This window comes from Nelumbo nucifera, chromosome 3, assembly GCF_055504915.1.
Source record: "Nelumbo nucifera cultivar China Antique chromosome 3, China Antique-T2T, whole genome shotgun sequence".
NCBI lineage: Eukaryota > Viridiplantae > Streptophyta > Magnoliopsida > Proteales > Nelumbonaceae > Nelumbo > Nelumbo nucifera.
This window is the reverse complement of record NC_142651.1, coordinates 8388525-8460613: the sequence shown is the minus strand read 5'-3', so window position 1 is coordinate 8460613 and position 72089 is coordinate 8388525. Positions and strand designations below refer to the sequence as shown.

At 36.4% G+C, this 72089-nt stretch overlaps 2 protein-coding genes and 1 pseudogene across 14 annotated transcripts; 2 read left to right on the top strand and 1 right to left on the bottom strand.

Annotated features, from left to right (window-relative positions):
* The first annotated feature begins 4467 nt into the window (after positions 1-4467).
* On the top strand, positions 4468-5292 carry LOC148800941 (cytochrome P450 94B3-like; annotated as a pseudogene).
* A 6448-nt stretch (positions 5293-11740) lies between these two features.
* Positions 11741-32352, bottom strand: LOC104593143 (ATP-dependent DNA helicase homolog MER3-like). Of its 8 annotated transcripts, XM_088902088.1 has the most exons (29): positions 31637-32346; positions 31450-31579; positions 30089-30221; positions 29282-29465; positions 28750-28911; positions 28422-28659; positions 28254-28290; positions 28102-28148; positions 19185-19222; positions 18980-19001; positions 18641-18853; positions 18301-18457; positions 18129-18180; positions 17449-17520; positions 17268-17317; positions 17055-17172; positions 16903-16966; positions 16732-16815; positions 16502-16627; positions 16215-16411; positions 15934-16122; positions 15462-15713; positions 15279-15328; positions 14847-14864; positions 13576-13658; positions 13286-13490; positions 13144-13178; positions 12666-13025; positions 11741-12576 (listed from the first exon to the last, which is right to left on the bottom strand). In XM_088902088.1, exons 3-29 carry the CDS (start codon positions 30166-30168, stop codon positions 11984-11986), a joined length of 3726 nt encoding a protein of 1241 aa, XP_088758214.1. In that variant the 5' UTR covers positions 30169-30221; positions 31450-31579; positions 31637-32346; the 3' UTR covers positions 11741-11983. The 8 variants fall into 8 exon arrangements, with proteins under 8 accessions (XP_088758214.1, XP_088758215.1, XP_088758213.1 ...); XM_088902089.1 differs by lacking the exon at positions 31450-31579 and having other exon boundaries at positions 28422-28656; positions 31698-32352; XM_088902087.1 differs by lacking the exon at positions 31450-31579 and having other exon boundaries at positions 31637-32345.
* Positions 32353-48905: 16553 nt separating this feature from the next.
* LOC104593141 (protein MICRORCHIDIA 6) lies at positions 48906-71017 on the top strand. 6 transcript variants are annotated; one of them, XM_088900535.1, is made up of 20 exons: positions 49181-49459; positions 50287-50445; positions 50886-51260; positions 51574-51648; positions 51771-51805; positions 52874-52952; positions 53086-53175; positions 53264-53339; positions 54221-54299; positions 55881-56015; positions 57166-57267; positions 57359-57505; positions 59526-59618; positions 62683-62737; positions 62849-62960; positions 63179-63441; positions 63521-63627; positions 64661-64740; positions 70204-70246; positions 70693-71017. In XM_088900535.1, exons 2-20 carry the CDS (start codon positions 50427-50429, stop codon positions 70792-70794), a joined length of 2067 nt encoding a protein of 688 aa, XP_088756661.1. In that variant the 5' UTR covers positions 49181-49459; positions 50287-50426; the 3' UTR covers positions 70795-71017. The 6 variants fall into 6 exon arrangements, with proteins under 6 accessions (XP_088756663.1, XP_088756664.1, XP_088756661.1 ...); XM_088900537.1 differs by lacking the exons at positions 49181-49459; positions 50287-50445 and adding an exon at positions 48906-49169; XM_088900538.1 differs by lacking the exon at positions 50287-50445 and having other exon boundaries at positions 48906-49355.
* The last annotated feature ends 1072 nt before the right edge of the window (positions 71018-72089 follow it).

Sequence of the window (72089 nt, the reverse complement as noted above, 5' to 3'; positions counted from 1 at the left end):
ACAAGCAGCAACGCTCTTAATGTCAGATATAACTGGTTGAGAAGCCCATGAAAATGACAATCACGTTGAGATTGTCATTTACCACACAGATTTTTTGATGATAAAACGCCAAGCAATGCTTTAAAGAAGAGAGAATAGCCCATGCTTTCACACCTTCAACATTAAAAAGAGGAGATGGAGTAACTCCTGCCTTGATGAACCTATTATTCATGCCATTAATCACCCACTCAGCAGAACTGTATTCATCTTTGACAGCAGCATCAATGTAAATAATGACATCCGCCTCAGCAGGGACACAGTTTGATTCCATACTCCTGCACATGTGTTGAACCCCCCCACATCCTCATGTGTTGCTGTTTGTTGAATATTACGCCATTCACCACAGAAAGGATATACACCCATGGACTGAGCCGAATACCCTTGGAAAATGCATTTGCTACAAGCATCCCATATATACTCTAAAGTACACACTGAAGATATACACTTGGAAAATGCATTTGTCATGAGCATCCCATTGGAAAATGCATTTGTTACGAGCATCCCAGATATACTCTGAAAATATACCTGAAGTATATCTTAACCCTTTAAGAACCCCTTCAACTTTATTATCTATGGAATGAGAATCCATAGTCGTCAATGCCAAACGCACCCTTGGATCTTAAAATGCAACTCAAAATAGTCCCAATTCCCTATGTTCAAGTTTCAAAATATATAACAGATTTCCACCGTCACCTTACTCTAGCTTTAGCCATGCTGATGTATTTATACATGACTAGCATTGCTCAACTATTTTTTCCAATATAAAAATTCCAGGCTAAGTTTGGTTGTAGTGCAATTTTATTTGCACTAGTATAAATGCATACAAGAAAAAAGAACGCAAAATAAGGTAAATTTTGAAGTAAAAATTAAAGCAGAATTTGCACCCACATCATTTGCATTATCATAATTTTGCATCAGTGCATAAGGTAGAAGCCAGCATGATACCTAATAGTTATAAGACATTAATAAACAAACTCGATAAGAACGTAAATTCTTTAAGGTTGTTTTTTTCTGCCTTTTCCTTATTTTCCCTACCTTTTCTTTTAAACCAAATACAACCTAAATTTTGGAGAAATTACACAACTCAAAACTTCTGTTTCAAAGCCAGGGGAAAAAAATCTTTCATATCAAAAGATTGCATTTTGATCTTAGCATAAGAAGGCTGAAAATTCTTACCACAAAAATTAAAAAATAAATAAATAAAAAAGAAGACTGAAAAACAGGGTAATAAGGTATTATGACTTTTTATCTAGTTAATAATAAACAAAATTATCTAGAGGGTATATAATTGAATTTAAATCTACCCTCATCATTAATTAAACTTAATTTTCTCCACTTATTAGCCAATGGCCCAATGTAATAGAATGAAAGAGTTCAGATCTACTAGACTACTACTATATGGAGCTGAGTCAATCTCCCTAATGTGCAGTTACAGTGGCCGGTTGGTACATTGTCAATGAAGAGATGCTGAGTCAATCAAGATATGCCATGTCAGCCCGCTACATAGGATCCACCTACATATATGGAGCTGACGTGGTTCGGCAGGGAAATTCGAAGTGACTTTTAAGCGTTTTAACAATGGTTAATTAGTGTGGGATGACTGGGATCTTCTCTCATAGCAGACAAGCTGCCGAATTCAGATGGGCTCCGAATCCCCATAGAGTAAACTCTGCGATTAGAAATTAATTAATTTGTTGATTAAGGGTGAAAGTGGCCAACAGGAGAAAACCGTTAATATTTAATGCACAAGACAGACATTCTGCACTAGAATGGGAAATAATAGATGCAGGTTAACAGTGTAATTTTGAGATCATACACATCTCAAGCGTGCATTGAGAATATTTTCCGTATTTATCATGGGAGATATTTTTAATACACGGCTGGGATGAGCACAGGGGCGTTGATGTGAATTCTGCAAAGTTGTCCACGCCTGGCTTTTGAAGATGAAATATATATGTCAAATAGGTGGTGGATGATGGTAAACAATCTGTTCGCTCCTAGCTAGATGGCAGTTCAAACATCAGTTTACTTAAGTGTCCAGTCAAACTTTAAGAGAACATGGTTAAAGGACCCGAGGTGGTTTATTTAGTGTGGGTATTCCGATGTTTGAATTAGCGAAAAATGTAGTGTGAGCTGAAGAGCTTTATAAGCAAGAAAACTAGAAAGCTAATTCAAACATCGCCCGTACCTTATAAAATTGGAAGTGAAACCCCTATATAGACAAACTACCGTAGGTCTTACAAAACACATTCGAGATCTCCAGCCCACGTTACCCAGAATCTGTTTCGCACCCAAAGATGGACTTTGTATAAACTGATAAGTCTTATTGAGTCAGTCTGATCCGGATGAGATAAGACTTGCAGACGTATAGTATGATCCCAGAAAGGTTGAAGTCACTGACTAACTTCTAAAAATGAACTGTGTGACACCTCGGCAGGTCGGATCACCACAAGTTGCTCAAACCTCAATCTTAATCGAAGTGCCTGAAGTACCCAAGCTGATCTAACCTAACGAGACGATCAAAAATATTGAATTATCGTCTAATCATTACGTCATTTCACGTGGCCGTATAATAATAGGTCGGGCCAAATTACAGTGCAAGTTGAAGTTGATGGGTTCTTTAATAATGGGTATGACAATGTTGAAAGTTGATGGGATTATCTGATCAGGTCAATGGTCAATGCAAACCTTTGACCGTGATCATAGTGAGGTTGAGGTGTAGACGATTAAAAGGCATAGGCATGAGCATATGCTTGCGCAAGAATCCATGGAACCAACCAATAGTGGGGACGCATCCGGAGAACAATACGCGTGGAACGGGTGCTTTTGTTTTTTGAGCCATTTCGTCAAGCACATCAAATGCACCTTTTACCTAAAGCGTGACCATATGAGCATATAAGATGTATCCTTAGTTGTTCAAACTTCAAACACATTCAGATTGAAACAGGATTTCGCCACTTCACCCGTAAGGGTGGCTCGATTTCAAAATAGAATGGAGAAAGAAAGATTGGTGTACATTGTGCAACAACTCCATTCATCTTACACGGTTGTATTCCATTTCCTTTCTAACATGAATTAACTTTTATTTGATTAAAATATTTATTTATTTTTTAATCTAGTCATTATATAATTGTAAAGGCATTAGATTTCATTCAATTTCCTCTTAGTAAATATTATATTTAAAGTATTAGTTTTTATTATCTTTGATTTAATGTAATATTTTACTAAAATACTCATATCATTGAATTTGGTCTCTCTTAAATATCTTATATTAATTATATTAAAAAAAAATAAGTGTGATAAATAATAATTATTTTTTATTGATGTTAGAAAAGAAATACAAAATCTAAAACCAACCCAAAAATAAAATTATTTTCCTATTTAGTGATAATTAAACAAACCAACCTTCTGTGTCAAATCTGTCAATCTTTTATAAATAAATTCTTTTAGTGATTATGGAAATAAAATACAAAATTCAAAAATATCCAAAAATTAAATTATTTTCTTATTTGGCGATGAATTGACATTTTAACATTTCATGTCAAATATGTCAATCCTTGATATCAAAATTAAATAATAAATAACATAAAAATTATGAAAAATACAAAAAAAATTATAGAAAACATTTGGCAAATCTATGATATTTTATATTAATTATGTTAAGAAAAATAAATGTTTTAAACAAGAATATTGTTATTAATGATGGAAATGAAATTTAAAAATTAATCCAAAAGTGAAATTATTTTCCTATTTAATGGAAGCCTAGCATATCAACATTTTAACCTTTCAAGTCAAATATGTCAACCTTTGATCTCATAATTAAATAATAAAAATAAAAAAAAATAAAATTACAAATATTACAAATATATATATATATATATGAACTTTCTAGAAAATATCTAACATTTTATATTAATCGTATTAAAAAAAAAATTAAGTGTGAAAGAATAATTGTTTTTATTGATAATGAAATATTTGCAAAATTTAATAACACGAAATGAAATTGTCTTCATGTTTAGTAGTGGATCAACAATTCAACCTTTTTGTGAAAAACATTTAGATTTATCTCTAATATCATATATTTATCATATTAAATAAAAAACAAATATAATAAATAAGTATTATTTTTATACACATAGAAGTATAATAATTTGTAGAAAATATTGAAAACATATTTTTACTATAATCATCTAAATTTGCTATGTGCAAAGCATGTATTCATTTGCTAATAATAAAAAAAAAAAAAAAAAAATTCAATAAGACAACTTGATTTGTATCCATAACCTAAATCGTTGTTAAAAAAAAATAGCTTATGCGCTGGATCCAATGTTAAAAGCTTCCAGGTGGAGAGACAGTTTTTTTTTTTTAATAACTAAAATGGGATATCTTTTTGGGGAAAATATCAAACAAGGGCAATGTCACTGTTGATCGTCTTCCTCTGTCACTGTTGATCGTCTTCCTCTGCGTCTGTGTAAGTCCTCCGGCGATGGCCTACCAACCTACCCTCTAATTGGGTGCTTGATCTCCTTCTAGATGAACCATTGCCATCTCTTAGACTGGTACACGGACCTCCTCACGGAATCCCTGATGCAGACAATAGTGGTACAACATTTTGGTGCAAAATGGACAGTCATCATGACAAACCCTTCACCGACATCCTGAGAGACTTGCTCGGTTGTGGTATATTCAACTTGCTCATCTGGTGCGCCTAGCGCAAGTTAGCAAGCCATGAGTTCAGTACCATGTCGTTGCAGGAATTCGTCGGGAAGACGTTGGAGGAAGTAGTGACAGATCACTTGGTGTCGGTACTTGCGTCTGCAATGGAAACCGGCCAAGTAGTAGACCCAAGGAGGTTCGCCTTCGACACAGTGTGCATGGTATCGCTAAGAATTGATCCTGGTTGCTTGGATTCTTCGCTTCACGTTTCGGTTCTGGCCAGAGCTTTCCACATAACCTCCAAGATAAGCACCAAGCGTGCATCCGCTCCCGTCTTTGCTGTTGAAGATTAAACGAGCGTTGTGTCTTGGGTCCAAGCGGCGCCTCAAGTTCCCGGTGTTTCAAGCTGAACGCAGTGTGTGCCTGAGGAAAGAGATGGCTTTTGTTCAGATGAAGTACGTGATAGATTCGCTGCTGAAGCAGTTCGAGTTCAAACCGGTTGGATTGGAGGAATCTGCTTTTGTTTCGTTCTTGATGGCACACATGGCTGATGGATTGAAAGTCCTGATCCACCTAAAAGGTCGTCACTTAATTTAGAGTTGTCGATGGCAAATGTTAACAGATAAGCCACCCAAATACAGAGGAGGAAGATAAATGACTTTATTTAATATTTAAAAAAAAAAAGATTTCATTTCGGTTATTATATAAAAAATATTATTTTTATTGATAACAAGGGCAAAAAGTTGCCCTTAACGGCTAGAAACCCTTTTTTTTCATGTTTTCTTAATTTATGGCACAAACATGCATAATCTTGATCAATCAAGAGTCAACACCCAAGATAATCCCTGGGAGAAGCAGTCTCTTCTTAAACATTATTACATTAAACTTCCTTCCAAAGAAAAAACATTTCAAATTCCACAGTCACTGATGAGGAAAGAAAGAACAAATTTAGAGTTACTTGACGTACCTGCACCGTCGAAATTTACTTTCATTATTTTTATCATCCTGTTTTCAGCTAAATTTCAGCAATTTGTCTGTTTTTGAAGTCATCCCATCTTGAAGAAAATCAAATCCTCGTGAAGTTTCGTCCGAATTTGAAGAGTGGGCTGAGGATAATTAAGATCATTCAGACTTTGAATTTTGGTTCAAGATTCAAAATATTGACACGTATCAGCCCCGATACGTATCGTTCTGGTATTTGGAGTGGGCTGGATTTAAAAATTTGTTGTGCAGTGACATTCGGGATTTGATGGGCAATATTTGGAAGCTTCCTGTTCCACTTCCAGGTCCACCCCGTTTTATGCTCTTTATCTGGAGAGTTGTGAAGGGTTTGATTAGTTGTAGGTGAATTTTGGTTTAGGAAAGGTTTGGTTACTGTCTTACTGAAACGTCTTGTCCTGTCTGTGAGCAGGCAGGAAGAACCGAAGAAAAGTCTCTTCTCTAATGCATTTGCTGTCACTCAAATATCTAATATGGCTTAGAGCCTAGAGCTATCTTACATGTGGGCAGTAAGGAATAACAAAATTTCAATAATGGAGATAAGTCAGTTTTGAGTAGTCATGTAAATAAAATTGTTAAGTCAGATTTTATATAATCGATCTGATACATCTTTAATTAATTTGCTTCAGCTGATCAATCTAAGATTTCTCATTCAAATGCTTCTTATGTTTCTCGTATATTTATATTAGGTGTGTTGGTGGGGGGTTGTGTGATAGGCAAGTGTGATTAGACAAGTGTTTGTACTCCCAACTCTAATGGATATTTTGTTTTAATACCCATTAAAAAAAATCCCAATCTACATCTGCATGTGATCTGGCTAACCAACACAACACTACAATAACAGAATAAAAAAGAATCATCTACAACCTAACAGACCCTATATACTTTATTAATCCTAATATTCCATTCCATCAGCTCCTAGCTCAGACCAGATAATATATAGGAAAAGATTGACTAGTGCCTACTCCAACTCGGCTAATCACCTTCAACCACGACGCTGATGTCGCCTTTCTCAAGCAGGTCATAGAATTCCTTGGTTCTCTTCCGATAGCTCCAATGGTGCATCTTCCAAAAGCCTCCAGCAATCAGGCCCAGTGCCATCCCATGCATTATCTCCTTCAGTACGCTAGGCCCAGAGCCCTTGTTGTACGATGCATGACCAATCCTCTGGGTAACACCCATCTCTCTCTGTGCATGCAGTTTTTTTTGTCTAACAGAAATCAGTACTCTCATCGAGTCATTGACTCATTGTCACCAGCCATGAGCCATACATGAAATTAGATTTGAAAATTAGAAAGCTTCTTTAACACTACTGAAGGTTTACCATTCAGAATTTCATTTGGCGATCCTTCACACTTAACAGAGGAACAAAAAAACTCTCAAAAGTACAGTCAAGTCTTTGATACTTGCGGCAAAACTGAACTGGAAAGAAGTTATAGAACTAGTTGTGGAAACAATAAGTGAGATCGTTCTCTCCTTAAAGAAGTGCAGAGGAACCCCAAATATGAAGTGGTCTTGAACATAAAGGAATGAAACCAATAGCAAGAGAGAATTTGAGCAAAAAAAGAAAACAAGAGAAGAAAGAAGGAAATGACAACAGGAATCGTCACTTGTCGAATAGAGACCAAATTCAAAGGCAAAAGCATCTAAAAAAAGAAGAGAACTAATATGAAAAGTTGAGAGTTCGATGAATTTCTCACCTCTTAATCTCCAATTCCGCAATTCGGAACAGAGTGTGTTGTCACAGAACCTTCTGGAGCAATGAGAGCATCTATTACAGTATTAACCAACCTTTAGATGCAGTGGCCCACCTAAAATGTTGGGTTCAATTGTTGAACGTGCCTTAGCATGCATGCTTTTCACGTGTCCCTACTCCCTGCGAAGTCTCCACGTACCCCTGGCCCTGTATTGATATTAAGCCTATTACAAATTGGGTCATCTTAGAAATGTACTTTTTCACTTTTCCATTTCCTGTTTTTTATTGGGTTGATGTGAGCCATGTGGCGAATGGCGAGCCTGCTTCTTTGGAGCTCGGTTCTACTACCCAACCCAGACACTTTTCCCACATTCCTATTCACCTCAGTTAAGCTTCACATTTGTCATTTAAAACTCTCTCTCATTATTCACGAATCACGAGAAAGACGTTTCCAAATCCCGATACATATACACAGAGCTTGTGTCTTATAGGTATCAACTAGTCTGAGCCCATGGCATGTACGGACTTTGTAAGTATATTTATAGCAGGAGTCTTATGACAATATTCCTAATTAGGTCAAACTAAATCAGATCCATTCCAAAAATTTTTTCTTGAATATAGGGGGAAAACGCTCTATCGCTTTAATATAAACAGTGGGTAAAGCAACCTCAAAGATCAAGGTTGGAGCTAGGGCAACACGTGGGAACCCTAATCCCCACTTATATCACCCCTCTCCATGTAAATTTTTCCACTCTTTCACCCTCACTCAATATTAGCCCTCCAAAGCCTCATTCATATTCAATCTCTCATCTACCATCCCCATTTATTTAATCAGGTTTTGACCCTTATAGAAAAATTTCTCAAACATCATTGAACTAGCTCTTTCAATGGAAAATTGGTCATATGTTTTTCTTTAATTACCACTTAGTTCATTATTTTATAAAATATAGTTGATTTTTTTTTGTTTAATCAGGTTTTAACCCCCATAGATCATTGAGCTAGCTCTTTCAATGGAAAATCGGTCCTATGTTCTTATTTAATTACTACTTAGCCCATACAGTTGATTTTTTGTTTAATCAGGTTGTGACCCCCCCGGTAGCAAATGATTATTTCAATTATATGCTTCCTTGAGTCATTAACTGACGCATTCTATTACAGTGCATGTGTCATGAGTTCCAATTTTCAGGTGCCATATATCTTGGTACTTAAACTACTTAGCAAGTTGTGCCTCCAACTATTTAGTAAGTGTTTTTCAACTTAAACAATCAATGGGGTGAAAAGAATAGACTTTACTATTTGCTTCTTCCAAATCCCACAGCTTTATTGCACCAAATAGAAGCTCCAGTAACCACCAAAACCTCTACTGAATCAAAAGCTACACATTCAATTGCATTTGTGTGACCAGACAGGCTCTGCATATTTACACAAAAAAAAGAAGAGTGATATCCTGTCACAGCAGGTAATGATGTACCTAAACGTCGGATCTCCTTGCAGACAATGAAAAGTTATAAGATTAACATTAACATGCAATTAAAAAGAAAAAATAAGTGGAGCTGATAAAAAAAAGAAGAATAAGTGACCAGTTTAAGTCCATGAAAGAATTATCCTTTGGTTAACTAAATTGTATCTATTTCAATCCGGTTCGACTTATTAGTTTATATTTACCACAATCTGTAGAAACAGAAGCACCTATTAGAAGCCATGAGTTTAAAAATTATGACAAATTCAGAGGAAGCACGAATGTGCAGCCGAAGAGAATTTCGGAATTTGAACTGACCAGTAATGAGCTCGGTTTCCCAATCGCCCACAAATTGACCCTGTGAGCTGTGATCTTCTCCTCCGGTCACAAGAAGTCTACACAATTTCCTTCCAATACTAATAGTTGAAACTCGATGCATGGGCAACGAATTCCTCTAAAGTAAGTTGGTCAAGCAACACAAACAATCCAATGGAGCAAAATGAATCCACCGATCAGAAGAACTTAATGAATCGGATTATACAAAGTCTAAAACATTCCTCCTGACCAATAATTTGTGGAGCAGCATAACCAAAACTACAAAAGCAAGAGAGAGAAAAAAAAAATGAAAGACACCCTACTAAACCAAGTAACATTCTCTTCGAGCTAAAATTTTAGCCGAGTAACACAAACTCTAAGTTTAGACAAAGGCATCTAAATGCAGAACTCATTCAAAACCAAACACTTAGCTAAATCAAATGAACGGATACACAGCTTATAACCTCACTTCGCCATCAACCAACGAGCAGCAAACTTCTCTTGTCAAATCCTAAGGACAAAACGGGATCGGAGATCGACAACAATGTGCTGGAGAAACCCAAATTCACCCAACATTGGCACGGTAAAGCCAAAAAACAAGAGCAGTAGTAGGGTGGATTTAAGAGCTCCGCCTCTAAAAGCAAGACTCGATTCAGAGAGTCTGTTTCTGCTCTTCCTTTTTGAAAGCTTTGGAACTCTGAAAGGAAGGAAGGTGTATAATCGCTTTATTGTTCGAGTTTTTATCAGCTGAATGAATTCCTGTCAATGGGAGACTACTCTACGATTGGTTCGAGAATCAGAATGCAATGTACTGGCTTTGGATTAACTTGTTCCAGATTCTAAGCTTCGGAGGCAGTTCTCCAGAACTTCCCGAGGAGAAAACTCATCCAATCTCTCCTTCTCCATGGCTAAAAGATCTAAGGTCTAGACAAAAAGCATTGCATGATAAGAGTAATAAAATGGAATCAAGTTCCTATCATTGATTTGGGTCCAAGACAGCCCAATCTAACCTCGTGCTGCACCCCAACCTCAAGTTCAAGCACAAGGTCAAGCTCAGGCATTCTTGAATCTTTTGTCCCCTCGCTCCCCCTATCTTTGCCTTTCCCTTTCCCTGGGTTTCAGTAGCCTATCTAACGAGTTCGGTTTCAGTCGGGGCAAACTCTGTTCAGGCACCCTTTACTATCTGTATTGAGAATATTTCATACTTGTATGCTTTATTTCATGGGGAAATATTTCCAATAGAAGGTTGGAAAAGGCTGTTAAAATGGTGTGGGCATGGATTTGCCCTGACTAAAGCCACTGACTGAATCCCATTTCAGTGAAAAAGTCTGTCGTTCTTCTGAGTATTGTTGATTCAGCTCCTAGTAGATTCGAGTTGTGCTGTAAGTATACCAATGCAAAAGGTCTTAAGAAATTTCTATCCCTTGCTTCTGTTTCTTTTTTTATTTTATTCCCTTTTTATTGCTTGATTGAGTATGGGCCCTGAATCCATAACCTACTTGATATTTGAGGTGGTTACTATCAATCATACCAAAATTAGATGATATGTAAAGGACATTTTTGTCATTTTAATATGATACTTAATAGTTTTGGATCAATTTGATACTTTTTGAAAGTTTGGATATTATAATAACACGTTTGAAAGTTCCGGTACAAATTTGACACTACTCCAAAGTTTAGAGTATTAAAGTGAAATTTTTCCTATCATACAAAAATTAGATGATAGATAAAGGGCATTTTTATCTATCATAGCATCACGAATACAGACAAATTTCTCATAGCATCACGAATGTTTTGAGGCCCTCGACACCTTTCTGATCCAACTCAAATGTCTTGTGCAGGAAATTTATTGGAGAAGAGGAAGACACCATGATCCATAGACTGAAGGTGGAAAATTTTTGATTAGCCTAAAAAAAATTCTAGACATGATAGTCTAGTCAGAGTAATGATACAGTTGATAAATGTACTTGACTTGGTTATTGTAAGTTGGAAAACTTAAAACTTTAATAAAAAGAAAAAGTGTGAATGCACTCATACACCCAATACAGCAGAAGGGGTATTGGTAGAATTCCGATTAGCTGAAATCGATGGCTGTTCAGCGAAACTATGAAACTAATGATAAGTTTCATATCAGTAATAAATTCATGGCTAAAAGGTGTGGGTCTCATATTATAATTGGTTCCACATCCCCTGAACAGTCATTTTGTTCAGTTAAACCTTGCTCGTATTAGTATTCACTATTCAGTACTTTGTACCATACATTTTTCTTTTTTTTTTTCAAAAATAGGGCTGAGGGATAGGTTTAAGTATAAATTAGTGTATAAAATAAAAAACAGTGGATTGAATCTTCTAACATCGATGCTTTGAACCTTCTAACATCGCGCCTAAATAGTACAAACAGTGGATTGAATCGAATTTGGATTTGGGCTTATCCGAATTCAAGTCGACAAATTTGATTCGATCTGATATCTGATGGATCTGTTTAAAACCCAAGTTTATTTTTGGTAATTGGTTTAAAACCAAAGCTTAGTATTAACTAAATTCATTTCGGTTGGTTTAAGAGTTAAAACCAAAGCTTAATTTGATATTCATCAAATGGATATCCAATTCATTTGTTGGTGACATGATACGCCATACCAAAGAATTCAAAAAAATCAGTGTGACAGGTATTCCACCATATACAGTTGTAAACAAGTTTTAAGCATGTCCTGGACTTCCAAGCCTTTTGTAGGTTAGGAATCAAGAGACACGAAAATCCACTATCCCATTCCTGATGAAATAGTAAACGGTTTTTCTAGCATCCCTCGAGTAAAACAAAATCAAAGAAATGAAAAGACACTCTGAAAGCCAAGGGGTGACGCTAATTCCTTGTTTCCACGTACTGTTTCCGATGAACATTTCTTGTTTGCTCCATCTGAAAACTGTTGCTGCTTGCATCTATTTTCTCCAGGAAGTTCTAGCGGTGAGGTAGCTTTTCCCTGCACCAGCAACCCAATGTCCTTTTCCGGGAACATAACAGAACACACCGTCTTAGTATTGGTTCTCGAAACTCCTGCAGGGGGATCCAATTTCCTCCTACTGCTGCTGGGACTTCTGGAAACTATAAACTGCTTGAATTTTGCAGCTCCCTTGGTTCCATTAATGGATTCTTCCATCACTCTGGGTTCTGAATCTGGAGTTCTCCAAGTGCCCATCAGGACGTTACTTGGAGCTGCTTTTTCCAACCTGTCGGTAGCATTGTGAAGTTCAGGCTGTTCTTCACAAAATTGTTTTTCTGTAATGATCAAAGCCTCAAAATCTGTGGTTTTGGGTGTGTCAAACGTCAGAAAATTATTGACTTTCTGATCAGCAGATATTGTTCCTTCATTTGCAGTTCTTGGTCTGTTTTCTTCAATTTCAGGAGCATGAACACCTTGAAAAGATATCGACATAAAAGGTGAACGGTAAAATTTACATTGAAGATAAAAGATAGCGATGAATAGAAATTGTTCTGGTCAGTACCTGTAAGAGTGTGCTCCTTTAGGACATTGAAGCTTCTCAAGCCTCCGGAGATGAAACCATGTTCATCTATATCTATGACATAATTTTTCTCTTCCACGTTTCTGGGCTGCAGTTCTGAAAGGACCACAGTCTGTCTCGGAATTTTATTGGTATCTTTCTCTCCCAAAACAGAAGTTGCATTCTGAAATCCACTGTCGTATGCTCGTTTTCGTGTAGGGACCGAGGTTTCTGATGTTAAAGACATGGTTTTTGATGCAGCCAACATGGGAAAGTTCTTAGCTTTTCTACGTATGTGGTCAAATATAGTTTTTTCAGTAAGAATTTCACACTCGTTTTCTTCAGGTTCAATAATGGAGGTGCCTAAAGTAAGAATTTAGAAAAACCATAATAAGAACAGTTAAAATGCAGGCTAAAAAACCATAACGAAAAGAGTTCGGATGCAGGTAAAGATGTGTTGGAATTGTATCAGAGGAAGTACCTTCGTCCATCTCATCTAGGAGGTTGAAGCTCGGCCTGTAAGCAAATGCATGAATAGTTTTCAGACCTAATTGTGTCATGGGCATGGACTATAAAAGAAAATTCAAACCAATTTAACTACTAAGAAAAAAATGGCTGCTCACATGGAAGATGTTTCCCATTTGGATTTACTAGGAATTTTCTTCTCTCCAGTTGTAGCTTGAGAGGTGGTGTTGTCATCGTCATCTTCAACCATGTAGATTTCTTTCGGCAGAGTAAAGGTGGTGTATTGCTTATTACTGTTCATACAGCTCAGGTTTGAAATGCTTTCCCTTGTTATTACAAGTTTTTTATGGACATCTAGACCAACTGCATGAACATCACCTTAGAATAAATTGCATGAATCTGATAATTAACTCCACTTCATATCAGCTGACATAAAATAACTACTTACTGTATTCTTCAAAGATTAGGTCAGCTTGTATAGTCAGCTTCCCTTCTCTAGGATTTGGCACAAGAACCGTCAAATTGTAGGGGCTGAAATAGACTTGTCAAAATTAGAAATACAATTTAACAAATTGAAAATAGGGAGAGTGATTTGGCCATATCTTGTTTTGTAATGAAAGGGGCACATCCCTGAGCATTATTCAAAACAAAAATTCTATTCAAAAACACATTTTAAAAGACCAAAAACATCTTTATGTATTGACATTTTACATAGAAAAGTTTCATAGTCTTTCTACAAGTGATCTGCCTGGTTTATCAATAATTGGATGTGCCTAAACCAATCCCCAAAAATAAATAAGAAATAAGCAGGAGTTGGAACGAGTTGTCTCTGGTGGATAGAGAAAGAAAAGGCCAAATTATGGTGCTACAGGGGCTCCCTGGAACAACTTCCTTCAAATAGGGTTGCAAAAGGTATCTGTTGGTCCAATTTCCAATCAAATTCAATCTGGTTAAGGATGAGCTGATATGATTTGATTCAATGTATATACATGCCTAAGAATTTTTGTCTCCCTTCAATCTTTCTTTTATCTTCTCTTCGCTTCTCTTCTCTTCATTTCCACTCTTTTCTACATTCTTTCTTGCTCTCCTACTTCTTTAATCACAGTGTCACACTAAATCTACTAGAATAATCCAGAATTCCTATTTCCAAGTAATCCAAACATTAATGAATCAAATTTGGATTTAGGTATATCTGATTCAATCTGATTATCTGATCTGTTTGCAGCCCTACTTTCTTATACTCTTTTCCTCAAGATTCCAAGACACATTAATTGCCTTTGGGCTTGGGCAACCATGTGGTACTTTGTAAGTCTCAGCAATGCAATTCAAGTGGCTACATTTAGTATCTTGGTAAGTTTGCTTTTAATTATTTAAAAAAAAAAAACTGAAGAATAACAGGACAGGTTGCTGCAATAGGGAAGAAGAAAGAAAGAAAGACATGGTGCTATGTTATTTCATAAAAATATGGATGCTCCAAAGTCTTGGGATTTCTTAGGCCCTAGTGCTCAGTACATCCTGTCAATGCCCAGGTGGCTACATCAAACCAAAATACTACATTATCATATCAAAATACCTATGTTTAACAGCTTGGAGATGGGACAATAAACCTAACACCATACAAAAGCATCCAATGTCCAAGAAGCAAGCATATCATATTTATTGTTTAGAAAATATAGAAATGCAAATCAGATAGATCAACAAGGATACTGGTTTCCTTACCTGGAAAATTCATCCACTCTGTTGCAGCCAAACAAAATGGAGGCATAAAAATACCAGTACAATAAATAATGGCTTAGTAAATAGTATTATAAGTATAAACTATAGGAAATCTACCATATGCAAGATTTTGTATAATAAATTTTAGAGAGTCAGATTTATAGCCCCCACCCCCACCACAGGAAGATCACCTAGCACAAAAGGCAACCCTGTCTTCAATACATGGGATTTTATGGAAAATTGCCCCATGTCCGAAATGATGCAGTTAACCAGATCATCCAAATAATTCTACCGGGTTGAGATCTGAACTAGGAAATTGCATGGATTAACAAAGTGGGACAATGAGGATACAAGACATGTGGTGACGCCTTTGGTTATATTTGCAATATTATTACCAGTATCCCCTTTATTCTCTATAAAAAAAGTCGATATCACCTTATTTTCTCATGAAAGAGGATGTGGTTGTCTGCCTCTGAACCAACAACCTGCATGCAATCATAATCACTTGTATGTGTTAAAAGAACTGTGTTCAAATGCAAAATGGGGAAACTATCTAGAGTAACCCAATTGTAACTGGGCCACAGAAAGAAAATGGCAAGAGATTTCTTGATTGTATACCATATCAGCATAATGCCGCTTAGTTGATGCAGTGGCTTGTGATAACCTAGTCAATGTTATTGCTAACTTTGACTTTCCTTGCCTTCGACATTCAATTTTCTCAACCTTCATCTCAACTTTTGGTGGAAGTGTCAAGAGAGATTCCTTTATATGGTTACCAAAGGGGTACTTCCGACCGGTGGCAATCTCTATTCTCCTTGGATCAGCCTCTGCCATCGTCTCAAATGAAATAATTCCAATTGAATGTAATGCCTAGTAGATTTGATGACAAATAAAATCATTTTTGTTCTAAATCTAGGATTTAAGGCATCATGTATTTAAAGGAATATATTCAGAAATCTAAAGACTCAAACGTTAGGTCCATATCCAGCCCACCCTCTCAAGACCCAGATAGCTGGGTCAACATTGGGTATTGGCCTTTTTTTTCAGAAATATAAACAAAGTATGATAAGGAATGAAATGGAACAAGAACCTTAGCAGTCACCATTCCAATGCCCGGTAATTGTTTCAGCAGGTAAGGACTGTCATCCCAGAGTCTCTGGTGTAGACATTTGGCTAGAAGAGTAGAGTTGATTGTTCCTTTGTAGTTCTTCCTGTAAATGAAATACTCTTTCATACACTTCGCAATTCTGCACCCATTTGAGCATATGGAGTTCATGTCCTGTACAATATAGATGAGTTCTGACATTGGTCTCAAGCTTGGATGATAAAATTATGAAGCCACATGGTATCATCCACTAGAAGGAGATAGACCTGGTTGAGGGATATATCATGCACTGAAGGATCACCAGTCAAGCAGTCATTTGCTAACACAAATATCTTCTCTTCTCTGCTTTGGATACGCTTTTTCTTTTTGCCATTTTCACCAACAATATGAAAACGAAGACGACCATCTTTATCAGTGTTTATGTCATTCAGAAGCTTTTTTTCATTGCGTCTGAGTTGTATCCCTTCATGTCGCAGTGTATGGGTACATACATTACATGTCTAGCTAAATTGTAAAATACCAGGATCTGTCATTAGTGGATGGATATACATACAAGCTATCTCCTCAGACCGGCAAATAATGTGAAGTGCATCTTCCATACTGCAGCTTTCAGGAGCTTCTATAATGTGTTTCATTGTGTCAAATTTCAGATAGTATTTTGTCATCAGCTTTCCAGGTTCTGAAATAGTGAAAACAAAGAATGGCAAAAAGCTCAGATAAAAAATTAATGGCATTATTGTAAATCATGAAAATAATGACCGTACTATTATAAGCTCAAGATACCTAGTGGCTTCAAGAGAAAACCATATTCATCTGTCCAAATCATTCCATGTCTTGACAGCTCATTAATATTCTTCACACATATCTCTATAAATTTGTGTGAAATTAATCAATTTGGCAAAATACAAAAAAAAAAAAGAAGCCAAGAACTTTTAAGAGAGTATATAAGATTACCATGCATGTGCTTCTCTAGACGTTCACTGGGAATCCCTTTCTTAACAGCATAATTCTCAGGGTTCTAATATACAGCAGAGTATAAGATACATGCTTGGACAGGGAAAGAATACCCATGTGAAATCTTTAAAATGATTCCAATGAACACATGCCTTTTTCATTCTCACATACAAATAGGAATACTTCATCCACTCAATGGCCCGAGTTATGTCAGAGATAGTTAGCTGAACTATTTCTGCAATTAGATGCTCCGTGATACATGATAGCAATCTATTTTGAACACAATAACATTACATCAATGATATTAACATGACACAAAGCCCCAGCCACCAAACATATCCAGGAAAATAAAGCCAAGGGCATACCGAGATTCTACCATTTCACACCCATTCAAGAGATTCTCATACAAATAAACCTGAAATTAAAAATAAGGATTCATGGAGTGAAGCAAAGGGGTTGTATATAGAAACAAGGATTACTTTAAGAAACATAAGACCAATTTTGAAGAAAATGTCTTAACTACAAAGAATAGAGTGAACAAATTACTGTTTCTCTCCTTGTCATGATTATAACCATGCCAGTATCCTCAAATGGTGGGCGACCTGCCCTTCCACACATCTGCAGGTTCCAAATAGTTGATTCACCTTTAAAAGAAGGATTAATTGTGCAAGAATACCAAGGAATGCATGTATAGATTTTGTGTATTAGTTATTAAAGGCTCTTATACATGTTCCATGTATTTTTCAAATCCTATGGAACAATTCTTTCAATACTTTGTTATTGATGGGCTGTTCCATCTGGCACCTCTGTGGCCTTTCTGTGATGTTCTGAGGAATGCATTTCCTCCATTAATTCAAATTTTACCATTTCTCAAAATAAAATTATATGCAAGAAATTCCATTCTGACAGTGCTGGACTCCACTTGCATCTATATGCCATTTATATGTTCATGTAAATAACAAAGCACAGACTATATGGAAAAACTAAATATATGAGATGCAGGATATATTACAAAAAGGAATTAACCATAGCTATGAGTTGCTTAGTCAAAGAGAAATGTCATGGAGGAGAGAGATAAAAAGTTAGACTTACATGAATACATTGGACCAAATAATTTTATCTTATTTCCAAATTTTAGGAATGGATATGCAACGAGTTCCACTATATTCCTAATGCAAGGAAAGAAATCTATTTTAACTGAACCCGAACACTGTGATATGGCATACCTGTAGTATCATGGACCTATCATATTCCACATAAAGGCCTTTCTCCTTGTTGCTGAACAAGGGAAAAATTTTTTTAGTGTCTAAACATGATGTCACTTATGGTACTCTTTGATCATTATAATTCAGAAGAATTAAACTCCAAATATGAATAGAGTTCAACACTTTGACTTACTAGTATTGTGTTGATTTAATGACTACTGTATGTGCTGGTAAGTTTATCCCATGTGCTAGAGTATTTGTAGTGCACAGAATTTGAAGATCACCATTAAGAAAAAGACCTTCAATTAGGTTACGATCTTTTAAGCAAAGTCCACCATTGTGATACCCAACTGCAACAACAACTAGCTAATAAGAAGAACAACAAGATAAAATATTATAAAGCCCATTTCCAAGTGTTATCAGTAGATACTCCAGCATCAAGCAGCTAGCCTAAGATGACAAAGAAAATTAGATAAAAGAAAACATGATTGAAAAGAGAAAGGACAATATCGAATAGTAAGCCAAGAACATACCACCATAAAGAATACATGATTGAAGTTGCTTGTCACTGCATGCTAGAGAAGCTTCTCTTAGCCTCTCCTGTTGTTCTTTGTATTTTATGAATGGATTTGAATGGCCTAAGTCCATTGCCATCTGAGAGAGACGGAGTGCAGCTTCTTGTGCTCCTTTTCTGGTGGAGCAGAAAATCAAGGCAGATTTTCCTCTTGAGTGTTGCATAAGAATGTCTTCAAACCAAATCTCAGCATCAGATTATTTCCAAACATTTTAAGATGAAAGTAAGAGAGTGTAAAAAGAGGTAAAAGAGGGGAGATTGGATCTACATTACTGTAAGATATGTGATCCCTGCTTACCAAAAATGAAGTTTTGAAGACGCTGAACAATGAACCCAGGGATCATCCAATCAGAATTTCAATTTTCCATTTATGACTAAGAATCTACATAGTACTTGAAAGTAGAAATCAAAGATTTATTTTTGATAAATGAAAATAGGGTTTAAGAGGATCCAAAACACTGAATATAGAAAGCAAAACAAACCAACCTAAGGTAACCAAATACCTTTTCAAATAAGAAGTCATTCTTGGTAGGAGCATAACCTACAAGTTTAATTCACTAAACAAATTAGACACAAGCACAGCATATATCAATAAATAGAGAAAGCCTAACGCCCTGTTTGGATAGACTTTTACAAAGTACTTTTGAAAATACGAAAGTACAAAAAGCACTACATATCATTTAGATTGCATACTTTGTACTTATGCTTTCATACTTTTTAAAAGCACGAAGTTAGCTTTTATTACTTAATGCTTTTGGCAAAATTGTGCTTCCATTTTCGTGTGAACGGTGGTCACATGTGACCACCCTTAGATAAAACCCCTCGACTGAAGACTCTTCCTTTGACTGTCGTCTTCAAGCCACGGCCCTACCTGCCGCTGTTCAACTTGCTTTGTCGTCACCTATCTCTGATCACCAACCACCAGGAATTGTCGCTGGAAGCACGGTCAATTGTCACCACTACTACTTTGCTGGAATCGCCATTAACAGTAGAGAACTTGCAGGAAGTAGATAGGTTTATAGGGGGCACCAGAGTGTTGAAAAAGGAAGAGCAAGAGAAACAGCCTGAAGAGGTTTTCAGTCCAAATTCTACTATCAGGACAAGAAGGGCCCAGGAAAACTGAACGGAGTAGATAAAAAAGATCATCTGCCAATACCACTTCTGAGTCCCTCAAACCTCCCCTTAGTCCCAAATCCCAAAAGTCCTCAGAGAAACGAAAGGAAGAAATAACTTGAAACTTTTTCAAAGAAGGGAATAGATGATTGGTAAACCATCCTTGATGGGAGAGTCCCCGGTCCAAGTGTCTTCCCAAACAAGTACCTTATTACTTAGGCAAGCATCATACCTTATGAAAGGTGAGAAAACAGGCAGTACACCAACAATGTCTTTCCATGGGGAAGAGCGAGAAGCCCTTGGGAAATCTCCACAACCATTTGCCTAGCAATGTTGTGCTTCTTAATCTATATTGCCAATCCCCAATCCCTCTGTCTTTCTTTCTAGACACCACTTCCCACTTTACCCTATGATCCTTTTTAGAATCACCAGGTTCCCAAAGAAAATCTCTCATTATTTTTTCAATCTGGTCCGCAATCTTAACAGGCATCTTGAAGGTAGACCAAAAGTACACAAGCAGGTTTGTTAGTTGTTATGCAGGAGAGAAGAATGAAAGAAGAGAGAACTGAGAGCAAAAAGATTACTACTGGCGGCGCAGCTTTTTAATATATATACTAGGGCGACAACAACTAAAATAAAAAAGGAGCAAAAGTACAATAGTACCCCTACGGTACTATACATAGGAAAAAATAATAGCTGTTAACACTCCCCCTCAAGTTGGGACATAGATGTCAATCATGCCCAACTTGTCACATAAATTGTGATGTCTTGAATGGTGTAGTCCTTTTGTAAAGATGTCTGCAAGTTGATCCTCAGAGCTGACATAGGGAGTACACACTTCCCCTGTGATAACTTTTTCTCTGATAAAATGCTTGTCGACTTGTGTTTAGTTCTAGGGTTAGCAGCAATGTTTATGGCTGCTTTGTTATCACAGAATAGGGTTATAGGTCTGTCCACTGGAAAACCCAACTCACTCAACAGATTATTTATCCACATAATTTCAGCCACTCCATGAGCCATTGCTCGATATTCAACTTCAGCACTGGATCTAGCCACCACACTTTGCTTTTTGCTTCTCTAGGTAACTAGATTTCCTCCTATGAAGGTACAGTAGCCACTAGTTGACTTTCTGTCATTTAGGGATCCTGCCCAATCTGCATCAGTATACACTTCAACTTTCAAATGCCCGTGCCTTTGAAACAACAAGCCAGCACCTGGAAACCTTTTAAGGTATTGGAGGATTCTTTCTGTTGCTTCAAGATGAGTGGTCATAGGGGCATGCATGAACTGGCTAAGGACACCAACTACATAAGCAATGTCTGGGCGAGTCATAGAAAGATATAACAATCTCCCTATAAGTCTCTGAAACTGTTTCACATCCTTGATAGGTTCACCTTGGTTGTCACCTAATTTATGGTTAGGATCAATGGGGGAATCAACTGGCTTCACTCCCATTTTTCCTGTATCCTAGAGCAAATCTAGGACATACTTCCTTTGGGAAATGAAGATACCCCTTTTTGAGCAGGCAACTTCAATTCCTAGGAAGTATCTTAGAGGACCTAGATCCTTTACTTCAAACTGTGTGGCAAGAAGACTCTTCAACTTTTGGATTTCATCCTTCCAGCCGCTAGTGATAATTATATCATCAACATATACTATCAAAGCAGCAATTTTACCTTCTCCTCTTTTCACAAACAATGTGTGATCAGATTGACATTGCTTGTATCCTTTCTGCTGAACCGCTACATGGAATCTGCTAAACCAGGCTCTCGGTGATTGTTTCAGCCCGTATAAAGACTTTTTCAACCTGCACACCTTTTGTTCATTGCCTTGAGCCTAAAAACCAGGGGGTTGTATCATGTAAACTTCCTCTTCAAGGTCACCATTCAAGAAGGCATTCTTGATATCAAGCTGATGTAGATCCCAGTCAAGGTTAGCAGCAAGAGAGAATAGAACTCTAATGGAGTTCATCTTGGCAACGGGTGCAAAAGTCTCTGCATAATCAACTCCGTATACTTGTGTAAACCCCTTTGCCACTAAACGAGCTTTATATCTCTCCACTGTGCCATCAGCCCTATGTTTGACTGTGAACACCCATTTACATCCAACTGGATCCTTTCCTTTAGGAAGATCTACAAGTTCCCATGTGCCATTTTTATGAAGGGCATTAATTTCTTCCTTCATAGCATCTATCCATTCAGGTACTGAAAGAGCTTCTGCCACATTCTTAGGGATAGGGACACAGTCAATGAATGTGAGAAAGGCTCGAAAAGAGGGTGAAATGTTTTCATACGAAACAAAGTGGGAAATGGGGTGTTTAGTGGTGTACGATCTAACACCTTTCCTGTAAGCAATAGGAAGGTCAAGGTCATTAGCAACAGAGGTATCAATTGCAATGGGGTCAGGGACATCAATGGGAACCAAGATACCTGAGTGAGTATGATCCGCCCCCGAAGAGTTTAATGGCACTGGAGGTACAGCTTCTGGATTCTCCGCAGGTCTTGAATTTGGTTGGCCTTTGTGACGACAGAAGAAGACACGAAAAGGAGGAGGATCAGGAAGAGGAGGGAGTTGAACCAGTTTCTCCTCATTCCTACTCTCCCCCCGAAGAGAAACAGGGAAAAAAGGCTCACTCTCAAAGAAAGAGACATCCATGGAAACATAGAATTTCCGAGAAAAATGATCAAAACAACGGTATCCCTTCTGAGTGAAGGAGTACCCCAGGAATAGCACGAGGATCCAATTTCCCACGAGTAGGGGACAAATTTTGGACAAAGCAGCGACACCCAAACACACGAGGAGGAATGGGAAGAAGGGGGCCTTAGGAAAGAGAAGCCGATGTGGGGCTTTGCACTCTAACCAACGAGAGGGCATACGGTTGATGAAGTAGGTAGCACAAAGGACAGCCTCAATCCAAAAGCATTTTGGGACATTCATATGGAGTAGTAAACCCCAGGCCACTTCAAGGAGGTGTCAGTTCTTTCTTTCAGCAACACCATTTTGTTGTGGTGTTCGGACACAAGAGCTACGGTGAAGTGAACCACACGACGCAAAAAATTCCGTGAGATAACTATGAAAATACTCTTTGCATTATCTGACTGGAAAATTTGGATTTCAGTTTGAAATTGGGTGAAGACCATCTGCTGAAAATCTTGGATAATTTTTGGTACTTCATCCCTGGTTCGCATAGGATATACCCATGTATATCTAGAATAATCATCGATAATGGTAATAAAATACTTGTAACCACTCTCAGATGGTAAAGTAACAGGGCCCCACACATCAGAATGAACAATGTGAAAAGGAAATTCAGATTTATTATTTTTTGAAAGAAAATGAGTTCTACACTGCTTACTCAATTGACAAGTTTGACAAGAGAAATCTGAAACGGACACTGACTTAAACAATTCTGGAAACACCACTTTCAAAGACTCAAAAGATAAATGACCAAGACGACAATGCCATAAATAAACTTGACTCTTACAGGACTGACTCTTAGACTCTGTGACTTGAAGACCAACCTTATTCTCCAGCATGTAAAGTCCATCAACCATACATCCTCTACCAATCGTCCTCCCTGAGGCCAGATCCTGGATCACACAGTAAGAAGGGAAAAAGGCCACTGAGCAGTTTAAGAAATTAGTAATACTACTAACAGAGAACAAATTAATGGAAAATTTCAGAACATGTAAAACATTAGAGAGGGTAAGGCCGAGAGGGAGAGAAATGGTTCCTTGACCAGCTATGGTAGTATATGATCCATCAGCTAGTCTCACCTTGTCTCCTCCAGAAAGAAGGTGATAGGTTTGAAAGTAAGAGGACGTACCAGTCATGTGTTTTGACACTCCATAGTCAATGATCCAGGGAGTGTCAGGGTTATGAGAAGCAACATGGAAAGTTGTGGCAGAGTTACCTGATGTAGACGCAAATGAAGTTGAGGGAGGAGCATCCATCTGACGAACTACTCTACCATAGAGCTCTAAATGGTCACAGAAGGAATTTATAATATCCTCCCTTGGGTCAGATCCAAATGAATGTGTTTGAGTCACAGTATGAATGGGGGGCTGATTCTCCTGAGTAGCCATGTTTGCCATAGTGTGTTTTCTTGTACCTTGCTGTCCTGACTTTTTATTCATATCTGAACCTTGCTTCTTATTCAGATCTTGAGCCCATTTCGGCTTCCCATGAAGATCCCAGCATGTGTCTCGGGTGTGTTGGGGTTTCTGGCCATGAATACACCACAATTTGCCCTTGTCATCCATCTTTTTCTGAAAATCTCCCTTCCTAGAAGTATTTCCCCCACCGGTAGTAACACTCCCTTTCGCTGCCAACACAACTACATCTCCTCCAGAATTGTTCATCAAATTCCTTCTGCTTTCTTCTGATTGTACAAGAGCATAAACTTCCTGAACTGATGGAAGATCCTTGCTACCTAGGATCTGGACTCTGATAGATTCATATGTAGGGTTCAAACCATGTAAGAAAGCAAACACTCTCTGCTGGGATACGAGTTTTTTGTACAGTTTTGCATCTTCATCACACTTCCAGTCCACACTCTGATAATGATCTAACTCCTTCCAGACAAAGGTCAAGTCTGAGTAGTACACAGATAGACACCTCTCCCCCTGTTTACAAGTAGACGATTCTACCTGTAGTTGGTAGATTTTTGCATAGTGTCGCAATTCCGAATATGTTGATTTTGCTTGTTCCTAGATCTCATTTGTCGTTTCAGCCCACGTGAAATTCCTTCTTATTTGAAGTTGCATAGAAACTAAAAGCCAAGACATGACCATGCTGTTTTCCTGGTTCCATCTGTCATATTCAGCACTCCCAGAATGTGGTTCTTTGATTCTCCCATTAATATAACCTATTTTTCCCCTTGCAGTGATGTACAGCTTGATCCCTCTTGACCACTCTAAATAACTTAAACCATCAAGAGGGATAACAGCCATGGGAAAGGATAGGTCCACACCCCCACTCATTCCATTCAGCATTGAGGAAACACCGGATGTAGCAGAATCTTCACCACTCATGATTTCAGATTCAAAAGCAACTCTTAAATGGGGTACACAGCCTTAAAGTGTTGTTACAGGTGCTGTTACAGCACTAACAGGTCATCCCTTGACTTACTAGTTCAACACTAGTGTTGCCACAGTGCATACAGGTATCTCTTGACATATGCATCAACATCAACAGAACTACTGTTACAGCAGGTACTAGTCACTTTCTGACCATCAGTTCACCATAAAAGCTGCTGCTGCAGCACACAAGAGGTACTGGTCACTTTCTAACCCACAGTTCACCATAAAAGTTGCTGTTGCAGCACACAAAAAAGGTCCTCACGACCTACAGTTTCACAGGGATCAGTCGACCTCACAAAAAAAGAAAGAAAGAGGTGTTGATCACCTCACATCCAATCGGCAGACCTAGTACAGGGTCTGCCCTAGCACACGACCAGAAAAAAAAGGTAGGAGAGAAAGGTTACTTCAATGTGTGAGATCTTCAATCAGCCAAACAGCAGATGAGGGCGGCAGATCTGGAAATCTGGTGCGAAGAAGAAAAAAGACTGTCCGCTCGACTTCTCCTTTCAGATCTAGTTGTCTTGCTCTGATACCATGTTATGCAGGAGAGAAGAATGAAAGAAGAGAGAAAAGAGAGAGAAGAAGAAAGAAGAGAGAACTGAGAGCAAAAAGATTACTGTTGGCGGCACAGCTTTTTAATATATATACTAGGGCGACAACAACTAAAATAAAATAGGAGCAAAAGTACAATAATACCCCTGCAGTACTATACATAGGAAAAAATAACAGCTGTTAACATTAGTGTTGACTAAATTAAAGTGATTTTACCCCCTAAAGAAATGTAGTTTCTTTTTCATCCTGCTAACCTCTTAGAGAATCTCTCCATCATTGGGTACCAAAAACTTTCTAACCTCAGGTTCCCCCCAATGGTAAACCTACGTATTTCAGGGGCCAATCACTTACCTCACAACCTAGAGATCTAGCCAAAAATGCCACCTTTGCTTATTGTTTATTAACTCCATCTACACAACTTTTATTCCAATTTACACTCAAGTTGAAGACCTTTTCAAAGTTCTCTACTAGAAACTTTAGGTTTTCCATCTCCTCTGGGTCTCCTTCACAAAATAGGATCAAATCATCAACAAATTGAAGGTGGGTAAAAATTATTTCCTCCCTCCATACTCTCCACCCTCTAACCAAGTCTATAGCATCAACTATAGAGATTTGAACACTCAAAACATCCACTATTAGAGTGAAAAGGAAAGGGGAGAGAGGGTCCCCTTGTCTTAGTCCTCTCTTTGTAGGGAAAAAAATCCCTAGCTACCCCATTAACCAAGATGGGGTAGTGGCAAGAAGAGATACAACCCTTAACCCAATTACACCACCTCTCTCCAAATCCTCTAACTCTCAACACTTAAAGCAAAAATCCCCAATCCACCAAATCATAGGCCTTTTCCAAGTCTAGTTTGCAAATTAACCCCTTTTCTCTGTGTCTTTTTTCTATAATCCACACATTCATTGGCAATAAGGATCTGATCAATAATTTGTCTTCCTGACACAAACGCTCCTTGGTTTGGAGAAATCATAGATTGTAGCACCTTTTTGATTCTCTCTGCTAAAACCTTTGAGATTACCTTATACATACTACCACTTAGGCTTATGGGCCTAAAATCCTTTGGGTGACTTGCATTTGCCTTTTTAGGAATCAAAGCTATAAAAGCAACATTGGCTCCTGAATTGATCTTACCTCTCTCAAAGAATTTAGAGAAAACCTCCATTAAGTCACCACCTATAATGTCCCAGCAATCTTGGTAAAAGGCCACCGTGAATCCATTTGGGCCTGGGGCTTTAGATCTTTCCATTGAAAACACAGCATTTTGTATTGCTTGGGTCTCAAAATTCTGTTTCTAGCTCAGCCATCAGATCTTTGCTTTCCAATTGCCAATCAAAGTCAGGAATATCTTCTCTCTCTCTTCTTGGGCTATCATATATGGATTTAAAGTGATCCACAAAGGCTCTTGCTATTTCCTCCTCTCCTGTTATAGCTATGCACTCTACCTATTCGATCTCTGATCTGAAAGGAACCCACTTCATGTGTTTAATGGATTCCTTGATGTAGCTCTGTCAACGAACTGTTATTTCCCTGCTTTTTGACATTCCCATTACTGACTTAACAACTGAATCACATGATTGTTAATGTGCTTTAACCAAATAGGAACTGGTTCTTAGTTCTGTTCTGGAAAGTATACTTAACAATTTTTTTACCCAAATGGTTTTCAAAGCAAAAATACCAAAGTAAAAGAATTTTATGTACCTTGTACTTTAGTACTATTAAAAGTACAAAACTAGAAGTCTATCCAAACATAGCCGATGTTTGTATAGTACTATCAATAAGAATTTCAAGAGGAAAGAAACTAACAAAAGAAAGAAAAGGTAATTCCGTTTTAATTTTATCCTCATGATCGTTCATTTAAATTTAAATTACAGCAGTGGTAAATAGTTTTCAAAAGGCAGCAAGGTTCAGCCGTTCAGGACAATCATTCATTTAAGCAAGGGAAAAAGGATCTCATACTGTAGTTGGTTGTCATGTCACATCAAAAGTCTGCCCACTAAATTAGGAGGAAGAAAGTACTGCAACTACAAAATTTACTTTTTTGTTACATCAAACTTTGAAATTAAATGATGTTGTAATGAATTCATATCAAAATCTAACAGAAATTGTGGATTTGGGTTTCAACAAATTGTCACAAGGAAATCATGGAGAAAGAACTGTAAGTACCTGATGGTTTTGAAATTCTCAATGCCTAGAAGAGAAAACATGTGAGATAGACTGCCCTATGGAGTATGGAGTCTACTTAGCCCTTGTTGTGTTGAAAATAACAAATGAACAAATGAAGAACTAATATGAACAAATTAATACAAATGAGTAGTGGTTTTATTTTTTCAGTTTCAGCCCTGACACAAAAATCATTTTTCCAGTTAATCTATAAAGTGCATAACCTGGATATAAGATGAGTAATAGTTTAATAATTCATCATGCCTGCCCATCAAATACATTTCAGACCTTGAGGGGTTAACATGAGGGATTTCAGATGAGGCTGCAACTGGAGTCCTTTTCCTTGATCCCAGTTGTGAGGTTCACACACCCTCTGAGACACTTCTTAGAACTAACTATAATCTTTTCTTATCATTGTAGCTTGTTGCAAATTATTAGTATAAATGGAGCAACACCACTAAGCGGAAGCAAATTCTTTAGGAAGGAAAAGTGAAGGTTCATTTTGCATACCAAATACTTTGGTAGTCAATTTAACAGGCCTCATTTCTTCTCCAAATCTGCAAAGAGGTGTTAGAAGGATAAAATAAAAATTAAATGGACTCGGCAGTGAAGAACCAAGAATTGTGATTAGTCAGCATGACAACATCAAGATCAAAGAGTACCTTTTGATCCCATGCACTGGAACCATAAGCCATTCAGCTGCAGAGATCAATATGGGGCAAGAAACACTCAAAATGTATGAAGTTTTGATTATTTCAGATGAAGTAATACAATATACCTCATGCTATTTTTGTTACAAACACTTAAATTTTACCGAATATAAAATTTACCAAGGTCTTCAATATTTGGGATAGTGGCAGAAACAGCAAGGAAGCGAACATGGGCCAAAGGACTTGATTTCATTTCGGGGTTGCATGCAAGCATCTTTATTCTACTAACAATTGCTTCCAAAGCAGCACCACGTGTGTCACTTAACAAGTGAACTTCATCAATAAGCACAAGTGCTATATCACTGAAAAAGCTCAAGCCACCATCTCTTATACGGTACCGGGTCACTGCATCAAACTTCTGTGCAAATGATAAGCCATGCTGTAGCAGGACATAAAATTCAAGCAGATGACAAGTTAGTAAAAAAGGGCAAAATCCCCAATTATTTACCTCAGGAGTAGTTAGAATAATATCTGCTTCTTGTATATTTCTTATGTTATAAGAATCGCTGTCACCTGTAAGCTCCAAACAATTGACCCCCCATGAACCAAGCTTCTGGTTCCAATCCCGGAGCTTCTCTTGTACCAAGGCCTTTGATGGAGCTATATAGATCTTTTTTTGCAACATTCAAGCAAATGAAAGAAGGTGTCAGTCTTTGTAAGGGAATATATTTTACCAATGAAATAAAATACCAGGCAGAAAGGCATAGATTTCCCCTCAAGCATGCACGTTCAAAGACTCAAGATGTAAACTGTTCTATGTCAATTAGAAGGTACTAAATGCTAATCAAGATCGGTTATCGACATATAATATGGCTAAATGCACCAAAACTGAGATTTAGAGTTTCCTTGAGAACATTTAGTTTAGACATGATCAGAATCAATAGAACAAAATATCAAGAACTCTTAAATGAAAAACTTGATTGAAAAAGGCTTGATTATGGACGTTTGAGTCTTAAGGAATCTAGAGGTAGTTAACGTACTGTTTTGAGAGTTCCCTTTATATGAATGAACTTTCCTTCCTTTGAGAGGAACTTTGAGAGAAGCCTCAAAATGCACAGTTCAAATAAGACCGTTTTACCACTACCAGTTGGTGCTGAAATGACCATGTTTATGTCAGAGAGATAACATCCAGAGAAGCACTCACTCTGCAATGAATTAAAATATCTGCATGCAGAAGAAACAAACCCATATTAATTCAAACATTTGAATCTCTGTGAATTTCAATTCAACATGAACATCTTGCATTTGCAGTAACCATTTGTTATCATAATGCAGCTGCAATGCTTCTCGATATCACCACATCTAAGAGTGATGCCAAATCAGTTCAAATTCAAGCCAAAATGAAATACATAGAATATTAATATTTTAAAGCTGGAACTGATGTTTTGCCAGAGCCAAGTTAGCAATTAAATTCTTACATAGTTATCATCTATTTAGCTTACACCATTAGCTATATATAATTGGTACTGACAAGAATACAAAGGACGAAAACCACATTTCAATTGGACAAATAATGCCATATAAGTCTAAAGGGATCAGAATACGAAGGCGCTTCCTTGTGTTATAAAGTTTGGGCCCACCATAGATTTGGTTTCAAAGAAAATGCACCTAACCTATGTTATTTGAAATAAAAAGATTATTCAATTTGTATTATTATGCAGGAAATTCCCTAAAGTCCAAATACACATTTGCAAATGATTTTCAGAAAACAATACATGACCAAGATAACAGATTATTTGTATGATCCAATGTCAAGGTGATAAAATACAATTGATTGGGAATAGCACCTGAAACTAAAAGTTGAACGAAAAGGTGCAGGCAAATCTGACACAGACTTTAGATCATATGAATCAATAGTTGAGCTCATCTCTTCTAAGACTGATGTTAACAAGAGACTAAATGAAGATCACTTTCACCAACCTAAACAAAAGAGAATAGCAAAGTTAAGTTCTGCTTTCAGACAGCTGCTACATTCAAAATGATTTGCATATAACAGGAACAAAAATTATTCTAAGATACAAAAGTGGCCTATGGGCATTCAGATGAAAGCTAGCATTATTCATTGTTATAAATCATGAATAGAGTATCCACGTAGAACTTGTTTTCTTCATTGGATCATACAAATAAAGCTGCACCAGATTATGAAATGTGTTTCTATTTTCTCATCCATCATAATGCAAAATTGTACATAAGAAATTGACAAGCAAAAAAGAAAAGTATTAAAAGTTGACTGGTAATATTTAGTTTTTCAATTTTCTGGATAGACTAAATCACTGAATTGAGACATGGAAATTCCAATCTAACAGTACAAAACCTCAATCATTGCCACGTGGAGAGCACTTATTTTCAGATGCATAAAAGTTTTTCAATTTGTATCTTAAAAAGCAGTAAAGCACGACAAGCTTGCAATTTTGTCCACTGTTAAGAATTTCAATGGAATCAACTTAAGGCTTCCAGATTTGCAGTATATACATGAAAATACCGATGCATATGTAGCAAGCCTTCCTCTCTTACATCTAAACGAAACAAAATATCAAAATTCATGAAATGCCAAAAGAAATCAGTCCATCTTCTACTGGCTCAAAGATTTTCTTTAGAAGATAAAAAAAAAAGTGTACCGGGATCCCGAAAATGAAATAGAATGCGAAGTTCATCTCTTCTACACATTGTTAAGAAGAGGACCAGTAGAATTTTGTCCACTGTTTAAAATTTCAATGGAATCAACTTAAGGCTTCCAGATTTGCCGTATACAGATGAAAATACCAATGCATATGTAGCAAGTCTTCCTCTCTTACATCTAAATGAAACAAAATATCAAAAATCATGAAATGCCAAAAGAAATCGGTCCATCTTCTACTGACTCAAAGATTTTCTTTAGAAGATTAAAAAAAAAAAAAAAGAGTACCAGAATCCCGAAAATGAAATAGAATGCGAAGTTCATCTCTTCTACGCATTGTTAAGAAGAGGACCAGTAGAAAGAAAAAATAATTCTGAGTTTCTTTCAAATTAAGCAACAGCAATTCACCGATCTGAGTTTCTTAAGCAATCGGAAAATGCTTAGAAACAGAAATCCACACGTTCGACCATAACAAATCAAAATAAGTTCGGCGACACCATGAACACAATCGAGTTCGAAGCAGGAACTCACACATTCGACCATAATAACCAAAACGATACCGACAAACGGATAAACAAATTAACAAAATCGCCAAGTTCAATCTTCAATTCCTCCAACGAAAATGCAATAAAAGCAGGCAGGGATGAATCGATTGATAATCCTGACAGGTGAATGTTACTTGAATCAATAGATCCAAGTAGAGCGACATCCGCAGTACCTAAACCCGTAGGAAGCACAAGCTTTGCAGTTAGAACAGAGAAGTAGAGCGACATCCGCACCTTATTTATACTGTGTCAGTAACGTGTGGTCGAAGCGGTGATGAATAATGAATCGTTCTTTGGCGGGAGATTCTTTAACATGGCACCAGCAGACGTGGCAGACTATTCTGTTTATACTGTGTCATCAAGATATCCTGTTTCTGTTAAAAGATATTACAGCTCTGTGCAGTGTGCAGAGACAGGCTCACAAGTTGGGTAGGCGTGGACTTAGCTAGATAGCTTGGCTTTGGGCTTTGGCAATGGATGATTGTTTTCCTTTGTGCTTTTGGATATAGTAGTGGATGATCGGGTCGCTGGCCCCTCTTTAGGCTTAATTTCTTTCCCTTGTTTTTCCTTCCTTTAGTTTTTAGTCTCCTTTGTTTTTCTGTGTTTGTGTTGGTGTTTGTTGTTCTACCAAAAAATAGACGTGGCAGACGAAGTTCCGCATGGCTAAAAGTTCTATGCTGCTGGAAATACATGATACCATAGTAGGCTAGTAGCTTTGATCTCCTACCCATATCTCTACCCACGCCAAACTTCATGCTCGTATTGAAAATATTTCCCACATTCCTACCCACAAACTCTTCCCACATCCATGCACTTGGTATTCTAAATGTTTTAAATCAGAGATCCTTTGATTGCCCCCCATCGCTGTGGTCTTTGTCACGGGAATTATACTCTCTGTGAAGCTTTATCTGTTAAATTCGGTTTTGTTAGCAGATCTGTGAATGGCGTAGCCGGGACTCAAGAGGCGTACTTGTGTGCTTTATTTCATGCAGAGATACTCAATGCATGGTTGTAAAAAACTGTTAGAAGGATGCGGGCACAGGTTTGCATGCACTGATGGAAGCCGATCTCCCTCAAGAGGAAGGTTAGGCTACTATGCATAATGGAGGAATCCCCTCGTCCCTCTTCCGTCTAATTGTTTGATTCAGCTGTGTTGTGAAGCCTCCTTAGTTTATTAGTTTTCCTTTTTTCTGTTCTGTTGTTATTTCTGCTGTGTCTTGTCTATTTTCTTTTGGGGTGTTCATTTTGGTTCGGTTCGGAAATATAACTTAACTGACATATCGAATTTAAATCGGCCTGGTTCGGTTTTAATTCTGTTAACTCATCTAGTTAAAATATAAATATAGTTTATATTTATATTAATGATTGTTATTAAAATATAACAACATTTATAATTAAAATATATATTATATATTATTATTAATATAAATAGTAATGTTAATATATATATATATATATTAATGCTAATATTAATATGAATATTTATAATTAAAATGTAAATATATGTGTATATTTGGTTAATTTGGTTTTCGGGCTGCATTCTTTTCTCAAACCAAACCAAAAATCGAAAATCGAGAATTTTAGAATCTTAAAAGCGAACCAAACTGAAAATTGAATTGAGTAAATAGCTATATAGGTGGGGCATTTATGTATTTTGGTATTGGGTGGAGAAAGAATGACACAAATGCCCCCCAACAACTATAAAACAACTAGTTTGAGGGCATTTTGGGTAAAGTGATAAATAACTTTACAATGACCAAAATACTCCTCCCAACAACTAAAAAACGGCTAGGTTTTAGGGTATTTTGGGTAATTTAATTATTTTCAATTCCTATAAATAGCTCTATCCTCCACCATTCTCATCAAATCAATTCAACAATTATTTGAATCTTTATCTAGTTCTCATACTCTCTCAAGTCTTAATCTTCCAATCTCTCATACATTATTTGATTCTCTAATTCTTAACTTCATTGAAGTTTCAATAAGAAGAATGCTTGCTTAACAAATAAATATCTCAAGTTAGCAATTTGGGAGGCTCAGACTCTTGGAATTGAAAGTCTTCAACCATTGAAATCAAACTAAGATTCCGAACTAGCAATCTGGGTAAGTGTAATTAAATTAATTTTTATTTTTTTAGAATTAAAAAAAATGGTTGGCTTCTCCCGAAACCAATTCCCCAATGCATTCAATGTCAACGATATTCAATCGCAGCATGGTAGTGTTAACACCAATATGAATGCTATTGATATTGACAGAAATTTCACCCTTAGTACTGAGACTATGAGAAAGAAAAAGAATGCCACTAAGATGATTAGTCAGGTTTGGAAAATATTTAAAGTATAAGAGGTCCAAGGGAAGGGAAAAAATAGTTGTTTTCTAAAAATGTATAAAAGATTTTACCTATTGTAGCAAAGGTGGTACTAACCATTTGGGTAGACATTTGCTCACCCATGAGGAAGAATAAGAATAAGGGAGATAAACAATGCAAATACAAATTGGGCGGGGGGTTTTAGTACTTTTAAATATCCTCAATAAAAAATGATGCAAGAAATAACAAAATACATTGTGCATGCTGAAGATACTAAACTTGAAAATTGGTTATGTAATTCAGTAAATCCACAATTTTAAAAAGTTTATAGGAATACTATTAGATCATATGCTTTAAAAATTTTCTATTCATACAAATAAAATTTAATTTATATGTTATAAAATTTTAATTCTAAAATGAAATTATTTCTGATATTTGGACTTCTAAATTTAACATAAGTTATATTTGTGTTGCCGATCATTTTATTGATAAAAATTAGATTTTAAATAAAAGAATTTTAAGTTTTACTAGGCTTAAATGGCTAGATGTTGGCCCAGCTATTGCTACAAGTATTTTTAAATACTTTGCATGCTTATTTTAATTGATTTTAAAAACTCAACTAAAATCATGTTTAAATGGTAAACTATTTCATATCAAATGTGCATGTCACATCTTAAATTTATATATTCATGATTCTTTAAATATTATTTATACTCATAATTCTAAAATTAGAAATTGTATTATATACATCAAAAGTTTTAGAGCAATAAAACAAGAATTTAAATATTTATGTCAAAATCATGGTTTAAAATATAAATGTTTTATATTATATGTTAAACATAGATGGAATACTATGTTAAAAAGTTGTATTTTCCACAAACAAATTCTTAGTGATTTTTATAATGCAAAAATGCCTACTAATGTTATATTTGAAGAAAACTAGAAAATGGCAATTTGTATAAGAGATTTTTTAAAATATTTTTATGAAGAAACTATTGAATTATCGGGCATTTATTATCTAACTAGTTGTAATTTAGCTTATCAATTAATGATGATTAGTGATTGTTTTGCAAAATATAAAAAAAAAATCATAATTTAAAAGTATTATAGAAATAGTGGAAAATAGATTTAAAAAATATTGGGAGAACATTTTTCTTCTTTATTGTTTAACTACAATATTATATCCTAGGATTAGGAAAGATGGTTTAAATATTTTACTTGAAACATATTGTGAAAATATGAATATTGAAATTTGAAATAAAAAAGAGGAAATTAATAGTTTATTGTTTGAAATGTATAGTTTATATGAATCTGAAGTAATAGGAAATAATAAAAATTCTACAACTTGTACAACTGCATTTTTCCGCTTCAAAACTTGAGTCCAGTAGTGGAAGAAATTTTTTTTATTTAATAAGTAAGAGGCAAAAATCCACCGCCTCAACAACAAGTTCATTTATTGAACTTAATTTTTATTTATAAGCAATTTTGTCTACTTAAGGTGGTTATTCCTTCACCTCTAAGGGAATAAATAGTTTTCATATTTTAGCCTAGTGGAGTGAACATGCAAAAAATTGTCCAGTTCTTGCCGCCATGGCACATAATCTATTAACCCCTCCGGTGTCTACAGTTCTATCGAAGTATTGTTTAAGTGTAGGTACTAAAACAAGGTATGACACATATTTTAGTGCAGACACATAATCTACTAGGATATTGGACGACAACATAAGTTGTATGAATGATGAAAGTCTAGAGATGTGCATATGCTTTAAATATTGGTTGGATGCTGAATATAGATTACAAGACAAAGGAGGGCATGACACTACACCTAATGTTTCACATGAAGCAGATGATCTAAGTCAAGAACAATAGGAGAAAATGATGAAGCCAATATTTTTTGTATACTCAATAATTTTATAGAATTTTTTCAATTTATTATAAATTTTGTTTTAGTTTTATTTAATTTATTGATTTTTTTAATAACATAATTTTTTATTTTCAATTTGTAACTATATTGTATTATTTATATTTTATTAATTTATTCCATTTTCCAAATTTCATATTTCATTAATCCAACCATTGTATGCTTTGTATCATTCAAATCTAAATGAAATAAAATTCCAATTTGTTATTCACTTTAAGTCTTTGTCTCTTTGACTTCTTATTTGGTTAAGTATTTTTTTTTTTCATTTCCTTGTTAGATTTCTTATTTTTTCAAATAGTTTCCAAATGAAAGTTAAATATTTTAGTTTTACTTAGCAAAAAAATAAAAAATGTCAAAAAAAAAAACAAAAAACCAGTCTAGCTCAGTTCGGCCCACGCCCAAGGCCCGGCCTGTGGCCTAGCCCAGTACAGCCTGCAACTCACCCGGCCCAGGGCCTATACAAGCTTGGGCTGTGGGTCGTGCTGAGTCAACCCCAACATGGCACATTTTACACCTTTAGTCCAGTGTCTACAATTCCATTGAAGTATTGTTTTAATGTAAATACTAGGGTGTTGGACAACAAAATAAGCTATATGAATGATGAAAGTCTAGAGATGTGCATTTGTTTTAAAAATTGGTTGGATGTTGAAGATAAATTACAAAACAAATGAGGGCATGTCACTACACTTGATGTTTCACCTGAACAAATGATTAAAGTCAATAACAATAGGAGAAAATGATGAAACCAATATTTTTTGTATACTCAATAGTTGTATAGCATTTTTTTTCAAATTATTGTAAACTTTGTTTTAATTTTTTTTAATTTATTTGATATTTTTAATAACATAGTTTTTTTTTATTTTCAATTTATAACTATATTGTATTTTTTATATTTTATTAATTTATTCCATTTTTCAATTTTCATATTTCATTTATCCAACCATTGCATGCTTTGTATCATTCAAATTTAAATGAAATAAAATTCCTATTTTTATTCCAATTTGTTATTCACTTTGAATCTTTGTCTCTTTGACTTCTTATTTGGTTAAGTATTTTTTTTCATTTCTTTGTTAGATTTCTTATTTTTTCAAATAGTTCCCAAAGGAAAGTTAAATATTTTAGTTTTACTTAGCAAAGAAATAAAAAATAAAAAATAAATGTAAAAAAAAATAGTCTAGCTTGGTTCGGATCATGCCCAAGGCTCGGCACGGTCCTGGCTAGGGGTGTTCACGGGTCGGGTTGGGTCAGTTTCTTGGGATTTTCCCAACCGACCCGACCTGGTTGGGTTAGCTAAGGTGGGAACTGAAACCGACCCACTGACAAGCCAAACCGACCAGGTCGGTTTGCGTCGGGTTGGGTCGGTTTCGGTTTTGCTCATGTACAAAGCCAAATAAAATCAGAATTAGTTGATAATTTGATATTCAAGAGTCCAAGATAAATCTAAATTTAATTTAGGTAAAGAATAAAATCAATAAATTCTTCATGTAAAAACAAGTGTCAATAATGGGCTTTATAGAGTAAAAAACTAGGTAAATCTAGGTAGGTAAATCAGTAATATAAAAATTTAGAAACCTTCTAAATTCTAATCTAGGTAAAAAACTAAAAAATGACACCTAATTGAATTCTAATTGTAATTGCCTAATGGGCCTTTTAGAGTTCTAGTTCTAGTAGAAGTCTAAAAGTAGAAGACTAGTAGGAATTAGGAAACTACTCAAACTAGGAAGTAGGAACTACCAAACTAGTAGAATACTAGTTCGGGTCGGGTCGGGTTGGTTTCGGTTTTCACACAAGAAAACCGAAACCGACCCGAGATTTCAGTTTATGTATGTGCCCAACTCAAAACCGACTGGTATGGATGAAAACCCGGCCGATTCGGGTTGAGTCGGTCTGGGTTGGCCGGTTTGGTCGGGCTGGGCATTCTTATGAACAGCCCTAGTCCTGGCCCATAGAATGGTCTATAGCCTGCTCAGCCCAGACCCGCGACATGGCATGGGCCCGCACGGGCTTGGGCCATGGGTCGTGCCAGGCCAAGCCAGCCCCCCAAATTATCCCTGGGGAAGACGGCACGACCCAAGACAGCCTGCACTTTGCATGGGCCACAAGCAGACCATATCGTACCGGCCCAGTGGCCGCCAAGGCCCGTTTTACACCTCTGTTCTTCCTTCTTTTATCTTTTGCAATCAAGTTGTGGTTAAGAAGTTAAAACATTGGAAACTTATTTTATTTATTTATGAATAAAAAAAGCATGAGATGGGGTCCTACGTTAGAATGGAAACGTCATCCCCAGTCCAACATCTATAAAAAACGACACAAATTGCTAGGAAGCCAAAAGCCTATCAAGAGGGGATTCCGGATTCGTCCAAGACTCGGGAGTGTGCTAATATTTTTGTAGCACTCTCCATGAAAATCAAAGATTACATGCAATTAAGAGTAAGTTCTTCAATCGTGCTTGCCAACATTAATGGCTTTGGTTTTCTAAAAAAAAAAAATGGCAAACATCCTCGTTGTAGCTCTAATGATGAGCTTCATTTGTAATATTGATAAAATATTATCCAAATGATAATGCCAAGTAGACATGATTCTTACAGGTTAGCACAAGTAGTGGTGGATTTGAAATATATCACAAAGGGAAGAGTGGTGATAATTAAGAGCACAATGAAAAGATTTTGTCCATTACACATTTTTTTAATGTTTCTTGTCATTCTGAATGAAGGTGTGGTTTTTCAACATAAGCTTCAAGGTCTCTATTTAAATATTTGGATTCTAAGACTTAGTAATGGATGAAATGAGACAACTTCAAAGAGATTTCCCATACTGTTTAAGGAATCATATTAATTGTTCAAAAAACAAAAGACAACGAATTCATATAAGAGATTTGATTAGATGTATTGACATTTGGATTGTAACCCAAACAAGAGTCTGATATTAGGGTGTTTGAATAAGATGATAAATATAGAAGTGGAACATTTAATGGCAATTGCTTTTTTTTTTGTGGTAGCATGCCTTTCCCTTGGTATTTTACTATAGAAATGGGAATAGTAAATATTAAAATTTTTTTTCTTGATCTTTGGACCTGATTTGTTTGCGGTGCAATTTCATTTGCACTAATGCAAAAATATGAAAGTGGAGGTGAGTTTTATATGAATTTTGATTTATGTTTTTGAATTTTTGCTTTGTTTTGTTTGCTTGCAATGCAAATGGAGTATAATAAAATCTAAAACAAAGTAAGGTAAAACTTAAGGCAAAAATTAAAGAATCAGAAATTATACTTCTGTTTACACTTTCATGCATTTGAACCAATGCAAATGGAGTTGCATTGCAAACAAACAGAGACTAGTTAGGATTGTACTCAAATATCCAAGTGTATTTCATTTCATACTAACACCCATGCAATGAAGAAAAGGATGGATTACGAATGCTCTTACATGGGATTTCCAACAATAAGAGATACTCGCCCTATGTTTCTAAAATTACAACTATTAAGAAACTCTTAGGCAACACCCTCTTAATGATAAATGCATGATAGTATAGATGCCCCATTCTATTATATATGATCATTAAAAACTGAAAGAACTCTATCATCTTTAGTCTCAGTTTTTATGTTATTGTACTTAAGTTAAATGTTATTGTCCTCTAAACAAGTAAGCCAAAGATGTAGCTACTATTTTGAAACGTCCAAATAATGTATCAAAGAATGCAATTTGATCCATAAGTTTGAAGGCAACATATAATTGGCAAAAGAGGAAAAGAGAGAAAGGAAAGCAAAGGACTAAATTTTTTGAATGGTTGTCATTTTGACATGAGGCCAAGGCAAGCATTGGTATTATGTGGTAAAAACATACAGGGATAATTACTTAAATATACCTATATATGGTTTCGCTAGGGCTATGTTTGGTTTGAAGGAAAAAGTAGGGAAAGGAAGGTTCCTTCAAACCAAACACAGCCTAAATTGCTTTAGTATACCCTATGATTTTGCAAAACTACTTGGATATACCTTGTAAAATCGCCCTACATAACATATATAGCTTTTCTGTTAATAAAACATTTTGAGCCATTTCACAATCCTTTTTAATTAGCCCCAATCAAACCTACAGCACCCCTTCATCAATTGAAGTACCTAATCATCGCCTTTTCAACTAGAATTGACATTGTAAACTTTGCTTTAGGGCTGCTCACAAACAATGCCAAACCAACCAAACTGCCCAACCTAATCCGATTTGGTCGGTTTTTCTTCACCACCGGTCGGTTTTGGGTTGTGAAGAGGGGGATAAACCAAACCGAATTAGTTAGTTTTTGATTTTCTATTCTTTCCCTCACTAGGTAATTCCTATCCTAATTTATTCTTTCTAGTTAGTTACTTATTTTTAACATTAAAGAACAATAAAATATTAGTTAAATGGGAATTACTTCTGTCTTTAGGATTGTTTGCCTTTTTTGAGTAGGAAATTTTACACCAAATATAGGGCTGTTCACAAACAATGCCAAACCGACCATTCATGTTTGGGTTGGTTTTGCTTAATGGCAGGTCAGTTTTGGTTTGCTTTTTAAGTAACCCGACCACTTCGGATCGGTTGAAAAAAAATCTATTAAACCAACCCAACCTGACCCGTGAACAACCCTACTTTGCTTTATGTGATTATCCTCTGTTTGCAGAGGTTAGGTCCAAGTTTTTTTTTTCTCTGATTTTTATATGGGGTTTTGTATTGTTTTCTTATACTCGTGGAAGTGGGTGAGAAATGAAATGAGATTCCTCAATCTTAGTTAATTCTTCATTATCACAAGTTGTAGAAAAACTAAATTATTCCTTTTGGTAAATTATTCAATGTACAAAATGAGGAGGCATTTTTATAAATATAGAGCATCATTAATTGACGATACACCGGTTGGGAGATGGTGTCTTATGATCTAACTACAAAAACTGGTGAGGTTTTGGATTCCATCTTGTAGGTAAGGGTGTCAATGGACCGGTTTTTGACCGGACCCCGTACAGTCCAAAATCAATTTGGACAGATTGGATGGACCAACAAGACATATTGGATTAAACCAATCTGATCCAAAATATTTATTAGATTGGACTGGACCTGGTCCGTTTGTAATAAATTTATATTGGATTCAGTTGAATTAAGCCAATATCCGGTCCATTGATCTAAGATAATAATATAGGTGTTAATGGATCGGGTTTGGGTTGAAACCAATCTAAATTAAAATGAATTTGAACAGATTGAACAGTCCGTACATTGAATTGGACCGATCCAAAATGGTCCAAAATATTCATGGGATTGGATTGAACCTAGTCCATTTGTAATGGACTCACATTGGATTGAATCAGATTGGACCAAATCCAGTCCAATTGACACCCCTACTTGTAGAGAGGGACACCAGAATTCTCTCACTTTTTTTTATTTCCATAGGAGCATTTTGGTCCAAAGAATAAACTTTTCCCATCCTAACCAATATTGATTTTTGTCAAATTGACAAACCTCATGATTTGTGAGTTGCCAAAAGGGGATAGTGTAGTGGTGGTCTCTGAGTTGCCAAAAGTCATACTAGAATGAAGTGGTTGAGGGAGAGCAATGTCGTTAGAAAAACAACTAATGGGAACTATGTCGGTGGAAGAATTACTTGTTTTTCTGGTGAAAAAGGAAATTCATTAGACTTAGTTTGGAAGGAGTACAAATACAAATATGTACAATACAAATAGATATTAAATAATACAAAGTACAAGGTTTTGCACTCTACATATTTGTATTTGTACTCCTTCCAAACTGAGCCTTAGGCACAAAGGCCAGCAAACAACAAAAAACATCCAACGAGAAACAACCCATAAGGCTCCATTTGGAAGGAGTACAAATACAAATATGTAGAGCGCAAAGCCTTATATTTTATATAATTTTGTATGTATTTGTATTGTATATATTTGTATATGTACTCCTTCCAAACTGAGCCTAATGAACAACAGCTGAAAGGAGAACAGTAGAAAACAAGAACCAGACTAACAACAACTATTAACCAAACAAACTAAACTAAACACACTAGACTAGAAATTCTCAGGAATCACGAATATTGATGCTTTGGGTCCAACTAGGCACATTTGAAACAACATCAAGGATCAAGCATCTTTTATAAATAAAAAAAAGGATATTCAAAGGCACTTCCTTCTTAGAGTTAAGGAAGGCAAGAACAAGATTCCAACAACCACTCTCAAAAAATAATTTAGTGACACTTAACCTTTTGGCCAATTTTACTCCCTCTATCAAGGCAAAAACTTCTGCTTGCAGTGTCGAGATAGCAAAAAAGATCCACAACAGCATAGGAAGCTTTGTTAGTAGTAAAAAACCTCAATCGATATTTAAGTTTACCCACCCAATGTTTGGAGGTGACCAAAAAGCAGCCTCGAGATTCAATCTTCAAGCATAGCAACAAGCAACATATCCTCTCCTACACCTTCTTGTTAATACAATCAATAGATAACATAGGATCAATGTTAGTACTTTCAAAAACATGGTTATTCATACTGTTCCAAATTATCCAAAGAGTTATGATTGCCTTGTACAACAAGGAAGATTTTGAAGCTTTGTCTTTTGCACACATTTGAAAGCACTTATCCAACTATTTCAAAAACTCAGAAGTTTGCATATATAGGCTGGCACATTAGATCTCAAAGAGAGAGAACTCCCAAACCAAACACTTTTAGCAAAGGGGTAGGCAACCAGAGCATATAAGATAGGTTCTTCCTTAACTTGGCAAAGGGAGGGGGGAAGAGGGGAGTTGGTAACCTTTCTCTTATAGAGAAATTAATTCATATTTTTTTAGAGAGAAAAAGGTCAAGTATTTTAATAAGACAAACTGGAAAGATACAGCATTGGGCAGGACAAAAACACTTTGTACATCTCAAAAAAACCATTATATGAACATCATAAAAAAATATATTACTGTGCTCCAAAAAAGAACTGTAAGGACAATTCTTTAACATATTGTGAGTCACCACCTAGGAGTATAACCTTTCCCCAAATGCTCTTTAATACCTGCTTTTATGACCTCAACTTGTCTTCAAAAAGCCTCACGTTTCTTTCCAATCAAATTGACCACACTACAAGAGTTGGCAACACATTCCAAACAATCTTACCTCTCATCGACAAACCCTTCAAACCCCAATCTTTGGGAGGCACAATTGAACTCCAAAAACCTCTAGCATTTTCATCCAAATTTCCCAATTGAATCCGCAATGCATAAACAAATGCTCCAACTTCTTAAAATTGTTACCACATAGGACACATTTGCCTGGCTCTACCACCCAACCTCTCTTTGATAGATTATCAATTGTTAGGCACTAGTGGTTTAAAAGGTGTGGGAGCCGTGCGCCTGGAGGCCCTTCAAGCGAGGTGCCCCCAAAATGCCCTGAAGCGTATGCCATAGGTGCTGATACCTCTGAGGTGTATGCCTTATACTTATTTTTTCATGAGGCATGCTAGAGGCATTTGCCTCATATGCCTCATGCACATTTCAAATAAAAAGGCAAAAAAGAAAAAAGAAAGATAAAAAAGAAAAATAAATGAAAGGAAAAAAAAGGGAAGGGAAAGAAAAAGAAAGAGAAGAAAAAAAAAAAGAGAAAAAGAAAATAAAAGGGAAGGAAAGGGAAGAAAAGATAAGGGGAATGAAAGATTTTTATTAAAAATAAAAAAATGAGATCCTCCTTCCTCTTCTTCCTCCTCCTCTAAAGGATGCTTAGGCCTCCTTGTGTTCGGGAGGCTTATGCATCTTATATTCTAAACTATGCCTCACGCCTCTAGGTAGTGGAATGCCTCACATCACGCATTTGTGTTTTAAAACATTGTTAGACACCTCCCTAAAGTTGTCACCCACAAAAAAAAGGAGAAATTTAAAGGAGCCATTGCCCTCCATACCAAGTCTTCGGGGAAATTAGCTTTCTCCTCACTGCATAGGATGTTGTAGAAGGATTTGACTGTGAACACACCTGATTTCTCCCTTGCCCAAATCTTCTTGTCCCCCATTGTACTAACCACCCTTACCGAATTCATGATCTGCATTAGCTCCTCCCATTGCTCCATTTCCCAATCATTTAGGTTCCTTCTAAAACTATAACACCGCACACCTACCCCTACATCTTGAGCAAACACCTCTAACACCATACACTCCTTGCTAATAAAAGTATCAAAGTGGTTGGGAAATCTATCCTTAAGAGGGTTATCCCCGCACTAGACCTCCTTCAAAAAACTAACTCTAGAACCATCTCTTCCATTCTTAATCATTGACTAAAGTTTTCTTCTGATTTTTGAATACCCATCTAGACTGTACATCCATAAGGCAAATTTGATTCCCCTAGGTCCCAGCTTGAGTTCATTGAGTTGTACTTAACCTCTATTACTTTCCTTTATTGACTCATGGTCTGTTCATTCCACCTCCAATACCATTTCCCTAGAGAAATTAATTCTCAGTAATTGCCTTATTTGAGCATTCCCATAAGAATGGCTTAATTTTTTGCTGTACATGTAGAGACCAAATTGTGTGCCAACACTTCTTTTTAGCTAAGGTTAGGGGAGCTAGGCTCCATATCCCTACTTGTAATGGTGCAATGGATTGACTTAACTAAAAAGTTCCCTTTAGAACATGGAACCCATCTCAAAGAATCTTGCCAGGGGATGTGAGATACATTAATTTCACAAACTTTCCTTACTACTTCAGCCAAGAAGAGATAATTTATTAGATCAGTATTCCATGATCTACTAGAGGGTTGGGAAAGGTCTTTTACTTTTGAAGGTCCTAAGGGCTCTATACTTGGCCCCATAACCTTTAACCCTTCAATCCCTAGGATTCAAGGATCAGGTTAGATGTTTAACACCCCTTTTAGTAGAACCTCTCTCTTTACAATAAAGCTTTTCTAACCATAAGACCCATTTTGCTTCACACCACTATGAAGGAAATTTCCATTTGGAAAGTATTTTGCTTTCATGACCTTAGCCCATAGACAACCCTTATTTAGTGCAAATCATCAAAGCTAATTTAGTTAGTAGAACAAGATTATAGTCTCTTGAGTCTCTAAAACCTAAACCCCAATTCCTTTTATTGATGCATATTCTATTCCAATATCTCTACCTCCAAGGTTCTTAGGAAAGAGGCTACCCCCTTCTTTAAAGAGAAGGGTGGCCATTGACAAAAATGTGGGTGAAGGGAATATGTACTAACATGTACAATTTTCCTTCCCTTTCATGTGATCTTGCCACATGTTACCATCAAAGCTTATTAAAATTGTTACACTTTGTCACATACATGCTCTAGGGTCTTGTAGGCTTCACAAATTATAAAGCACTGATGAATGGGATTTGCAATGTATTATGTGATTCCATGACAATAGGCGTATCATACTCTTACACTAGGTCACTAGTTGATCAAATCTTTTGTTCGTATAAACAATCCATGGGCTAAATTGGACCCACAAATCTGGTTGGATGACGGATCGTCCTAACAACAGGTTGAAACCATTTATGCTTGGAAAGATTTTAGTTGTAAAGTTACATGAGTATAAATGGTTTATTTTGTTTTTGGATCTAACCCATACAAATGCAATGGCAATGTAAAATTATTAGATTTGGGGGTGTTCAACAACATCATATATATATATATATAATTTTGTGGATGTGGCTGTTATTGTTTTCAAAACCAAGACCAACCATGTTGTCAAACACCCCCTTGGACTAGAATGGAGAGAGAGAGAGAGAGAGATGCTCTTTTTCTATGGAATTCATGGCCCTTTCTTGGCTGGTCTTAAGGGTGAATATATGGGCCTTGACTTCCTTGGTATCCAACACCCAATAAACTATGTTTGGATGATGAACTTCAACAAACCAATTGTGGGCATCGTCAAATAGCTCTATTGTTCTCAAGCCTCCAATGTGTTTATTGATCCTTGTAACAATACATAGTTTCATTGTTGAAAACATCTCCCCTATAACTACAATTTATATCATAGGAACTCTTGCATTCTTCCACAAATCTCACTCTTTTTTTTTTTATAACCCATCAACCGCTTATAAAGGCAACTCAACACAGTTCCTCCTTAAAATCCAATACACATCTCTCTTTCCATTTTACGTTGTAGAAATCACCATATCCTGATAGAAGACATTCATCAGAGGAGTATTCCTTGTGTTTTTAGGAGTAAAACCTCCTACACTCATTAAAGCAATGTTTTCAAACCGTCGTTGACCTGAACGGTCGGACCGTTCAGATCGAAAACTGTTTAAACAATCGGTTATATTTTACCCCAAACCCAATCTCTGGTAAAAATCGTTGAATTAGTCAACGAACTGTTGACCCATATGGTTTGACCATTGAACCGTTCGACCCAGGGAATAGTTTGCGGTTTATTAACTTGTCACAACAAAATGAAAAGGGAAGAAGATCTCTCAGATCTGAGATCTACTGAGAGAGATGTGTGAGACAATGAGAGAGATCTCACATTTAGAGATATGGGAGAGAAGTTTAGACTCTAGATGACAGATATGCGAGAGAGAGAGAGAGAGAGATTTGAGACTGAGAAATCTCATATCCACTCTAGTTTTTCACCATTGCCGCCATCACCGTCGTCACCGCTGCAGCCTTCAAGCCCTCCTCCTCCTCCTCCACTTCCTTCTTCTTCTTCTTCTAAACTCTTTCAGCCGACTTTTCAAATACCTCTCATTCCATCTTTATTTTCTCTTATTTTTATATGCATCTTACCCTAATATTCCAATCTAATGGATAAGATGACGTATCACCGTTAAAATATTCAAACCGTCCAAACCGTTTAACCCAGACGGTCAAACCACTAACCCGAAAACCAGTGGTCAGAACAGTTTCGTTTTTGGGTCAGTTTTTAAAACCTTGCATTAAATCCCCAAAGGGCACCTCTCTTCAAGTAATAACTAATAAGAATTAGTGTCCATTGGTTGTACTCGCATAGAATCACAAACATTAATGAATAAGGAGATCTCCGATGCAAGGGAATGGGAGGATGTTGATTTTCCAAACGGAAGCTTCATGTTTACGTGTTTGATTTGAACTATAATAGACCGTTGTTTTTTTACCAATGAGTATAGTTGTATGGTGGTCATGTAATTACAACTAATAGGACACATGTGGGTTCCATTATGTGTGAAGCTCCAACCATCGTGATTTGCATCTTTCAAAATTTGGTTAAATGGTTCATTAGATTTTATTGGTATAAATTAATTATAGGAGTTTCATTAGGGCCTTGTTAGTTTGGAGGTAAGTTTGTGGACAAGGGGGAGTTGGTCAATGGGAAAGTTGACAAACTTTTTCATTTTCATTTACTAGTGAAATATTGGTCCCATATAACAAAACTTTTCCCTATGTAAGTTTTTGACAACTTATGTAAGGAAGTTTTACCCATCTTGGAGGTGGATAAGTTATTTATCCATGAAGGGGGGAAATTTGACAAACTATGTAGGACTAAAATGTCCATGCAAAAGAATTACTATTTAGAAAATCTGTTTACTTACCCAATTGGCAAAAGAACATGGATAGATGTATTTACCCAATTGACACTCACATGAATAAATGCATTTACTTAGATAAGTATCTTATTACCAAAGGAACCAAGGCTAGAAGTTTCTCCCCCCATTGTAGAAATTGTCAAAAGGAGAATTGTGATGTTGCCCTTGCAGTGGTTTATGAATTTTTTAGCATTTAATGGGTAAAATCAAGATTTCATTTTTGTCAATAGTAAATGGTGATTTTGATTGCCAAAAAAAGTGGGGTGATGTTTGGTACCATTGTTGTTTTTTCATAAATCGATGCCACAACAAAGCCACCATAGCAATTCAAAGATGTCTAATGAATTTGTTATTTGGTTTGTTGGCTTCTTAAAAATCGACAAACTTGAAAGTGATTACTAAATTTGGGCCTAAAAGATAAGTCACCATTTTCAATAATTCCTCTTTTAAAACCAATTATGTTTTTTTTTTTAACAATCTAAGGGAGATTGTTCTCACTATCAAACAAGAGATAAGTCATCCGTGCCGTTGCTGGCTGTATAGTTAGGGACCATCACAGAAACTTGATTTTTGCTTGAGCTATCCCTCTTTGGCAGTGCTCGGCCTTGGAAGCTGAATCTCAATGCCTTGTTTGAAAGTTTGCAATTTGCTATTTCCTATGGAATTTCTAAGGCAATTTTTGAGGGTGACTACACATCTTTGATAAATTTCTTGTTGGAGGACTATAGCAAACCTCCGTGGAGTGTAACTACACTCATCTACGATTGCAAGAATATCCTGTGTCACCATAGTGATTTCTCAGTAGTCTTCTCTCCAAGATTGACTAATAGAGCGGCTCATGCATTAACTCGTTTTGGTCTGTCGTATTCTTCTCCTTGTACCACCTGGTTAGATATTCCTATTTTCTTGAAGAAGATTATTGTTGAAGATTCTACTGAGTTATCTATTGAAATATAGGCTTATGCCTTTTCTCAAAAAAAAAAAGACCATGTTCACATTGTTCACACAGTCCCTTCTTGTATCGGGAATTTCTTTGTACTTGTATGTTTTTTTTTCATGGAGAGATATTCCCAATACAAGGCAATAAGGGATTGTGCAAACAGTATGAGAACGGTCTTGTGAGGACCAAATTCAATTTCATCAAACAAACCCATTACCGTGACATGGCATCAATGGTACAAAACCATGGTTTTAAAAATTGGACCATACCTGACGGTTGGACCACTTGACATAAAAATTGGTCAGATAATTGGTTCCGTTTCATCCTAAAACTGTTATTGGGCCAAAAACCGTTGATTTAGTTAGCGATCCATTGACCCAGGTAGTCAAACAGTTAACTTGAACAACGGGTTTTTTTGTCGCTTTTTACTGTAATTATCTTTTTATATATCTTTTTATTTTTTTAAATCAGAATGTATCACTTATTTGAATTAGACGGTGAGACCATTCGGCCCAGGACCCGGTCCCGAAAATGATTCCATGTCCGGTCCCTAATAAACAATTTCTTTAATTTAATGAACTCGAAAAATTAGTGATATAAATGTCAAAGCGGCCATGCGCAATGGTACCAAACATTAGGAAGATTCTTTTTAAAGAAAATTTAAAAAATTAGTACAAATCTTTTTTATTTTGAAAACTTCGGATATGCCAAGCATTTTTACCCAATTTAAAAGCCTAAGATTTAAATCGCAGCGGCCGAACCATCGAAAGTATTCAAAGAGGCGGTAGTCGATAAACTTTCATATTTCGTTATTTAGCGTGGGAGTTTCATTCTAAACCATTGATCGCCAAATGCCATGTTGCCAGATGAGCTTTCCAACGCCAGTTTCGAGATCCCTCACTCTATTCTCGATTATAGTACCCTCGATTCTAGTAAGAGGCGCTGAACGAGGCTCTTGTTTTATTGCCGGAAAATGCTCGAGATGACTCCGAGCCTGGTTGCACGTCCGAGCCTGATATCTTCGGTACGGGAACAATGATCCTAACAGATGTCAAAGGGTGGAATACAGCTGTCATGCCTTCAATCACGTGACTTTTTAATACTATATATATTCTTTTACTTCAAGAATTTGCTTCTTTGGTTGGGCTTCAAAGTTCAAACCTCTCAGGGATTTTTTGGGTAGAAGGCACCTCTCAGTTTGAGTAATTAGGTATGAACACTGGTTCATTTCCCATTAGTCTTTTCCTTTAAAGATGGAAAGGGTTTCTTCCTGTGTTGCTTATAAGAATGTGGATTTCAGAGCCTAACAATTAGGTATGTGTTATCTAATCCCTGATTTCATTAGTTTGAGCAATTAGGTATTAACCCTAGTTCTTCTCTTTTCTCACTTTTTTTCTTCAAAAATGAGAAGGTTTCTGCTGTACTGCTCCTAATAATGTAGATTTCAGTGTTTAGCAATTAGGTATGTGTCCCTGATTCCATTAGTCTTTTTCTGAACATTTGCTTGGTTTTGTTTTCCAATTTGGAACTTACTTGATTTGAACAAGAAATCTTTCTAATCCCACTGATCCTTATACTTATTTTCTTATTGTATTTATTTTTGTGGGTTTACTTTTTTCTCCTTTTTTCCCCATTTTTGTTAAACCAGCTTTGTGTCTTGTCTTCCTAATTAGTATGAGTAAAGTCATTTTTGTGTCTTGTCTTCCTAATTAGTATGAGTAATGTCTTCCTAATTAGACATTTAATTTAATATTGTTTATTTGAAAATTTCCTAGTGGTGGTTGTGGTTAATATTCATATTAGATAAAAATAAAGTTTATTTGCAATATGAGGACTCCTTTTGCATTTTAGGAATTGGTAATATTGGTTTTATTATAGATAAAAGGTAGTGTTCTGGAGATATGGATATTGCCCATTTTGCTTGTAGTGCTGAACTCCATTTGTTGTGAAGCATGTTCAAACTGCACCTTGCAATTTTCCCGGGACAATGCATATAAAATCCATTAAGGGGCAAAGATACATATTTCTGGCTCTTTGCGGTTTTTTTTTTTTTTTTTTAACTTTAAGAACACTGTAGCTATTGGATTATCTTTTAAATTTATTTTCGTTGTCCATCATTTTCTTCTTGGTGATGGCATCAGGACCAGTGTGTGCATTTCCTTAGAGCTCAGAGAGGGTCTGAAACATGGGTTTGAGTCTGTTAGCGACCATTGTGTGCAAAAGTGCTGGAGTCTAGCTGTCTAGGTTTGTATGCAATCCCTCCCTCCAAAGTCTCCAAATAATGTCACGACCAGCGTTAGGTATGGCCTTTGACCTGTATCTAAATAATATTCACTTTACTGTTTTAATTTTATGTATGCCAAATTTCTGAAACAGTAGGGAAAGAAACTAATGAGGTGTTGCTCAAATGGAACATTTTGTTCCAAGAGGTGTGTTTAGGAGCTCTGTCTCCCTTTGTTTCTCATTCCTGCTCAATCTTTTATTTATTCTTGGTCTGACAACTTAAGGGTCATAACGTTTGTCTCTTCTTTAGATGTTTGAAGCATTCCTATCACAGAAGATAGAGATTGTACCTTTGGCTATTGAGTGCATTTATTAGGAACCAAAATGCTGTTTAGTTGCGTCAAATTACTTGAACTTCCTCCCAATAACATTTTGCCTAGGCATTAAAAACATGTTGTTTCCTCCCATTTCACTGACCATGTTACATTCAATTTTTTGTATCTTAATTTCTTTTCAGGTTTCAAGATGAGTGTTACACATTTCATAGATTTATGTAGTGATGATGAGATAGGAGAGGCAGTTGTGAAGGTTGAAAAACCCGACTTAGCCCCAGCCACAGTTACAGTGCAACAAAGTGAGTACAGTAAAGCCGAACAGGTCCAACAGCAAAGCTCTGAAATCCTTAATACAAGGCAAGAATCTGAAGAGAGCAGAAATTCTAATCCTTTAAATACTGGCCAAAGTGATTCTGTTATATTGGATGAAGGGGGTTCTCTGCTTGATGTGTCAAGTCTTTCCTCTACACCACCTGGATGCTCTGCACCACTCTGTCGGCAATTCTGGAAGGCTGGGGAGTATGATGTCAGACAGGCTTCGAGAGTTTTACTTCAGGGTATTCGCCTTTCACTTTGATTGGCCTCACTCATCTGTTTATGTTGCATATGTATATTTTGATTGATCTTCCAGTTGATGGTTGACATAATCATGTGGCAAGATTATCATTCAATCCAACAAGCAAGCATTTATAAACTGTAGAACCAAACCCTGGAAAATATTTATTTCTAGACAATATGCCCATGAGAATAGGATCTAATCTTATCTAGTTGAACATTCCTAACTAATCACCATGGCCCATGTTTTTTTCTTTAAAAATATACTTATTGGTATATAATTCCTGAATGCTTTGTTTCTTCTTGTGTTTGCAGATGGGAAAAATCATGTACATGTTCATCCAAAGTTTCTTCACTCAAATGCTACTTCACATAAATGGTCATTTGGAGGTTTGTGCAATCGGTTTATATAATTTGTCAGATATTCTGTTTGTAGTTATATTAAGTAGATCTTTTACACATTGTGCCCATATTTACTACTCTTTTTGAGATCTTTCTTGTCTCTTTTGCAGCCATTGCCGAACTGCTTGACAATGCAGTGGATGAGGTATATATCTATTTGTTGCTTTTGAGCTGATCATTTACTCTTTTCTATTGTTCATATCATGATACCACTACTCAACGTTGGCCTAACCTTCAAAAATCAGAAATGATGTCTGTGTCATGCTAACTTTGACCTCAAACATTGAAGGGGCACCTAGTATTAGCTCCAATGGGGCCATCTGGGAGAAACATAAGAGGAATTACATTTATATTTACTGTCTCTTAAGCCTTAATGTCATGTAGTAGGTTAATATGAAAGAGCTTACCGCTTTGTATGCATTTCACTAGATGTTCTTATTCAGTATTTTTGGTGTCAAGTGTTGCATAATGCAATCTTGTTGCAGAGTGTTACTGTCATTCAGACTGAATATTGGCAGAGGAGGTTGGGGGCATCAAATGCGTGATGACTCGATATATGGCCCTGTATTTTTAATTAAGTGCTTATTGACTATCATGTTGACAAATGCAAATGCTTATTTCTAATTTGATAGAGCTTTTTGCATACCTGTTTCATGTTTTCTACTTTCTAATTTCTAAATTGTTTATTTGTATGGATTTCTCTCTCACCTTCTACTTTCTTGATTACAAGTTTATCTTGTAGTTCTTTTCAGTCAAGGTGGTTACTTTTTTTTGATCAGAAATGGTAACTTCATTATTGAGATTTAAATTCTGAAATACAGAAGTCAACCCTTAGTAGAAGAGGTTGAGCCAATAGACATCATACATTACAGAACTGCCTATTACAAACTCTCCCTTACAGTCCCTTATTTTGCTAAGGTATCAGCTAAACCATTAGCCGATCTCCTTACCCACTTAAAACAAACACCCACCTCCCTTGTTATGCTAAAAACTTCTCTATCAGCTGTCTATGTTGCCACATTCCCAGATTCCCTGATTGCATCCACCCAATTACCAATTTGGAGTAACCCTCTATCTCAATCTGCTGTAGCATCAAATGTTTGGCCAATCTTACTCCTTGATGTAGAGCCAAGATTTCAGTCAAGGTGGTTACTTCATTCCCGTGGCATCAGTTCATTCATGTTTTGCAGTTTATTATTGTTTTGATTGCTAGATACAAAGTGGGGCCACCTTTGTCATCATTGATAAAACCTCAAATCCAAGAGACGGGTCTCCAGCTTTGCTAATTCAAGGTACTTTTTATTTCTTGATTTTTGTCAATCATTTGGACCATGGTCATTGATGTAAGTTTGAGAACTTTTCATAGTTGACTTGTGTTCTTTCATCTGTATTTTGTTCATCTAAAACCTGGTTTGGTCCAACAAGATGATGGTGGAGGAATGGACCCAGATGCCATGCGTCGCTGTATGAGCTTTGGTTTTTCAGATAAGAAATCAAAGTCTGCTATTGGGCAGTGTAAGGAGTCTGTGCCTTCTTCTTTGCACATTTCTTATTCTTTTGTTTTCTTCCCGTTATTTTAATTGGGTGGCTTGTAGACTTTCAGATGGAAATGGCTTCAAGACAAGCACTATGAGACTTGGAGCAGATGTTATTGTCTTCAGCCGTCATATGGGCAAGAGGTTTGAATTGCGATATCAAAATCTTTAATTAGCATTTTATGCTGTTTTTCTTCTTTTGCTATTTCATAGATGAGTTTTACAAGTCAAGTCAGATTAGTCTTAAGGAGTTATAGACATATCTCTTGTAGGTGATTGCATTATGAACATTGACTAACTAGTTAGTGATGCAGTTTGTCTAGCTCTCAACTGAGATGATTAGTTGGTACTTTTGTAACATTGAACACTATTTAATAACATTTCTTGAAGGTCTTCCATCAATAAGTACAAACAAATTAAATATTATTTGACCTGCAAAATTCGATTGTTGAGAATGTCAGAAGTTTGTATTGTTTTAATTATAGTTGGGGAATGAGTGTGGGAAATTATATGGAAACCAAAAACCAGATATCCTCTTTATATAGGATGGTTAAGCACAATTTGGGGGAGGGGGGATACCACCTCTAATTGGATCTGAGATACACCTGAAATGTATTTTCTGAGAAAACTCTATTCATATGGGAAATGAGTTTACTGCTAACTTTCACTAATATGTTGTAGTAGGTTTTATTGTTAATCTTTTAAACTTTTTCTTTCTGATAGAATATTTTAGAACATGTAGATAGTCATCAGTTACCTGCCAAATTGATATTGCTACTTAACTGCTGTATGAGTGAAACATTGTTTCAATTTTGTATTTTATTTTTTTCTGGTATGATTTACCTGCTGGGTAGATAATAGATTGGTATCATTTTCCTTTTGAACAAGTAAATAGTACGTTGGATTTATTCTCTTCTATAGAATTATCTTATCATGTTTCTGGACAAATGAAATATCTAATTCTTTTGAGATGTACTTTATCATTAAGCTTCATGTTTCCTCTTTGACGGACTTCTTTTAAACAGGACGTTGACTCAGAGTGTTGGACTCCTTTCTTATAGCTTTTTGAGACAAACAGGTCATGATAGAATAGTTGTACCAATGGTGAGTCTGGTTAAATCATCTTGTTACTGTAGCTGGTTATATTTCTTCTAGATGGTTGACTTTAGTCAATATCAATTTATGAGTTCTGCTTTAGAGGGTTTAGATATATTCAGCGGGGTATCTATTTGTCTGAGTATTGTTGATGGTAATTTTCATGCACAAGTGGTGTATAAGTGGGGGCTGTCAATGGGTTGGGTCTAGTTCGAGTCAGGTAGATCCAGTCCCAAACCAATAAGAAAATACCCAGTCTCAGTCCCAATTCCAACCTAGAGCTAGGTTTGTAAGTAATAGACTGATTATGTACCTTGTGCTTTTGATTATGGTTCTATCTTATTATCTAGGTACATCTTCAAAGGCACGCCTGTGGTGCGCCTAGGTGCATTTTAGGGTAGGCGCCTCGCTCAGGTCCTAGGCGGAACACTTTCCAAAAGGCGCACGCCTGATACACCTAGGCGAGTGCCTGGTGCACCTTGTGCCTTGGCCCAAGCGTGCGCCTTTTTGAAAATTGTACGCTTTTTTGCTTTTTTTGAACCTAGCCTGACCATGCCCCTTGAGGCAAGGCCAAACAAGTCCATGTTAGGGTCTTAAATTCTTAATTCTCACACAAAAAAAATAATGGTTTTATAATTTTAATTACCTTTTAAGGGCATGGCACAAAGGCTACTCGTAGAATCAGAAATGCAATATGTTTTACATCACATTAGCTACTTGAAGTAATGCAATTGAGGAAAAAAAGAGATTGTGGGCTTTACATGCTTGAAAATGTTTTATATGTTTGATTTTATTTCTAAATTTTCATTTAAATAATATGCTTTACATGTTATGTTTATGTATTTTAATTTTAGATAATAGGTTTTTTAAACCATTAATTTTAAAATTTAAGTTTATATTTCTTATTAATATTATGTTTAATATTTTGGATTTTTTGCATTTTTTTGAATTTTCTGACATTTTTACGTTTTAGCAATTTTTTGTATTTTTGTGCCTTGCTTCAAAAAGGTGCGCACCTTGCCTTGCGCCTCGGACACAAAATGGCCCTTGCGCCTCTTTTGCACCTTGTGCTTTTAACACACTGCATCTTCTGCATTGGTGACAATTTTATACACTTTACACGAAATCATTACATGTAAAATGTGAGACAGAACCTGTATAATGGGGTTGGATTGGTTTCTTTCTGTTGAGTCAACCCAATCCATTGAGAGCACTAATAAATGATACAGTCTATGCATGCAAAAAATGACCATTTCAGGGTTAACTTCTAATGGTGGGAAAACATTTGTGTTTACCTTGGATAATTGCAATCATGCACATGATAGTAATTTTCAAGTGTTAAAAATATTTATATGTTTGTAACATGGATAGTTAGATAGTTATCTTTGGCTTTAGGGATATATTCAAGGGGAGAGTCATTGAATGGTAGTCCATTAATGCTTGACATGGATAGTGCATCCTGATGGTCCATTGGTCTAGGGCTACTTTACTGGCATAATACTAAGATTGTGAGTTTACTGTTTGTTGCCTCATATCCTTCTTGACTGATGCTGTCTCCCTAGCAATGTTCATGATATTTGTTATTTGTAGGTGGATTATGAGTTCAACATATCAACTGGCACGTTTGGAACCTTTTTACGCTATAGCAAAGAGCATTTCTTGTCTAATCTGTCCATGCTATTGAAGTGGTCTCCGTATGCAACAGAATCAGATCTGCTTAAGCAAGTATGTTTGTAAGATCTCTTTTTTTTTATGGCTTGCTTGCTTGCTTGATTTATTTATTTATATATTTATTTGTTTTTTTGGATATTAGTGAATAGATAAATGTTTCTAGTTTCCTAAAGCACTTCATTAGAAAAACTTGGGCCTGATTAACTGTATTCACCAGTTTAGCTATCTTTAGAGTCTTAAGAATGCTATCAGATGGCAGTTGGTGATCAATGTCTAGAATTTGAACTGAAAGTTCAGTTGGGTTTTAAGTGCCTAATATAGGACTAGATAGGTAAAGATGCTCTAATGTGTGGTTTAAACTGAAAGTTCAGTTGGGTTAGAGGTGCAACGTGGGGCTTGGATCTGCTACCCAAAAGTTGTTCCCACATCCCTACCCATGGGAATATCTCCCTTTTCATTCATTGGGAGATGTTCCCAATACACGGCAGTGGTGTTCCGTGGGTAGAGATGTGGGAACATGTTGTGGTAGCAGATCGGAGTGTGCAACTTGGGCGGGCTTGGTTTGGGATTTTGTTAAAATTTGAATGGGCAAACCTGGAAACCTAGGCTTGATGAAGTGTAAAATCTTCAAATCGGGTTCCCTACTTGAATCCCTAGTTTGGGTAATTTTCTGGTTTATGGATGGTGCACGGGAAGTGTTTAGGACACAAAAGTCTGGTTTGATTTAGGCTGCATATGGCGCACAAAAGACAGGTTTAAATTTAATGCACTCTCTTTTTGGATTTAATGAGCAGTTTGATGACATTGGACATCATGGAACAAAAGTTATTGTTTACAATCTATGGCTCAATAATGATGGGGAAATGGAGCTTGATTTTGAATCTAATAATGAGGTTAATCTAATAATGGTGCATGGGAAGTGTTTAGGACACAAAAGTCTGGTTTGATTTAGGCTGCATTTGGCGCACAAAAGTCAGGTTTAAATTTAATGCACTCTCTTTTTGGATTTAATGAGCAGTTTGATGACATTGGACATCATGGAACAAAAGTTATTGTTTACAATCTATGGCTCAATAATGATGGGGAAATGGAGCTTGATTTTGAATCTAATAATGAGGTTAATCTTTACTCCTTCTCATTCCCATCTTATCCATATTGCATAATTGTTTTCAATGACATCGATTCTCATGATTTGGCATTACAGGATATTCTAATCATTGGTGCTGACCAAATAGTTAAGACTGGTCATCACTCAAAGATACCAAGTGAACAGCATATTGCTAATCGCTTCCGTCATTCTCTTCGTGTGAGTTCAGGTTGCTCTTTCTGAGTTTGATATACCAGGAATTAGAATAAGTCTCTTTATACTAAACCTTGTTCTTGAACAAACTCCACAGGCATATTCATCCATCTTGTACCTTCGGATTCCTCAACATTTTAGAATAGTATTGCGTGGACGAGTTGTTGAGCATCACAATATTGCCAATGATCTCAAATTTCCTGAATACATCATGTACAAGCCTCAAACAGGTGGAAATATGGAGGTTTGTGTCACGTTGTCCTCTGCATTATATGTCATATTTTAGTTGTTTTGATCTTTTCTTTTGGGAGTTGTTGGTAGAACCTGCTAAATATAAGTTCTATGCTACACCTATTTTTGCAGCATATAAACTGATAATTTTGATAATGTTATTTTTCTGTACAAGTTCCTCCTTTGGTTTGTGCTTTAATGGAATCATGGTGCACCATTTATCTATAAGAAAGCTTATTTTCTCTGTTTCATATGGGCTATCTTACATACTTTTTACTATTCTTTTTTAATAGAACCAAGGTTTAAAATGTTGATGTCGATGGAAATGTCGCTTACCAAAATATAGGACATATGTCGGAAATGTTGAGGGGAAATATTGTAAAAATTAGCGACATTGTGGAAATATGCAATGATATTTTGTAAAATGATAAAAGAAGCATTAATACATATTTCTAGACTATTATCTTACTCCCAACCATTATATAAAGCTAAGGAACTAAGATCAATAACAAATTAGTAAATGGTGATTTACTGATTTATTATGCATTTTGATGTTTTTACAAGGTTATCTGATATTTTCTTTTCTTATTTTTAATTTCGATTTATTATAAATTCTAATATATTTATTTCACACTAGTAAATAGAAATACATTTATTCTGATTTTTTAAATATTAAAGTTATAATACATTATGTTTTATTATAAATTTAATAAACTGATTCTCCTTTTTGTAGTATTAAGATTATGATAAATTCTGATTTCTTGTAACACTTAATGAATTTATTATGATTTTTAATACTAAACTTATAATAAATTATGATTTAGTATAAAATTTAATAAACTTATTCTGATTTTTTATATTAAATGTAGAATATGATTTATTATAAAATTTAACAAACATTTTCTGATTTTAATAAATATTTTAAAAATACTAACTAGTTATTATTTTATTACTTGAAAAGTATTTTATATTTTATATTATAAAGTAATTAATTTATTCTTTTGTTATTATATTTCATTAATTCTTTTCTATAAATATTTTATTTGAAATATTAAATAGAAATTATTAATGGAATAATTTATATTAATATAATATATTATAATAATATAATGTACTAATTTATTATATTATTAACGTACATTAGTCAACATTCTGTCGACATAAAAAGAAAAACTGTCTTTTTTTGTTATTTGGACCGATTTGGTCGACATTAGGAAATGTCAACCGAAATAATGTAATTTTTATATTATCATCCATTTTCATGTCGGTGAGCCTCGACATCGACATATGTCGGGCGACATTCGCGACATTTCGCGACATTTGAAACCATGAATAGAACTGATGGTTGAACATGGAGAAATGATTGCATTTTCACATTTTCAACGTATGTGTTATGCTCCAATTAGATGTATGCATAGATAATATACATGATATATTGATATGGAAGTTGACGTGCATCTAGCTAGGATTTTTTTCCTACCTCTAATTGGTAACTGCATGTAATATAGATTTCATATGTTATTAGTTATAGGGAAGCAGGAATATTTTGCCATTCATGGTTGTGTTTGGGCAGGCAGAATATCCATGTCCTAGGACCAAAAACATTGAATAACAAAATATGTGTAGGGGTATGGCCTCTAGTGACATGGTTGTCCTCCAAAAGACTGGAATGACACATAAATTGATTACCAAATATGCTTTGCAACAGAGTGATGGTATATGGAGGCATACTATGGTACAATTACCATACAATTTTACTGTGATAGTTAGCTATACCTATAACCTTAATGGATCTATGCACTTGAATGTTGTAATTACAAAATGGGGAACTTTAAGTGCGAGAACAGGAATGCAGTCAACTGCTCTAGTTTTGACCTATGTTACCCAGATACAGCAAGGGTACAGTATCGGATATGATTGAAGTATCAAACATGATATGGCACCCGTGTACAGTTATCTGGATAACGTAGGTTTTAACTTCTAATTTGTTGCCATTATTTACTATTATCTTGCTTCTTGGTTTCAATCTTTAGGCCATAGTTGTCACGACAATAGGATTTCTGAAAGAGGCTCCCCAAGTGAATATCCATGGCTTCAACATATACCACAAGAATCGTCTTATATTGGTAAGATTTCTATTCTTGCTTGGAATTTACTGGGCGAACTCTCCTTTATTTAGTTTGTATTTTGCATAGGTATCTTGAAACCATTATTTGTTGCATTTTCTATCCCTTATTTTTTTCCTTGGTAGGTTCAGAAAGTTCAAACAATCTTCTTTGTGATTGTTCAAGCTTAAATAAGCTTTTTGTAAAAACATTTCCACGGGAAAAAGTGTGCCAGTTTTGGCAATGTGGTTCATGTGGGTGGAGTGGTTTTGAGGGAACAGTCCTTTGACATTGAGGCTCTTTACTTATTGCATTACCTTCCCCTTATGGATTACATTACTTGGTCCTCTCCACATGAATACCCATTATTGTTTTCGGTTAGAATTGTCTCTAGTATAAGCTGTTAGACTTCTTTTCCTCTGATGTGTTTTTCATGGAAGCTATAGACTCCTTGCTTTTTGCATTACCTTCCCCTTAGGTATATTACTTGGTCCTCTCCACATGAATACCCATTATTGATTTTGGTTAGAATTGTCTCTAATATAAGTGGTCAGACTTCTTTTCCTTTGTGTTTTTCATGGAAAGTAGCATCTATAGAATGGACATCATGTAGAATTTATTTAGGAATTTAATTTTCTATGTAATTTAGATTCCCTTTACAATCCAATAAGAAGTGTCAATACTCCTATTGCTGGATCTGTTAGGCTACTAGCCTACTTTATTGGCCTTGGTTATGTTGAGGAGAATTTTCATCTCCATTAGTTTCAACCTTTGGTCCCAGTTATCTGTTATCTTATTCCATTCGATCGTTTCCCAGTGCATGATTTCTTTCAGGTTTACATATGCAGTTCAATAATTCAAGCTGAGTTCATTTTGAAAATGGTTTGTGGCTTTAGTTATATTGCTTTTCTCATAGCAATCTTTAGAAGGTAGAGACATGAGGCAAAGCACTAGGATCATTCATTGTGTGAGGTGAAAGCCAAATCTTGTTGTTTGAATGGAAAAATAAATAAATAAATAAATAAACAAACTAAAATTAGAACAAAGTATAAATTATAAAATCATGCTCATAAAAGACAATATCTATGTATAAGAAGGAATCAATCATCATATAAACAAGGGCCTAGAAGTATCAAGAGCTTTAATTAAACTAATTGTGTTCTTATAAATCCTTTGTAGTGCACAACCCAAAAATACATATTTGAATGGCACCCAAAAACAAAAAGAAAAACAGAGATAAAGAGAAGTGAACAAAGAGAACACACAGACTTACATGGTTCATCTTATATAGCCTACATCCACGGGTGGAGGAGTAGAAACCACTATAGAGTCAACAATGGTGAACAGTACAGAGCTGTGCACACAGAACTGGTGTTTTAAAAGTGCAAGGGGCAAATTGTGCTCAAGGTTCAAGGCACATGGTGAGGCACGTGCATATTTTGAAGCAAGGTGCAAACATAGTTTTCAAGGTGCCAAGGCGAGGCTAGGCGACCACAGGGCGCCCAGGTGCCTAGGCGTTGGAATTTTAAAATGTTAATTTTCTTGAGTTTTTACTTTATCTATGCTTTTCTAAGATGTTTTATTGGTTTTGTGTGCTAAATAGCAACTAGCAAGCATGTTACTAACTATTCACTCTATAAATCATTCAAATGAGTATAAATTTCATATAACTAGCAAGCATGTACACTAACTATTCACTGAAAAAAAAACTATTAACTGAAAAAAAAGTGCAGGAACTAGAAAGAAGAAGAAGAAGAAGAAGAAGAAGAAGAAGAATGAGTGGAGCTGAAGAAGAAGAATGAGTGGAGCTGTGGAGGAAGGGAGGAGAATAGGGGTTAAAAAATGACTGAAGCTGGGCTGGAAGAAGAAGAACTTACCTGCTGAAGCTGGGGCATGTAGTCTTCGGTTCTCCTCCCTTTCCAATCGAGGGAGAGGGAGAGGGAGAAGAAGAAGAAGAAGAAGAAGAATGAGTGGAGCTGAAGAAGAAGAATGAGTGGAGCTGTGGAGGAAGGGAGGAGAATAGGGGTTAAAAAATGACTGAAGCTGGGCTGGAAGAAGAAGAACTTACCTGCTGAAGCTGGGGCATGAAGTCTTCGGTTCTCCTCCCTCTCCAATCGAACCGAAAAAACGCTTATGTTATGCATATGTTTTATTCTTTTATTTTAAAAGAATAAAACATCTAATAAAATATCAAAATAATAAATTAAAAAAAAATTATTAGATGTATCTAGGCGCCCGCTTAATTCAAATGAAAATTTAAAAGTAAAAGCAAACATATAAAACATTTTTCACACATGTAAAACCTACAATCTCTGTGTTTCCTCAATTACGTTACTTCAAATAGACAATGTGATGTAAAACATCTTGCATTCCTGATTCTATGAGCTTTCTTTGTACCGAGCTCCTCGAGGCAAACCCAAACAAATCCATGTTAGGGTCTTAAATTCTTAATCCTTACACAAAAATAAATGATTTTATAATATTAATCGTCTTTTTTTATTCATCAAGAAGATATTAATTGTCTTTTAAGAAGGTATTTTACTAGGATGAATGAATGAACAACATTAGAAAATAGTGGGTTCTTGTTGCTTGGTTCAGTGTAGGTGATGAAGCCAGTCATGACAAAGAATTCAAGGCACAAACATAGCATCCTTCAAGAACAAAACCTTTGATATTAATGTAATCTCTTAATGTAAAATAAAACCTTGAGTATTAGAAACCTAAATGTTTAAACAAATCACACGTTAAAAACTTCAAATGGTCTTTAATTTGGTTTTGTGACGAGAATCCTACTTAAATTAATGTACAAAACGTTCTTGACATGACAAGGCTTCTCAAGGTGTGCACCATGTGCCTTGTACTATTAGGCATGAGCCTCAAGATTGAACATCAGGTGGTTTTCCTTAAGACTTTCCTTGAGGTGAGCTTCAAAGCATAAACCTCACATCTTCTAAGACAGTCAAGGTAATTGAAGTGCCGAAAGCCTTTAGCAATTATAATTCTCCATGTATTCAATATTCTTTTGATTCATTTTAGTGTGACAGTGAAGCTCTTCTTACATCATTCTGTTGAAATCTATTTGCAGCCATTTTGGCGTGTAGTTCGTCAAACTGGTGGTAGTAGAGGCAGAGGTGTTGTTGGTGAGAAGTCTTTGATGCACTTGTCCTTTATACAACTTTAGGTGTTCGTTTCTCTCCTTTAAGTGAATATATTCCAGATTCATACTGAAAGTTTTGGTAATGTTTTGCTAGGCATATTGGAGGCAAATTTTATCGAGCCAACTCATGATAAACAAGATTTTGAGAAGACCACACTTTTCCAGAAGCTTGAAACACGCTTGAAGGAAATGACATTTGAGTATTGGTAATCTTTTTTCTGATCACAACAACATAGGAGATCAAACACTTTTATGCTTCAATTAAGATTTAAGACCACTCTTAAACAAGTAAATAGCTTGGTACTGTTAAAATTTTCTATTCTATGCAGCCTCTTTGTTGTGATTACGAAATATTCATTTTCAATTGGATATCAGTATTTTAATGTTATTACAAAAAAAATTCAGATACAATTAAATTTGGCAGGGATTTTCATTGTGAGTTGATTGGGTATCACCGAACTAAGAAATCTCCAGCTACACCAGTGCCTCCCCAGGAGTTGCCTCTTTCTGGAACGTATGGTGGTCCACAATCTGTTATGTTGAACCAGAGGTCTTATGCAGTTCACAGTCCAAGAGTAGCTTCTTCAGGAAGAAGAACCCTTCAAAATCTTGCAGCAACTCCAACCCAAGTATCAGTAGGCACATCAAGGGAATCTATTAGCAACAATCAAACCAGCACCCAACATGGTAAATTCTACTTATTTTTTAGTGTCGTGTATTTCAGTCTTTCAGAGCATTAGTGATATCCTGTTTACAATGTGGGCAGGGTTAGTCATGAAAAGGAAAGAACATGATCATACAATAGAACCAGAAAGGATGAAAAGGCAGATAAGCACAGGGGCAAATGAGAATGATGCTGCAATCAGAACACAGGTTTTGCAATGAGAAACTTAACTGATTATGTGTCGGCAATGAGAATGCTGTTCTACTGTTTCCAACAAAAAAATGAGAATGCTGTTCTACATTCAAACTGATTTCCACATATAGGAGATCATTTATTATTAGCCTAAAATATCTTATTTCTGTTATATTTGATAGGATGACTGGTTTCCTTAACTATAATATTTAGCTGTGTTATTTGTATCTAGTGTATAATGGGCTATTGTTTTCATTCCTTCAGGAGTTGGGAGATAGCAAATAGGATAGGCTGATTCTTTAACTCTCCCCTTTTCTGCACTCTGATTTTGCAAGTAAAGCTTAATAGATATTGATCAAAAAAAAAGTAAAGCTTAATAGATATTATTTTCATTTCTAGTGTATAATGGGCTATTGTTTTCATTCCTTCAGGAGTTGGGAGATAGCAAATAGGATAGGCTGATCCTTTAGCCTCTTGAACTCTCCCCCTTTCTGCACTCTGATTGTGCAAGTAATTAAAGACTAATAGTCATTTCAGTCCATGATAAATAATTCTGCTTTTTGGTTTAATTACGTTTGTAAGGTTGTTGATAAAAGTATTTTATATACCTATACATACAAGTATTTGTTGTGTAAACTCAAACCTCAAGCAAAAGTAAGATGAGGCAATAGCTGTGTCCTGGTTTCTTGGTTTCAGTTTTGCAGAATTCCATCAAATAATGTTATACGGTACTTGTCTAGTTGGGTAGCTTAAGATGCTCTGTTTGTATCATTTACTTGGTATGGTTAGATCATATTTCAATCCTTGACCAAGCTTTTAGTGCATTTTATCTGTTTGTGGATTGCGTTGTATTTTTTTATTATATTGTCCATCAATTAGGTTACAAGTAGGACAACCTAAACAAAAGATCCTTTTATTTTGTTCTTTTGTGTATGGCATTTTCCTTTCTACATTTCTGTCATTCTTTCTTTTCTTTTGGGTTGAGTTATCCTTCTTTCTTTAGTTATACCAGAGGAATCTCATTTACTGACCTATATGCTTTTTTGATAGCCCCAGGATCATATCGATAACCAATTGCAAGATCCAGAAGTCATAAGCCTTCTGCAAGAAAACAAGAAGCTCCATGCACAGTGAGTATATAAGAAGGCTTTTCAAGATTTCAGATGTTCTTTGAATATTGTTTTTTTTTCCAACTCGAAGAAGTAACCCGGAGAACCTTTTGAGGGTCTAGTAGTAGTTGCTTTTCACAATACCTCCATTAATGCAATAAATAGAGTGAAAATTAAGTTTAAATGAAAAGAATTAACGTGACTCTCTTTTGGGCCAACAAAGAAACTGGGTGAACTGGGGGTGGGTCGAAATGGTGGTCCTAATATTCAGGTGGGGTCGAACAAGAATGCTGAGCCTGTGGACCCTCTTATTTCTCCTGGGCCAAGGGAGAGAAAATCTTATTTCTAAGAAGCCAAGGTCACATGGTTACTTAAGTCCACACGTGACCACAGGGAGGTCACATGGTTACTTAAGTCCACATGTGATAGGGAGGTCACATGATCACTTAATGCAGCATGTGAATAGTGGGAAAGAACCTCTGTTAGACGATGTTAACCATCTATCATCTTCATCCTCAAGTTCTTCTGCTCGTTCTCGAAAGGGAGGGCAGAGTCAACACTCAAGCTGCTCCCTGCAGTGGATCCCAGCGAAGAACCTGAATCGGCTATCGCCTGAGAGGCGGAATCCAAGAAGCATCAAGTGGTCTGTGTTAGAAAGGCTAGAATCTGGTGTTTGGCCTGGAGAAGAAAACAGTAGTGATGAGGACTTTGAGTGAGATGGAGCCTCGAGTCTGGGTAGTCTCGATCCGTGCACAAGACAAAACTTGATAGAAACAGGAAGCTTGAATACAGAGGTTCTGTTCTTAGAAGAAGAGGGGATTGTTGCAGACTATTCCAAGGAAGGAAGAAGTACAGGAGGCGCTGCAAATGCTGAACAGGTCATTCTATCTCAAGCTGAGGAAGTCAACGTAATCACTCAGGGCTCTTGGGGTTTAAATGGAAAAACTCAACCCTCTCTATTGAACTTGGATAAGGATGAACCAGAAAGGGAAGTACTGGAGTCGAGTCTTCAAGGGAGTAAGTTAGATGTTGCTGTTAACTTTACCATGAACACTTTACAAAAGTTCCCTTGTAAGGAAATTACACCAGACTTGGTCGTCTTTGGCAAATAGTCCAGTCCTAGCTTCTCGAATGCTCTCCCTATCCAATCAGGTATGATTGTCAGTTTATTTGTGGATACTAACCAATGTGATATGCTTGAAACAGATTTACCATCATCCCATCCAGAATGTATAACAAAAGTATGCTTAGAGGTGGAAGAAGGGAGAGTTGGGAAAGGCCTGACATTGTTATGTTGCAAGAAACAAAGTTGTCAGAGCTGGATAGAAGATGGGTGGGGAGTGTGTGGAGGTCTAGAGGAGTAGGATGGATTTCAGCCCCATCTTAGGGAGCCTCAGGGGGGATTGTCACACTTTGGAAAGATGATGTAGTAGAGGTAGTGGAGGAGTTAATAGGGAGATTCTCAGTTTCCATCAAATTTAAGAATGTAGAGGATGACTCCACTTGGGTGTTAACTAATGTCTACGGTCCCAATAATTATAGAGAAATGAATGACATGTGGGAGGAACTGTATGCAATTCAAGGTTTATGGGAAGGTCCATTGTGTTTGGGAGGGGATTTTAATGTGATAAGATTTTCTGAAGAAACTAATAACTCCCAACAAACCATCACAACTAGCATGGGAAAGTTTAATAGCTTTATTGTTGATTGTGAGTTAAAGGAGATCCCACTAGTGCAAGCTCGATTTACTTGGTCTAACTTACAGGAAGTGTCTTTTTGGTTGAAGTTGGATAGATTTATCTTTAATGTTGACTGGGAGAACTATTGGGGAAACTTGGTGTCTAGAACTTTGCCTAGGGTGACCTCGGATCATTGTCCTATAAGAATAGGTGTGGAAGATTGTATCAGTGGACCTAGACCCTTTAGGTTTGAAAACATGTGGCTAATCCACTCGGATTTTGTGAATAAAGTAAAATTTTGGTGGAATGAGGAATTGAGGGGGACAAAATGGAAAGGGGTAAGATTTCACAAGAAGCTACAGAGGATAGGAGCCAAAATAAAAGTTTGGAACAAGGAACATTTTGGAAGACTTGAGGAGCAAAAAGTGAATCTAATCTCTAGGATAGAAAAGTTGGATGAAAGAGAGGCTCAATCTAGAAAGGAGGAGGGGTAGAGAGTTCTGAGGGGACAGTTGAAGAAGGACCTAGAAGAGGTCTTACTGAGGGAAGAAATAAGCTGGAGGCAGAAATCGAGGCATTGATGGATTGAGGAAGGTGATGGAATACTAAGTTTTTTCATGATGTAGAAAATGGAAGGAGGAGAAAAAATTGTGTCTAAGTTAGAGGTAGGGGGGAGGAATTCACTAACTAGGATGATATTGCTAGGAAGTTTGTGGAACATTTCAAGGGATTGATTGGTCAAGGTTGGAGGAAGATCAGGTTAGGTGGTTGGAAAGAAACTTTGAGGAAGAAGAGATTAGGAAGACCGTGTTTTTGATGGACAGGTCCAAAGCTCCAGGACCAGATGGTTTTACAATGGCTTTTTACCAGGATTGTTGGGAGGTGATAAAAGATGATCTTTGTGAGGTTTTTAATGAGTTCGCAGAGAAGCATATAATCAGTCGAGGCATTAATTCCACATTCTTGGCCCTAGTTCCAAAGAAAGTTGATGCTCTCCATCCTAAAGATTTTAGGCCAATTAGTTTGGTGATTAGTATTTATAAAATCCTGGCCAAGGTCTTGTCTTTAAGGATTAAAGAAATCCTCCCCTCCATTATTAGTCAGGCTCAAGGGGCTTTCATCCAAGGGCCTCAGATAATTGATCAGATTCTGATTGCCAATGAATGTGTGGAAGAGATGAAGAGGTCCAAGCAGAGAGGCTTTGTTTGTAAGCTTGATCTAGAGAAAGCCTCTGATTTGGTGGATTGGCAGTTCCTACTAGAGGTTTTGAGAAAGTGTGGGTTTGGGGAAAGATGGTGTAGTTGGATGACTGGTTGTGTTAGCTCTTGTCACTATTCCATCCTAATAAACGGGGTGGTGAGGGATTTTTTTCCAGCTAGTAGGGGAATCAGACAAGGGGACCCACTTTCACCCTTCCTCTTTACCTTGGTAGCTGATGTGTTTAGTCGAATTATCACTAGGGCTGATAGGGAAAATGTGATAAGGGGTTGGAGAGTAGGCACAAACCGAATTCCAGTCACTCACCTTCAGTTTGCAGATGACTTGATGATCTTCTGTGAGGGAGGTTTCAGTGAGAAGGTGGAAAATTTGAAAGAATTGATTACAGTTTTTGAAGGAGTCTCTAATTTGAAAATCAATCTAGGAAAAAGTTGCATAGCCGGAGTAAATTTAGTTTTTGAGGAGGTTGAGGCGATTGCAGACTGTCTTACTTAGGGCTTCCGTTGGGAGCAAACCCTAAGGAGAGTAGGTTTTGGACCCCAGTCTTCAAGAAGTTAGAAAAGAGACTAGCTGTTTGGAAGAAAAATTATCTCTTTGGGTGGGAGGATCACTTTGATAAAAGCTACCCTCATGAATCTACCTACCTATTATCTCTCTATCTTTAGGATACTGTCTAGGGAAGTAAAGAAGTTGGAAAAATTGATGAGAGATTTTCTATGGGAACCAGGAGAAGGGCAAAAAGACCATTTAATTAAGTGGGGGGTTGTGGGTAGAAGCAAAGAGGAGGGAGGATTAGGGCTCGGGAATGTGCTTAAAAAGAACTCAACTCTATTAGGGAAGTGGTTGTGGAGATGGCCTTTGGAGCGGGATAGACTCTGGCACGAAGTAGTGAAGAGTATTCATGGATGTTCAGAGAGTGGTTTGGATGCTGGTGCATCAAGGAGGGCTAACCTAGCCACACCTTGGAAAGCAATTCACAAAGTTCTTCCGCATTTCCTTAGCTGTGTCAGGTATGATGCTTGTTCAGGTAATTCTCTTCGGTTTTGGGAGGACATTTGGGTTGGAGATCTCCCTTTGAAAGACCTTTTTCCTTCATTGTACTCTGGTTCCTTGTATAAAAATGAGGTGATCTCAAAATTCCTTCCGTCGAATTTATCCTTATCAACTTTGTCTTGGGATTTTGGTTTCCGTAGAGGATTAAGGGATGAGGAAATTGAGTGTTTGTCTACTCTTCTATATCTCTTTGATAAGGTTTGGTTGGATCCCTCAAAACCTGATAAAAGGATTTGGGCATTCGCTCGAAAGGGTTTTTTTCTTGTGGTTCCTTTTTCAAGTTCTACTGCCAATCTCCCTCTCATCAGAGTTTCCCTTTCAAAGAAGTCTGGTGTAGGTCGGTCCCCCCCAAGGTGTTATGGCTTTGTGTTGGGAAGTGTGGCATGGTAAAGTAAACACGATGGACAACCTACAAAAGAGAAGACCCATCCTTTGTATTTCACTAAACTGGTGCATTCTTTGCAGATCTCATGGTGAGGATTGTAATCATCTATTTTTATCTTGTAGTGTCACTGCAGAGCTCTGGGCTTGGCTTCTATCTTTGTTTGGGTGTAGTTGGGATATGTCAGCAGAAGTAAGCACAATCTTTAACCCTTCTTTCTTCTATTGGCCTCATAAAAGAGGAAGGAAAATGTGGAGATGCTCATGAGCAGCATTGTTATGGACAGTATGGGAAGAAAGGAATGCCAGAATCTTCCAAGAAAAAGGAAGAAGCAGTCAAACCTTAAAGGACTGCATTTTGTCCAGGTCTTTACATTGGTTAAAGACTAGAATTATTTAACCATTTTACTTTTACTGATTGTTGGAAGGATTGGAAGTTGGTAGCAAGCTGTTCCTCCTACAAGGGAAGGGCAGTGACTAGCTGGGTCCCCCCTCCTCTTGGTTCTTTGAAGCTGAATTTTGATGGGAGTAGCCAGGGTAACCCGGGTCCCTCTGGGATGGGAGGTGTACTGAGGAATGAGGCTGGAGAGGTTGTCTTAATCTACTCTGGCCCTTTAGGAGTTGGGAACTTTATCCGGGCAGAACTGCTAGCTGCAATACAAGGAATACTTCTTGCAAAATAAGTGGGCGTGAAGCAGCTTCTGATTGAAGGAGACTCTAAGACAGTGGTGGACTGGTTAAATAATCCGGAGGATGTCACTTGGGGCTACAAAAATGAGTTAAAAAAATTCAAATGGCTGACAAGAAATATGTCTATAACAGTACAATGGGTTGGGAGATCAGCTAATGCTTTTGTTAATGTCTTGGCAAAACAAGGGATAAATAGTTTAACATTGTTCTGGGCACAATTGTAACTATTGTTTTAATTTCAACATTCATGTTTTCTCTGTTGTAGTTTGTGTATTTGCTGTTTGGAGAGGCTTGTCCTTGCGCCTCTAAGGGGATCTTCTTGTATCTATTCATTATTTTAATGGAATTGATGTTATTTATCAAAAAAAATGGCCACATTTAACAAGTTTACCCTTTATGGAACCAAGACTTTTTCTTAGTCCATCTGGATTATCCTTGTTACTGTGTTTATCGCTTTTTTCAGGTGCGAGGAATATGAGAAGATGCAACAACAACTTAATCTCAAGGTATTTCAAGGAGGCATGGGAACAGATATCATTGCTCTAACATGTTAAGAAGCAAAAACGATATAATTTTGCTGATGTTGCAATTGTTTTTGTTTACGAAAACAAAGCCAACCCATTTTGAACACCCCCAAAATTGTTCTTACAAGTTCATTTTGATATGAAAGATCAAAATCAGACGACTTTTGTCCCCATCCATTTTTCGAGTTTCCGTCCTGTATCTTGGGAGTCCGGGTCTCCTGCCCACGTTTATCGGAGCCATACATGGAGAACATCTCATCCTCTGCATGGTATTATGCAGGGGGAGATGTTCCCAATTCACGGGGGGGTAGTGTATTGTGGGTAAGCGTGGGTGGAGATCCGGAGTCGTATCTTGGTTGCCTAAGTCAATTTTCATGTTTATATACACATTTTAAAATCTTGTTGAGTCGTTTCAATTTGGCACACAGGTACAGCGGCTTAGAAGCGAGCTTGAAGAGGTTCAACGTGAGTATGCAAGGCTGTTGGCTGAATCACAAGAGATGGACGCTATCAAGGTGGAGAAATTGTAAATGACTAAATGGGTGGATTTTTCCTTTTTTCTTCCTCCAAGAATTCCATTTCTCGAGATTGGAGTTGTGTATAGATCAAAATATGAGAAAATTATCACCCTTAAGGGTGTGGTATACTAGGGTTGCTGTGTCCAGGAGTCTGTACATGTACCGTTACATTATTACCAAATTTGCCCTTTTGTAAATGATAGAAAGGGTGAAAAAGAATTTTGCTTTGCTGATACATGAACTAGCAATATCTCCTTTTCCAAATCCAGACAAAAATTATGATTCATAAACTGCATAGGGAAACAAAAAATGTGAATAAATAATACTGTGACGCATCATGGTTGACACCCTTAAATGTTGTTAAAGTCTTTAATGGTATTTTTTTTTGTATTAATCTCTGCTTGACACCCATGGGTGTTGCTACTATTCATCCGGTGTACCGGCACACCAACTGGGCAACCCCTTAGACTTTGTAAAATATAACCAGTTAAAGGAGGTTTTGCATGACAGTATTAATAGAAATGAACTGCGATGGCCTATGTACTTCAATTGGCATCTATGTGAAGCTGTTGAGTCTAATATTCAGAAGTTGGGTGACAAAGATGATTATTAAAAACTAACAATTGGCACTTGATATTGGGGCCTGTTTGGTTTGCAAGAATAAGGGTTTGCAATTGGATTTGTTCTGATTCTAACTGTTTGGTTGGGCATTATTAGAATCCTAATCTTATTTCTGGTGGAATGGCATTTTCCCATTTAAACATTCTAGTTGATTCTAATTCACATTCTGAACCAAATAAACTATGAGAATAGACTATTTTGATTCCGATTTTGAGGGATTTCGATTTCAATTTTGATATGAATCAAACGAACCTTTTGTATCACTCAAATGGGGCACATAGGGTTCAAAAACAACGGTTTATATAACATGTTTTGTATATAAGAAATGCGGTTTATATCATTTAGGTCCAAACCTGGCGGTGACAGACATGATGTTTATGGGTTTTGCCAATTCAATGGACTATCCGGTTGGAATCTGGATATGGTGTGATTATGGGTCTACCAGTTCAATGGGCTGTCTGGATCGAGTCTGGAAACACATGTGCGAACATGGCTAGGTGACCAATCACGAGTGAATATGTAGGTCAGTAGGTGTTTGGTATCGGTGTTGGGAACACAGTACTATTTTCAAAACGGTGCTTATTCTTTGTTTGGAAGCGGTGCTACCACATAGGCTGTTTTTTGGAAAAACAGCACTAGTTTTGTTTGGTACCAGTGACATAGAATCATTTTCAGCATTGGTCATA

Excerpts from the sequence above, each read along its gene's own strand:
- LOC104593143 (XM_088902088.1), bottom strand. The coding sequence starts at position 30,168 with ATGAGCTCAACTATTGATTCATATGATCTAAAGTCTGTGTCAGATTTG. Across the intron at positions 16,967-17,054 it reads TGTATGTGAGAATGAAAAAG|AACCCTGAGAATTATGCTGT; the intron begins GCATGTGTTCAT and ends GCTGTATATTAG. Across the intron at positions 13,026-13,143 it reads CCTAGATGAGATGGACGAAG|GCACCTCCATTATTGAACCT; the intron begins GTACTTCCTCTG and ends TTCTTACTTTAG.
- LOC104593141 (XM_088900534.1), top strand. The coding sequence starts at position 50,553 with ATGGAACATTTTGTTCCAAGAG. Across the intron at positions 59,619-62,682 it reads ACAAGAATCGTCTTATATTG|CCATTTTGGCGTGTAGTTCG; the intron begins GTAAGATTTCTA and ends ATCTATTTGCAG. Across the intron at positions 70,247-70,692 it reads AACAACAACTTAATCTCAAG|GTACAGCGGCTTAGAAGCGA; the intron begins GTATTTCAAGGA and ends TTTGGCACACAG.